At 39.1% G+C, this 72089-nt stretch overlaps 1 protein-coding gene across 1 annotated transcript; it reads right to left on the reverse strand.

Annotated features, from left to right (window-relative positions):
- Positions 1–44700: 44700 nt before the first annotated feature.
- LOC130879942 (interferon-induced very large GTPase 1-like) lies at positions 44701–52437 on the reverse strand. Its single transcript, XM_057778759.1, is given in 8 exon segments — positions 44701–45860; positions 46112–46660; positions 46663–47766; positions 47769–49658; positions 49661–50492; positions 50494–50936; positions 50939–51053; positions 51241–52437. Coding segments are annotated over 8 exon segments (7290 nt in total).
- Positions 52438–72089: the final 19652 nt, after the last annotated feature.

Consider the following 72089-nt stretch of genomic DNA (forward strand, 5'->3'; position numbering starts at 1 on the left):
CCTCTGAATGTGGATGACAGTTGTATGACTGGGGCAGACTGTGGAGCCACTGGCAGTGAGACCAGGATTTACCCTATTGCTAGTACAGGATTTTTGAAAGCCATTCTCTTTGGAGGAATACCTTCCTCAGCCTAAATATGGTGGGGAGGGCCTTGGTACTGCCTCAAAGCAATGTGCTAGACTTTGATGACTTTCCATGGAAAGCCTTACCCTTGCGAAGGAGTGAATGGGGGGGGTGGGATGGGGAGAAGGTAGAGTGAGAATAGGATTGGTATATAAAATGAGAAAAGATAGATTTTTTAAAAAATTAATTTTAAACATCATTGACTGTTTTTTTTCCTCCATTTGAGGTCTAACTGTTTAGTCCATTAGCTCACTTATATGCTGAAAGATTTGGAGTTGGAGACATTTAATTTGGGAATTTTTTTTCCTTTTTATTTATTTTTTATTCTTTTTTAATTAAAATTTCCACCTGCTCCCCGTTTCCGATTTCCCTCCCCTCCTCCCAAATATTGCCCCCTCCCCCTACTCCCCTCCCCCTATCCTCACTCCTCTTCTCCTCCCCCCACACCATTCCCCCTCCCTCTCGATACTGAAGAGCAGTCCAAATTCTCTGCCCTGCGGGAAGACGAAGGTCTTCTATCTACGTCCAGGAAGGTAAGCGTCTAAACAGGCTAAGCTCCCACAAAGCCAGTTCATGTATTAGGATCGAAACCTAGTGCCATTGTCCTTGGCTTCTCATCTGCCTTCATTGTCCGCCATGCTCAGATCTCCCTTGCTCTTGGATTGGGAGGATCAACATAGTAAAAATGGCAATTCTACCAAGGGCAATTTATAGATTCAATGCAATCCCCATTAAAATCCCATCAAAATTCTTCACAGATCTTGAGAGGACAATAATCAACTTTATATGGAGAAACAAAAAACCCAGGATAGCCAAAACAATCTTATATAATAAAGGATCGTCTGGAGGCATTACCATCCCTGACCTCAAACTCTATTACAGAGCCTCAGTATTGAAAACAGCTAGGTATTGGCATAAAAACAGAGAAGTCGATCAATGGAACCGAGTAGAAGACCCTGATTTTAACCCACAAACTTATGAACACCTAATTTTTGATAAAGGAGCTAAAAGTATTCAATGGAAAAAAGAGAGCATCTTCAACAAATGGTGCTGACAAAACTGGTTGTCAACGTGTAGAAGAATGAAAATAGATCCATATCTATCACCATGCACAAAACTCAAGTCCAAATGGATTAAAGACCTCAATATTAGTCTGAACACACTGAACCTGATAGAAGAAAAAGTGGGAAGTACTCTACAACATATCGGTACAGGAGATCACTTCCTACGTTTATCCCCTAATTTGGGAATTTTTATACATTCTCAATTTGAATAAACTATCTGACAAAGACTTTTCTCTTATTATGTAGATGGTTTTTCATTATGGTGTTTATTTTCTTTACAAGGCAAAAGAAGTTTTAATTTCATGTCATCTCATTTGTCAATTTTTCAGGTAATTTTCTGGATTAATCCCAGTCTTTTCAAAAGTTCATCTCTTTAGACATTAGCTACACCCCTTTACATATATACATGTACACATTGTAGGTCAAATCTGCATATGAGTGAGATAATATTGATTTTCCTTTTCTGAACTTATGTAGCTTCACTTATCTTTTCCATGTCCACTGAACTCTGATTCTGGAATATTCACTTGGGTTAGCCTGGGGACTTGGTCATAGAGAAGAGACAGGTCAGCCATGGTCAAGAGCATCCACATATGATTACTGCACTGAGGTATGCTCAGATAGTACTTAAGGGCTTTCTGAGAAATGCTTCAGTTTCTGTTTTCCAGGGTGGAAAAAAGCAAGTCTTTTAGCATGGCCAGACCGTGCTGAGACTTGGACAATCTCCCTAAAATATTGTTGCCAGCACTGCCATTTTAAAGGCCCTGTCTTGGAGTACTACATCCCTATACCCTCATCCCAGTGCTAAAGCTGGATGGGACCTGGATCATTTTAAATACCCTTAAGACATTCCTAAGAACTTCTTTTAGTAATTTGTATCAAACAAGTCCTGACTTTTTCAAATAGGATTTAAACATGGAAAGTGAAAGTAAAAGTAAAAAGAAGATGCAGAAGCAGAAGAGGAAGAAGAGGAGGGAGAAGAAGAGGAGGGAGAAGAAGAAGAAGAAGAAGAAGAAGAAGAAGAAGAAGAAGAAGAAGAAGAAGAAGAAGAAGAAGAAGAAGAAGAAGAAGAAGAAGAAGAAGAAGAAGACAACCACAACAGCAACAACAAAACCAAGGCCTGGGTGTAATACAGTTTATAAGAATATTTATTACTCAAATAAACACCTGCGTTACCTGTGGTAAGAATAAGCATTTCCAAAAACTGGGAAAAGTATGAGTCTTATACTAGCTCTAACCAGATAAAATTATAGTATAGCAGGAGGAGTTACTAGCTGAAGTGCCACTGGCATATGATAGGATCTGGGAGCAGGAAACCAACTCCAATTCATGTCCCACTCCCAAGAGTAATTAGGCAACCCAAACTTGACTCAATGGGGGAAAAAGTGGAAGGAAGAGGAAGAGAAACAGGAAGAAAAGACAGCACCTCAAAGTTATTTCAGTATGGAGTTAAGGTCAGAAAGCATGACCTGTGAAAATTTGAAGTTGATAATATGATCAAACTACATTATGTTAAATTTTTAACAAATTATTAAAAATATAAATTTTAGAGTGGAATTTGTAGCTGTACCTGAGAGTGATGTTTTTATTGTTTTGAGCTACTGATTGTAATCATTTATAATAACAGCTACAAGAAACCAATATACTTAAGGAACTTCCTCAAATAATAGGAAAGGCACTGGAGATCAAGCCAAGGTCCTCAGGAATGTTAAGCCAGTAGAATAACACTAAGCCTTTTGTCAGTCATTCCCTTCTCCTTTTCTTTTTGTTTAGAAATAGTGCATTTTGAATTCAGGCAGACACACCCTGCTCAACCACAGGCCACATGTTCCATGAGATCAAGTAAGCAATTCACCCTCAGCTTCCAATAGAAGTTTATCCTCCTATGCTCCATGATTACTGTATCCCAGCCCCCAACTAAGGCAGATATTTCCTGTTCAAACACAGTCCATGCCTAGCAAAAGACCAGATAGGTCACCCACATCAAAACCTTCCCTACTATCTCTTTGTTCCCCCAGTTTGAATCCTTAGGGTAGTTCCTAGTCCTGCAACAGAACACTGGGGGGGGGGGCTTCCTCTCCCAACCCCATCCATGATTCTTGAGGATCTCACAGGCCTGTGACCTCTGTATTCTCCTTCCTTTAGCTTCCAACAATCTCCTAAAATCCAGAGAGGAAACAAAAACCAAGGAACAAAACATCCTCCTAAAATAAACAAACCCAGAAATCTGCATCTAGACCCATAATCACCCCAAATCCAGATGACTAGATGCCAGAATAAGAATAAAATCAGTAACAGTCATGGCAATATGTCACTACCAGAGTCCAGCTATCCTACCACAGCAGGCTCTGCATATTGCAACATAGCTGTAGCATAAGAAAAAAAAAAAACAAATGTAAGAAAGTGATAGAGTTCTGTAAAGAGAAAATGTATAAATCCCTAAAGGAAAGTCAGGAAAACATAAGCAAGCAATTGGACAAAATAAATGAATACCTTAAAGAATGCCAAGAAACTATAAACAAATAATTGAAGGAAAAGAATAAAACTGTTCAACACCAAAATGGAAATAGAAGCAATAAAGAAAGTCCAAACTCGGGGAATTCTGGAAATTAAAAATGAATGAACTTGAATAGGAACTGAGACATGCTTTGCTAACAGAATACAAGATATGAAATAAAGAATCTCTCTCAGTCATTGGAGATACAATGTAAGGAATGAATACAGCAGTCAAAGAAAATGTTAAATCGAGGAAAATACAACTTGCTACAACACAGAGGGGACCAGCTACTGGGCACAACACCCACTCCCTAGGACTTCCACAGGGACAAAACCCCAGGGCCCTCCCCCAACTTCATTGGCTTCTCTAGCCAACCAGTAGGAGAGTTTCATGCATGTATGCTGACCCAGTACCCACTGCCATCCACCAGATTCCCCCAAGCTGCAAGCCAAATCCTGCCCCTAAAATTCCCTATTCTCCTGCAACTCTGAAACACAGCTTGCTACAATACAGAAAGAACCAAGAGGTGAGTGACCAGACATACAGCAGGACCCCTTACACTCAAGGACCTCCATAGTGGGGCAAAACCTTGGACCCCTAATTAAACTGCTGTGGCTTATCTAGCCAGCAGGCAGAAATGTTTTCTGCAGGTAGGCTACCCCAATACCCATCCTCTTCCAACAACCCCTCCCCCACAAGCTACAAGCTGTATCTTGCCCCTGTAAATATTCAGTCACCCGGTTAAGGCTGGACTTCTCAATGAACCACCTGTGTGCGCATGCATGGGTCGCCCACCATCTGCATCTTCAGTGTGTAACTCACTCACGCAAAACCCCTATTTGCATGTGCAAGGCGTAGGATGCCCGTCATCAGCATCTGATGTAGGCACATCTTCCCCCCATGCACATGTGCTAGGAAGCCTTTAAAAGCTGGATGCACCATCTTTGCAACACCCCCCTCTCCCTCCCTCCCGCACCATTTACTATTGCCCATGAGCACACCTCTCTTCTAATAAACTCCTAAGTGGGTTTGTTTGCATCTCGTGTCCTTTTCTCACTTGCATCAGGCATTTCATTTGGTGCCGAGACTTGAGAGATTCTCCTGCCCCAAGCCCCTACCCCGGAGCCAGAATTTCCAGCCCTGTGGCCCCCTCCAGGGGCTGGGACCTGCCCCAGGCTCCTGGGACTGGAATCACAACTAGGGATTTTCTCGAAAACAGCCCACGTGTTTCATATGCCTGAGCACAACCTCTCTGAACACTACCAGCTTCCAATGGTGAGTGTTCCCATTCTGGTTAGCTTAACCATTTCTTTGAACCCGAGGAATTGACCATTGAGCTCCTGGACACCCTCTGGAGTTCCTAGAGATGAGGGGACTGCAACCAACCATGGTCTTCAAGGCCTTACCTCCCACTCATTACTTGAGGGGACACTCACGCGAGTATTGCAAGGGTTGTGCTGATTTACACCCTGCTCCATAGTCAAGAGATGTCTTCTCTGGAGCCTTGAGGTGTTGCTATTTTTGTGGGTTTACACAGCTTTAACCATAGGAAGAAAACCTTCCAAGCCTATCAATCTGGCCTTCCTACTGGGGTGCCTTTTAAACACCCTAAAACCTCAGGTCTTAGTGCCCTACCTGCAGACACCCACACTTAACTACCTCTGTTCAAAAAAAATGGCCTCATTACAATTTAGATGGCCACCTAAGAACACCTTTAACCCCAATATTTTACAGGAACTTTCTAATTATTATCAACGCAGGCAAATGGAAGGAGATTCCCTATATCCAAGCCTTTTTCTACTTAAGCTCTAAGTCTAAGCCATCTGTCCTTGCAAACTGTTTACCTGCTCACATGTTTCTGGCTATGCCATCTGCTCCTGAAGAACCGCCCCCCTTCCACTCTGAACCCAGCTAACGAAACTACGCCATTTTGACCTCAGTGGGAAGCTACCCCTGTTTGATGTGTGCGGTCAATCGATAAGCTAAAATTAACCAGACCAGCTCAATAAAATAGATTTAGTTTTAATAAATGGAAAAAAGGAAAACTTACAGAATCAGGAGTCCAGTGAACACCAAGAGCACAGAGAACAAAGAGGAGGGGGCAAGTGCACCTGGATGTTTTTATCTTTTTTTCTTGGCCTCAGGGGGACACACCTTAAACAAAATGTAATTGGCTGAACTTCCCCATCATCTCCCCCTTTTAGCTAAACAAGATCGAACCAAACCCAATACAACTATATACAGCAGGAACAGATACCAAATATAAAATTACAAACAACAAACAATATTAAGCAATATTGAAGACTAAGAGAATAAACAACTGTGCAATAAATGAGGACAATGACCTCCAAATGTAAACAATGTATATCATTACATAAATAATATATTAGTATCTTAATCAGAGGTAGAAATGTACACTGCAATACGATAAATATATAAATATATCAATACATAACAAATGTTTTAAACAGAGGTAGAAGCATACTCACATACAATATTCTATATAATTTAACTTTGTATCATTATACAAAAATCAGCATTGTCTCAATAGCCGGCCTGCAGCAAGCAAGGTAGGCCCTTTTTTTACGAGCTACCCAAGCAGCACAGAGATCTGATCTCAGCACCAGGAGAGCCATCACTGGGGTGAGTGAGTTTCTGACCTGCAGCAGCAGCCCGGGACACAGAACTCAGATGTTCCACATCCCCCCTATACTTTCTGGTCTTCCTGCAGGGGCTATACTCTCCGGATACTGCCTCTCTCTTCCTATCCAACCCAGCTGGCATCCAGAACCCCCCCTTCTGCCTCCCACCCCTCTTCAGGCACATAACATCACCCAGCTCAGCCTGTTCAGGCACTGGGACCAAATCGTGAGGGCAACCAGGAGGGTGGTAGTTCCTTTGTCTCAATAGCCTGCCTGCAGCAAGGAAGGTAGGCCCTTTGTTTACGAGCTACCTAAGCAGCACGGAGATCTGATCTAGGCACCAGGAGAGCCATCACTGGGGAGTGATATCACTGGGAAGGCACATCAGTGGGCAAGGAGACCTGATCCTGTTAAAGAGGATCCATAGGGGAGCATTTGGAGGAAGAGATGGGCAGGCGCCAATGTAAAAATTTACCCAACAATCTGAAAAACAACATGAAACTACCAGAACCCAGCAACAATACAACAGGAGGACATGAACACCTTAATCAAGAAGAAGTAGAAAAAATGACTTTATGAAAGTGATAGAGGCCCTTAAACAGCATGCAAAAAATGTCCTTATAGAAATGGATGAGAAGTATAACAGAAAGTTTGAAGAATTGAGTAAATCAGTGAATGATATCCTAGGAAACCAAGGAAAAACAATCAAATAGATAATGGAAACAATTCAAGACTTGAAAATTGAAATGGAGGGAAGGAAGAAAACAAAAACAGAGGGCAGGCTGGACATGGAAAATCTAGGTAAACAAATAGAGACTACAGAAACAAGCATAACCAACTAAATACAAGAGGTAGAAGAAACAGTCTCAGATTCTGAAGATACCATAGAGAAAATAAACGCACTGATCAAAGAAAACAGCAAATTCAACAAACTCTCATCACAAAACATTCAGGAAATATGGGACACAATAAAAAGACCAAACCTAAGAATAGTAGGACTAGAAGAAGGAGAAGAAGTGCAGCTCAACGGTCCAGAAAATATATTTAATAAAATTATAGAAGAAAATTTTCCCAACCTAAAGAAAGATATACCTATGAAGGTTCATGAAGCATACAGAACACCGAATAGACTGGATCAGAAAAAACATCCCCTCACCATATAGTAATCAAAACACAAAGCATACAGAATAAATGTAGGGATATAGCCCCACCCATTGGGGGTGTGTTTGCCTTGGGCTAATGTTTACTGATAAATCTGCCGGGCGTGATCCCAGCAGCCCCTTTTTTTGCTCTGCCTTTCCTGTTCTCTGCGGGAACCTGTGGTCCTGTAAGTCTATTTCCTTATTAAAGCTGCATATATTTTTATAATCTTTCTGCATTCATTTACGCCACCACATTTTGGCATCCAACGTCGGGCTATTTTGCCCCTGACCCGGCACAGGGGGGGCGCAAGCTCCATCTTTCCAAGCCTTTGCGAGCAAGTTAGTTACTGGAGCTCAGGAAGTGCGATTGGGCGAGCATAGCCTTCTAGCTTTTACGGCGCACTCCCTGCTTGCTTTCCCTTCCCCCATTCCAGGCCACGATACAGTCACAGAGCAGCGACCCCCACAGAGCAGTTAATCGCTCCCTGCTTCTTCCAAACCCTCACTGCGTGTTTTAAGGGAAGCACCTGCGGTTTTGAAGCAAAAGCCGCCAACCCCTTCCCTTAACAGGCAGTACAATAATTTTTGTTTTGAGTTTATTGTTTCAGACCGGCTCTGGCTTAGACCACGTGGACTCAGGTGCATTTCTTTCGCCACCACTGGCAGGAAAACGTCATTACAGGTACATAATTTTCTTTTATAAATAAGAAAAATGTCTGAAAACATTACCATTCAAGACTCTAACAGCCTTTTCAGTTGTACCATGTGGGAGATTTTACAAGTGTCTGTCAGCCCACAGATATGGATCTTTCTGGGATTCGTAGTTTTCCTTGGTACTGTATGGTTTGATAATAGAAATATGATAAAGTCTTTACGAGACGAGGTTGAATGCTTAAAGACAATTGAGAATGACAACAATCTTCTCAAAAATCAGTTTGAAGTTCTCCAGGCAGAGAAGAGATCTTTGTTTAACACAACTCGACAAACTGAACAAAATTTAGAAGAGGTACAGGCTGATGTTAAGGAGAAATTCATTACTATGGAAGAGGGAACAGCTGATTTGGATCATAAGCTTCAGTCCCTTTCAGTAGGAACTGAAACATTAACTGAGAGAATCAAAACTGCTGAATGTGACAATCGGATTTTGTCTAAAGCTTATGACAGATTGGTGGAAAGATTGTCAATACAAGAAGGCATGGTATATGCTATAAAAATTATGTCCAAAGATGAGATGTTATCTCTAATGGACAAACTTCATACTTTAGAATCCTCAATGAAGGCTTTAGAACATAATTCTGGACAGGAGATTCAGACATTAAAGAAGGCAATGGTGAATAGAATTGAAAAGATTGAGGAATTTCTAAATTCTGAGGAAGAAGAGCCAGAGGTAGAAAGGCAAATTTTAACTAAATCTGTGGGTAAATCTCTCCGGGACAATTCCCACAAAGCTCTACCTACAGTTCTACCTGCCTTTCCAGTTGCAACAACAGAGAAAGTAGTTGGTTCCAGAAACTCTAGGGTCATCAAGGAAGATACATGGGAACCTGTCCATATGAATGATCTCAAAGAAATTAAACAGGTTGTAATGACTTTTGGAATGAATGCCTCTTTTGTTAAAGAGATGCTAAGATCTTGGGCCACAACAAATAAAGTCACGCCCTCTGACTGGTTTCAACTGAGCTCTACTGTCCTTGAGAGTGGACCGCAATTGAAATAGAAATGCTTATTCAGGCAAGAGGCTAGACTTTTAGAACAGCAGGAAAGAGCAAAGGGAATTGAGATTTCCATAGATCAAATTCTAGGAGAGGGGCTATTTTCTGACCCTCAGGAACAAGCTAATTTGGATGAAAACACACTCTCCATGTGTACTAAAGCAGCCTCAAGGGCTTGGGACAGGGTGCAAGACCCAGGACAGAGGATGGAATCATTTGTCAGAGTAAAACAGGGTCAGAGAGAACCCTTTACTGACTTTTTACAAAGAATAACTAAAGCTGTACAAATAGGGATATCTGATCCAGAAGCAAGATGTATAATGATCGAGACTTTGGCTTATGAAAATGCAAATGTGGAATGCAAAAGGATTTTGGGACCTTTAAAGCTCAGATCAGCGCCATTAGAAGAATGGGTCTTGCATACACTGAATATTGATACATTTGACTATGGCACTGAAGCATGGGTAGAAGAAGCAATTTCCAACGGTAAAAGGAGACATCAGAATACCAAATGTTTTAATTGTGGCAAAATGGGTCATATGAAAAGGAATTGTAGACAATGGATTTTCAGAAATAATAATAATGCATCTTCTAGAAATAACAGAAATAGGAGGACTCAGCCTTCAGGTTTGTGTAGAAGATGTGGAAAGGGCAGACACTGGACAAATGAGTGCAGGTCTACAAGAGATAGACAAGGCAACCTGATACAGACGGGAAACGTGAGAGGGGGGCCTCACAGGCCCCCATGGCAAACATGGTTCAGTCATTTCCAGTTACTACAGAGAACGTGACTCTTCAGGACAATTAGAAAGCTCCATGCCTACTGTTACAAGCAATAATGATCAGAAAGATGAGTTCTGTGTGTTTTGGCAAACTTCTATAAATGATCAGAGACCAAAGCTGAGAGTGTGTGTAAATGGCATTTTTATTACTGGCCTGCTGGACACAGGTGCGGATGTAAGTATCATTACCCCAGAATCTTGGCATCCATATTGGCCTCTTCAGAATGTAAATGTTCAGCTCCTGGGAATTGGAACCCTATCTCGAGTAAGGCAGAGCACGAGATGGGTTGAATGTATAGGACAAGAGGGACAAATAGGAAAATTAAAGCCATATGTAGCCAATATTGCAATGAATTTATGGGGTCATGACCTATTACAACAATGGAATACCCAAATTAACATTCCTGCTACTTCTAGAGCCTATATTTCTGGGGATAATATTAAAAGATATTACAAACAGAGAAAACTGGCCGTTCGGGCTGTACAAGAACAAGCAATTGATATCCCTTCAGAGATACCAACAGCCTTGCCTTTAAAATGGTTGACCGAGAAACCAATATGGACAAAGCAATGGCCTTTATCTGAGGAAAAGTTACAGGCTTTAGAACAGTTGGTACAAGAACAATTAGATGCTGGACATATAGAAGAATCTACCAGCCCTTGGAATTCTCCTGTATTTGTGGTTAAGAAAAAATCAGGTAAATGGAGAATGGTGACAGATCTCAGGGCTATCAACAAGGTTATTCAACCTATGGGTCCTCTGCAATCTGGAATTCTGTTGCCCTCTTTATTGCCAAAAGGATGGCCTCTCATAGTTATTGATTTAAAGGATTGTTTTTTCACTATACCTTTACAAAAAGAAGATAGAGAAAAATTTGCCTTCACAGTGCCTACTTATATTAATTCTCAACCTATAAGGAGGTACCACTGGGCCGTCTTCCCCCAGGGTATGTTAAATAGCCCCTCCCTGTGCCAATATTTTGTGAATCAACCATTGCAAATAATACGCAAGAAATTTCCCAAATCGATAGTATATCATTACATGGAAGACATTTTGTTATCCGATTCAAACATGGATACCTTGAACAGACTGTTTGAAGAAATAAAAATACTTTTACCAAAATGGGGATTGCAAATTGCTCCTGAAAAGATTCAGACGGGAGATTCTGTTAATTATTTAGGTTATAAAATAGGTTTGCAAAAAATTAAGACACAAAAGGCACAAATTCGGAGAGATCGCCTACGGACTCTTAATGACTTTCAAAGACTATTAGGGGACATTTCCAGTCTACGGCCAGCTATTGGGATAACACCTGATCTAATAATTCATTTGAACAAAACCTTGGATGGTGACAAAGATTTAAACAGTCCCAGAGAATTAACAGCTGAAGCAGAAAAGGAACTGATGATGATTGAGGAAAAATTACAACAAGCACATGTGAACAGGGTAAATCCAGAGCTTGATTGTATTCTCGTCATACTACCATCAAAAATTTCCCCTACAGGAATTTTAATGCAGAGAGATGATATTATCTTGGAATGCATCTTTTTACCACATAAACCAAGTAAGAAACTGAAAACTTATATGGAAAAAGTCTCTGAGTTAATTATAAAAGGCAAGCTGAGACTTCGTCAACTAGCAGGCATAGACCCAGCAGAAATTATAGTGCCTTTCACTGCTGATGAACTAAAGAAATTATGGGAAGATAATGAACCATGGAAAAGAGCTTGTGCTAATTTTTTGGGAGACATTAATAACAACTATCCAAAAAGCAAGAGGCTTAACTTCATAAAGAGAACTTCTTGGATCCTTCCTCGAATCGTCCGTGATACTCCAATAACTGGAGCCTGTACATTCTATACTGATGTCAATAAATCAGGGAAGGCAGGTTACAAATCAGAAGACTTGGGTAAGGTGGAACAAAGTCCTTATGATTCTGTCCAGAAGGCAGAATTATATGCCATTCTTATGGTGCTAAGGGATTTTAAAGAACCTATTAATATAGTTACTGATTCACAATATGCAGAAAGAGTTATTTTACATATTGAAACTGCTAAATTTATACCTGATGACACAGAACTAACCTCTTTGTTTATCCAGGTGCAAGATTTGATTAGGAATAGGCTTTGCCCTATGTACATAACATACATCCGATCCCATATGGATCTGTCAGGTCCTGTAGCACAAGGGAATACAGAAATTGATCAATTATTGATTGGTAGTGTGCTACAAGCCTCTGAATTTCATAAAAAACATCATGATAATAGCAAAGGTTTGAAGAAAGAGTTTTCTATTACATGGCAACAAGCTAGGGAGATTGTAAAGAAATGCCCTACTTGCTCTTTCTATAACCAAACGCCACTGCCTGCAGGAGCTAATCCAAAGGGCACCCAAAGGAATGAAATCTGGTAGATTGATGTGTTCCACTTTGCAGAATTTGGCAAATTAAAATATGTTCATCACACCATTGACACGTATTCAGGCTTTCAGTGGGCAACGGCTTTCAGTTCAGAAAAAGCTGATTCAGTTATCACTCATTTATTAGAAGTCATGGCTATCATGTGTATACCTACACAAATAAAGACAGATAATGGTCCTGCTTATGTCTCTAGGAAAATGAAAAGGTTTTTTGATTATTACAATATCAAGCATGTTACAGGTATACCATACAATCCTACAGGTCAAGCAGTCATAGAAAGATCAAATCGAACTATAAAGGATATGTTGAACAAACAGAAAGGGGTGGAAAACACCCCCAGAAATAGGTTACATAATGCTTTGTTAACCTTGAATTTTCTCAATGCTAATGAGAAGGGAACATCGGCTGCAGAAAGACATTGGATAATGGAAAAGTCTACTGAACTAAATCAACCAGTTTATTTCAAGGATGTGCTGACCTCACAATGGAAGCCAGGAGATGTGCTGCGTTGGGGAACGGGATTTGCTCTTGTCTCCACAGGTGAGGAAAAATTGTGGATACCGTCAAAATTGATAAAGGTTCGTTTTGATGAAGAGAAGCCAGTTGGGAAAGATAAATAACAATTCAATCACATGGATGGCAATCATACAGATGGTAAGTAATACAGATAGGTTGGAGGCAGGGTTCTCTTCTTATCTCCACAGGAAAATACCCATCTTCAAAGAATTTAAGGGACCCCGAATATTTAATTACTGATGGAGGGGCATGTTCCTTAAGTATTAATTATATATATATATATATATATATATATATATATATATATATATATATGTCTTAAACTTTCTTTGCTTTTCCTCATATCTGTGTCTTTCTTTATATGTCAGTATATGTCCTTGTTGTTAATGTTTAAATTTCCCATAACAAGCAACAAATTTTCCTACAGTAATCTTTGAAGTTTCCAGGATGAAGATGGGGCCCCACAACATCAACTCAATCTGTTTTTTATGATGTCATGAATTTTGTTTTTTTAAAGTGCTAATATTTGACCTATTTTTTGGTACCAACTACATGAGACAATTTCGAATGGTGCACATTTTTGACAACACTCTGGCCGGACCTTCTCAAAACGCTCTGAGACTAGTTACAATTTTCTTAGGTCAAAGGTTAATTTGGGAATTTTACCATCATTTGCTTTCACAGGACCCCCCTAAGAAGAATGTCGCCCCCATGTCAGCTAGAAGCAATCTTAGAGGACGACATCCCCTCTCCCAACAGAGTTTGCCCTCAGGGTTGGGGACATCTTTTAGTGGTTGGTTTAGGGTTGAGGGGATGGGGTGATATTTTTATGGACAAAAAAAAAGAAGAAGAAGAGGAGGAAGAAGGGGGATTAACTGGTTTTATGGGATGATTGGTTTTTGTGAATTACTGTTTATAGAAAATTGTATTGGTACTGTTTCTTGTATATTGATATATTGAATATTGAATGTGAGTGTTACTACCTCTATTTTTGTATGAGTATGCTTATAACTTTGTCTATATCTACCATATTACAATGTACATTTCTACCTCTGATACTATGACATTGTTTACAATGGAAGATCATTGTCTTCATATATTGCACAGTTGTTTATTCTTTTAGTCTTCAAGTTAGATAGGTATTGAGAATTCTATGTTTGTCATATTTATTTTTAAGTTAATCAGGTCTTTTAGTTACATAGAGATTATATTTAGTATAGATAGTATGATCTTCAGCCTCTTTGAAGAGCTGTAGAAAATGGCCTTTAATCTAACCTAAAATTTCTGTGCCAACGAGACACAATTACTCCTGGCAATGCCACTCTACTCCCGAGAGAACGTTGAGCACCAAAGACACTCCACTGGGAGCTTGTCTTCTTGGCAGAACTGGCCTTTGGATTAAGAAAAGCCCATACCTCAACTTCTGACAAAGATACAGAATATCCCTAAGTGGATGAAACAGGATTGTCTTATCCTGACAAGACAGGGTAGGATAGTTCTAAGAATGGTATGCCAGTTATGGTAGACCTTAGCCAAAGTTGGTTGACTCAACATTGCAAACGAGACTTTGAGTGATTGCTCAGGTAGTCAGTTGTTTCTGTCAATTGTTGCACATTTTGGATATCTCTCAATTGTTAAGTAATATTTATTCCCTTCTCAGATCTTTGACGGAGTTGAAGATTATATAATTGTAGTTATTCTTTATGTTATTTAGACTCCTTGAGATAGAATGTTTAGCAAAAGTTTTGTTCTCAATATTGTTTGTTATATTTATTATTTGTTATTATTGTATATAGTTGTATTTGGTTTAGTTCTATCTTATTTAGACAACAGGGGGAGATGTAGGGATATAGCCCCACCCATTGGGGGCGTGTTCGCCTTGGGCTAATGTTTACTGATAAATCTGCCAGGCGTGATCCCAGCAGCCCCTTTTTTTGCTCTGCCTTTACTGTTCTCTATGGGAACCTGTGGTCCTGTAAGTCTATTTCCTTATTAAAGCTGTATATATTTTTATAATCTTTCTGCATTCATTTACGCTGCCACAAATAAAGAAAGACTATTAAGAGCTGCAAAGGCAAAAGGCCAAGTTACTTATAAAGGTTAACCTATCAGACTTACACCTGACTTCTCTATGGAAACCATGAAAGCCAGAAGGTCCTGGAAGAGGTACTGCAGACTGAGACCATGGATGCAAGCCCAGACTACTATACCCAGCCAAGCTTTCATTCACTATAAAAGGAGAAAACAAAATTTTCCAGTATAAAAACAAATTTAAACAATAAGTAGCCAGAAATCCAGCCTTACAGAAAGTAATAGAAGGAAAATCACAAACCAAGGAGTCCAACAATGCCCACAATAACTCAGACATCTAGAGACTATTCACCAGCACAACCTGAAGAAGGGAAACACACAAACTCTACTACCAGAAAAGTGACCAGAGTTAACAACCAGTGGTCATTAATATCACTTAATGTCAATGGACTCAACTCATCTATAAAAAGGCACAGGCTAAGAGATTGGATACGAAAACAGGATCCAACATTCTGCTGTTTACAAGAAACACACCTCAACCACAAAGACAGGCACCTACTCAGAGTAAAGGGCTGGGAAAAGGCTTATCAAGCAAATGGACCTAAGAAACAAGCAGGTGTGGCCATACTAATTTCTAACAAAGTTGATTTCAAACTAAAATCAATCAGAAGAGATGGAGAGGGACATTTTCTACTCATAACAGGAACAATTCATAAGGATGAAGTCTCAATCCTGAATATCTATGCCCTTAATATAAAAACACCCTCTTACATAAAAGAAACATTGCTAAAACTAAAGGCCGTGATCAAACCACACACACTAATAGTAGGAGACTTCAACACTCCTCTCTCACCAATGGACAGGTCAAACAGACAGAAACCTAACAGAGAAATAAGAGAATTAATGGAGGTAATGAATCAAATGGACTTAACAGACATCTATAGAACATTCCACCGAAATAGGAAAGAATACACCTTCTTCTCTGCAGCTCATGGAACCTTCTAGAAAATTGACCACATACTCGGTAACAAAGCAAACTTCCACAGTTACAAAAAATATTAGTAACCAACTGTGTCTTATCAGATCATCATGGATTAAAGTTAGAATTCAACAACAATGCTACCCCCAGAAAGCCTACAAACTCATGGAAACTGAACAGTCAACTACTGAACTACACCTGGATCAAGGAAGAAATAAAGAAAGAAATTAAAGTCTTCCTTGAATTCAATGAATAAAAAGAAACAACATACTCAAACTTATGGAATACTATGAAAGCAGTCCTAAAAGGAAAGTTCATAGCACTAAGTGCCCAATTAAAGAAAACAGAGAAAGCACACGTTGGAGACTTAACAGCCCACTTGAAAGCTCTAGAAAAAAAAAGGAGACTCACTTAGGAGGAGTAGAAGACTGAAAATAATCAAACTGAAGGATGAAATCAACAAAATAGAAACACAGAAAACAATACAAAGAATCAATGAAGCATAAAGATGGTTCCTGGAGAAAATCAACAAGATAGATAAACCCCTATACAAACTAATCAAATGGCAGAGAGAGAATATGCAAATTAATAAGATCAGAAATGAAAAGGGGGACATAACCACAGACACAGAGAAAATTCAGAGAATCATTAGATCTTACTACAAAAGCCTGTATGCCACAAAACTAGAAAATGTAAAAGAAATGGACATTTTTTTAGATAAGTACCATATACCAAAGTTAAACCAGGACCAGGTGAACAATCTAAATAGACCTGATAGTCGCGAAGATATAGAAGCTGTTATCAAAAACCTCCCTACCAAAAAAAGCCCTGGACCAGATGGTTTCAACGCAGAATTCTACCAGATCTTCCAAGAAGACCTAATACCTATACTCCTTAATGTATTTCACAATATAGAAACAGAAGAGTATTGCCAAATTCCTTTTATGAAGCTACAGTTACTCTGAAACCAAAACCACACAAAGACTCAACCAAGAAAGAGAATTAGAGGCCTATCTCACTCATGAACATTGATGCAAAAATCCTCAATAAAATATTGGCAAACCGTATCCAAGAACACATTAGAAAAATAAACCATTATTATCAATAACGCTTCATCCCAGTGATGCAGGGCTGATTCAACATACAAAAATCTATCAATGTAATCCATCATATAAATAAACTAAAAGAAAAACAACCATATGATCATTTCATTAGATGCTGCAAAAGCATGTGGCAAAATTCAACACCACTTTATGATAAAGGTCATAGAGAGATTAGGGATACAAGGGTCATATCTAAATATAATAAAGGCTATTTACAGCAAGCCGACAGCTAACATTAAATTAAACGGACAAAAACTCAAAGCCATCCCACTAAAATCAGGAACACAACAATGATGTCCACTCTCTCCATACCTCTTCTATATAGTGCTTATAAGTTCTAGCAATCGCAATAAGACAACATAAGGGGATCAAGGGGATTTGTATTGGAAATGAAGAAGTTAAGCTTTCATTATTTGCAGATGATATGATAGTATACATAAGCAACCCAAAAACTCTACCAAAGAACTCCTACAGCTGATAAACACCTTTACTAATGTGGCAGGATACAAGATCAACTCCAAAAAATCAGTTGCCTTCCTATACACTAAGGATAAGGAAGCAGAGAGGGAAATCAGAGAAGCATCACCTTTCATGATAGCCACAAATAGCATAAAATATCTTGGGGTAACTCTGAGCAAGGAAGTGAAAGATCTATTTGACAAGAACTTTAAGTCTTTGAAGAAAGAAATTGAGTAGGATACCAGAAAATGGAAGGATCTTCCTTGCTCTTGGATTGCGAGGATCAACATAGTAAAATGGCAATTATACCAAAAGCAATCTATAGATTCAATGCAATCCCCATCAAAATCCCATCAAAATTCTTCACAGATCTGGAGAAGACAATAATCAACTTCATATGGAAAATCAAAAAACCCAGGATAGCCAAAACAGTCTTATACAATAAAGAAACTTCTGGAGGCATTACCATCCCTGACTTCAAACTCTATTACAGAGCTACAGTATTGAAAACAGCTTGGTATTGGCATAAAAACAGAGAAGTCAACTAATGGAATCGTATAGATGACCCGGACTTTAGCCCACAAACATATGAACACCTCATTTTCGATAAACCAGCTAAAACTATACAATGGAAGAAAGGAAGCATCTTCAACAAATGGTGCTGGCACAACTGGATGTCAACCTGTAGAAGAATGAAAATAGACCCATATCTATCACCATGCACAAAACTCAAGTCCAAATGGATCAAAGACCTCAATATCAACCTGAACACACTCAACCTGATAGAAAAGAAACTGGGAAGTACTCTACAACGTATTGGCACAGGAAATCACTTCCAATGTATAACCCCAGCAGCACAGACAGTAAGGGCAACATTGAATAAATGGGACCTCCTGAAACTGAGAAGCTTCTGTAAAGCAAAGGACACTGTCACTAAGACATAAAGGCAACCCACTGACTGGGAGAAGATCTTCACCAACCCCGCAATTGACAAAGGTCTGATCTCCAAAATATATAAAGAACTCAAGAAACTAGACTTTAAAATGCTAATTAACCCAATGAAAAAATGGGGCACTGAATTGAACAGAGAATTCTCAAAAGAAGAAGTTCAAATGGCCAAAAGACACTTAAGGTCATGCTCAACTTCCTTAGCGATCAGGGAAATGAAAATCAAATCAACTTTGAGATATCATCTTACACCTGTCAGAATGGCTAAAATCAAAAATATCAATGATAGCCTTTGCTGGAGAGGTTGTGGAGAAAGGGGTACCCTCATCCATTGCTGGTGGGAATGCAAACTTGCCCAGCCACTTTGAAAATCAGTGTGGTGGTTTCTCAGGAATTTCGGGATCAGCCTACCCCAGGACCCAGCAATACCATTCTTGGGAATATACCCAAGAGATGCCCTATCATATGACAAAAGCATTTGTTCAACTATGTATAAAGCAGCATTATTTGTAATATCCAGGACCTGGAAACAACCTAGATGTCCTTCAATGGAAGAATGGATGAAGAAATTGTGGAATATATACACATTAGTGTACTACTCAATGGTAAAAAATAATGACTTCTTGAAATTAGCATACAAATGGATGGAAATAGAAAATACTATCCTGAGTGAGGTAACCCAGACCAAAAAAGATGAACATGGGATGTAGTCACTCATAATTGGTTTTTACCCATAAATAAAGGACATTGAGTCTATAATTTGTGATCCTAAAGAAGCTAAATAAGAAGGTGAACCCAAAGAAAAACATATAGTTATCCTCCTGGATATGGGAAGTAGACAAGATTGCTGAGCAAAAAATTGGGATCTTGGGGGTGGGTGGGATAGGGGTAAGGGGAGATGGGGAGAGAAAAGTGAGAAGGGGAGGATGAGGGGAACTTGGGGAATTGGGATGGTTGGGATAAAGGAAGGATGGATATGGGAGCAGGGAAGCATATATTTTAATTAAGGGAGCCATCTTAGGGTTGGCAAGAGACTTGAACCTAGAGGGGCTCACAGGTGCCCAGGGGGATGTTCCCAGTTAGGTCCTTGGGCACCTGAGGATAGGGAACCTGAAATGGCTCTATACTATAGCCATACTGATGAATATCTTGCATATAACCATAGAACCTTCATCTGGCGATGGATGGAGATAGAGACAGAGACCCACATTGGAGCACTGGAATGAGCTCCCAAGGCTCCAATGAGGAGCAGAAGGAGGGAGAACATGAACAAGGAAGTCAGGACCGTGAGGTGTGTACCCACCCACTGAGACAGAGGGACTGATCTATTGGGAACTCACCAAGGCCAGATGGACTGGAACTGAAAAAGCATGGGATAAAACTGGACTCTTTTTTTTTTTTTTTTTTTTTTTTTTTGGTTTTTCGAGACAGGGTTTCTCTGTGGTTTTGGAGCCTGTCCTGGAACTAGCTCTTGTAGACCAGGCTGGTCTCGAACTCACAGAGATCCGCCTGCCTCTGCCTCCCGAGTGCTGGGATTAAAGGCGTGCGCCACCACCGCCCGGCGGGGGCAATGTTCTTATGGGGTCCTGTGAAAGTAAATGATGGTAAAATTCCAAGATTAATATTTTGTCTGAGAAAATTGCAAATACTCTCTGAGTGTTTTGAGGTGCTCTGACCAGAGTGTTGTCAAAGATGTGCACCATTCGAAACTGTCTTGTGCAGCTGGTACCAAAAAACAGGTCTGATATTAGTGCTATCAATATCATGATGTCATAGTAACCAGATGTTGTGGGGCCCCATCTTCATTCTGGAAACTTCAAAGATTACTGCAGGAAAATTTGTTGTTTGTTACGGGAAAGTTAAACATTATCTACAAAGACATAAACAGGCATATATATTAAAGGTTAATAAAGCATTATGTAACCTATTTCTGGGGTTATTTTCCACCCCTTTATGTTTGTTTAACATATCCTTTATAGTTTTATTTGATCTTTCTATGACTGCTTGACCAGTAGGATTGTATGGTATACCTGTAACATGCTTAATATTATAATAACCAAAAAAACTGTTTCATTATCCTAGAGACATAAGCTGGACCATTATCCATCTTTATTTGTGCAGGTATACCCATGATGGTCATAACTTCTAATAAATGAGTGATTACTGAATCAGCTTTTTCTGAGCTTAAAACAGTTGCCCATTGAAAACCTGAATAAGTGTCAATGGTGTGGTGTACATATTTTAATTTGCCAAATTCTGCAAAGTGGAACACATCCATCTGCCAGATTTCATTCCTTTGAGTACCCTTTGGATTAGTCCCTGCAGGCAGTGGTGTTTGCTTATAGAAAGACCAAGTAGGGCATTCCTTTATAATCTCCTTAGCTTGTTGCCACATAATAGAAAACTTTTTTTTCATGCCTTTGCTATTGACATGATGGTTTTTATGAAATTCAGAGGCCTGCAGTATAGTACCAATCAACAATTAATCAATGTCTGCATTACCTTGTGCTAGAGGACCTGGCAGACCTGTATGGGATCGGATGTGTGTTATGTACATAGGGCAAATCCTATTACTGATCGTGTCTTGTACTTGGATAAACAATGAAGTCATTTCTGTATCATCTGGTATAAATTCAGCAGTTTCAATATGCAACATAACGCTGCATATTGTGAGTCAGTAAGAGGTTCTTTAAAATCTCTTAGCACCATAAGGATGGCATATAATTCTGCCTTCTGGACAGAATCATAAGGACTTTGTCTCACCTTACTCAATTCTTCTGATTTGTAACCTGCCTTCCCTGATTTATTAGCATCAGTATTAAATGTACAGGTTCCAGTTATTGGAGCATCACAGATGATTCAAGGAAGAATCAAAGAAGTTCTCTTTATAAAGTTAAGCCTACTGTTTTTGGAATAGATAGTTATTAATTTCTCCCAAAAAATTAGCAAAAGTTCTTTGCCATGGTTAATTGTCTTCCCATAACTTTTTTATCTCATCGGTAGTGAATGGCACTATAATTTCTGCTGAGTCTATGCCTGCTAGTTGATGAAGTCTCAATTTACCTTTTATAATTAACTCAGAGACTTTTTCAAGATAAGATTTAATTTTTTACTTGGTTTATGTGGTAAAAAAAGATCCCTTCTAAGATAATATCATCTCCCTGCATTAAGGTTCCCATAGGAGAAATTCTGGAAGGCAATATGATGAGAATACGACTAAGCATTGGATTCACCCTATCCACATGTGCCTCCTGTAATTTTTCTTCAACCATTGTCAGTTCCTCTTCTGCTTCAGCTGTTAATTCTCTGGGACTGTTTAAGTCTTTATCACCACCCAAGGTTTTGTTTAAATGAATTATTAGATAAGGTGTTTTCCCAACTGCCGGTCATAGGCTGGAGATGTCTCCTAACAATCTTTGAAAGTCATTAAGTGTCCTTAACTGATCTCTCCTAATTTGTGCCTTTTGTGTTTTAATTTTTTGTAAACTTATTTTATAACCTAGATAATTGACAGAATCTCCTTTCTGTATTTTTTCAGGAGCAATATGCAATCCCCATTTAGGTAAAACTACCTTTACTTCTTAAACAGTCTCCATAAGGTATCCATATTTGAAATAGATAGCAAAATGTCATTCATATAATGGTAAATTTTAGACTTAGGAAATTGCTTGCATATTATTTCCAATGGTTTACTTACAAAATATTGACACAGGGTGGGGCTATTTAACATACCTTGTGGGAGGATAGTCCACAGTGCCTAGTTATTATAAGTAGGCACTGTGAAGGCAAACTTTTCTCTGTCTTTTTCTTGTAAAGGTATAGTGAAGAAACAATCCTTTAAATCAATAACTATGAGAGGCCATCCCTTTGGTAACAGAGAGGGCATAGGAATTCCAGATTGCAGAGCACCCATAGGTTGAATGACCTTGTTGATAGCCCTAAGATCTGTCACCATTCTCCAGAGTTTTTTCTTTTTTTAATTAATTTATTTATTTATCAAAGATTTCTGCCTCCTCCCCGCCACCGCTTCCCATTTCCCTCCCCCTCCCTCAATCAAGTCCCCCTCCCTCGTCTGCCCTAAGAGCAATCAGGGTTCCCTGTCCTGTGGGAAGTCCAAGGACCACCCACCTCCATCCAGGTCTAGTAAGGTGAGCATCCAAACTGCCTAGGCTCCCACAAAGCCAGTGCGTGCAGTAGGATCAAACACCCATTGCCATTGTTCTTGAGTTCTCAGTAGTCCTCATTGTCCACTATGTTCAACGAGTCTGGTTTTATTCCATGCTTTTTCAGACCCGGGCCAGCTGGCCTTGGTGAATTCCCGATAGAACATCCCCATTGTCTCAGTGTGTGGGTGCACCCATCATGGTCCTGAGTTCCTTGCTCCTGCTCTCTCTCCTTCTGCTCCTGATTTGGACCTTGAGATTTCAGTCCGGTGCTCCAATGTGGGTCTCTGTCTCTGTCTCTTATCATCGCCTGATGAAGGTTAATATTCAGGAGGATGCTTATATGATTTTCTTTGGGTTCACCTTTTTACTTAGCTTCTCTAGGATCATGAATTATAGACTCAATGTCCTTTATTTATGGCTAGAAAACAAATATGAGTGAGTACATCCCATGTTCCTCTTTTGGGGTCTGGCTTACCTCACTCAGGATAGTGTTTTCTATTTTCATCCATTTGTATGCAAAATTCAAGAAGTCATTTTTTTTTACTGCTGAGTAGTACTATAATATGTATATATTCCATACTTTCTTCATTCATTCTTCCATTGAAGGGCATCTAGGGTTTTTCCAGGTTCTGGCTATTACAAACAATGCTGTATGAACATAGTTGAGCATATACTTTTGTTGTATGATAGGGCATCTCTTGGGTATATTCCCAAGTGTAGTATTGCTGGGCCTTGGGGTAGGTTGATCCCAAATTTCCTGAGAAACAGCCGTACTGCTTTCCAAAGTGGTTGCACAAGTTTGCATTCCCACCAGCAATGGATGAGTGTACCCCTTTCTCCACAACCTCTCCAGCAAAGGCTATCATTGGTATTTTTGATTTTAGCCATTCTGACAGGTGTAAGATGGTATCTTAAAGTTGTCTTGATTTGCATTTCCCTAATTGCTAAGGAAGCTCAGCATGACCTTAAGTGTCTTTTGGCCATTTGAACTACTTCTGTTGAGCATTCTCTGTTCAGTTCAGTGCCCCATTTTATAATTGGGTTGATTAGCCTTTTACGGTCTAGTGTCTTGAGTTCTTCATATATTTTGGAGATCAGACATTTGTCAGTTGTGGGGTCGGTGAAGATCTTCTTCCAGTCAGTGGGTTGCCTTTTTGTCTTAGTGACAGTGTCCTTTGCTTTACAGAAGCTTCTCAGTTTCAGGAGGTCCCATTTATTCAATGATGCCCTTAGTGTCTGTGCTAAAGGGGTTATACGTAGGAAGTGGTCTCCTGTGCCCATGTGTTGTGGAGTACTTCCCACATTCTCTTCAATCAGTTTCAGTGTGTTCGGACTGATATTGAGGTCTTTAACCCATTTGGACTTGAGTTTTGTGCATGGTGATAGATATGGATCTATTTTCATTCTTCTACAGACTGATATCCAGTTTTGCCAGCACAATTTGTTGAAAATGCTCTCTTTTTCCATTGTATACTTTTAGCTCCTTTATCAAAAATCAGGTGTTCATATGTTTGTGGGTTAAAGTCAGGGTCTTCTATTCGTTTCCATTGGTCGACGTCTCTGTTTTTATGCCAATACCAAGCTGTTTTCAATACTGTAGCTCTGTAATAGAGTTTGAAGTCAGGAAGGGTAATGCCTCCAGAAGTTTCTTTATTGTATAATATTGTTTTGGCTATCCCAGGTTTTTTGTTTTTCCATATGAAGTCGATTATTGCCTTCTCCAGATCTGTGAAGAATTTTGATGGGGATTGCATTGAATCTATAGATTGCTTTTGGTATAATTGCCATTTTACTATGTTGATCCTCGCAATCCAAGAGCAAGGGAGATCCTTCCATTTTCTGGTATCCTCCTCAATTTCTTTCTTCAAAGACTTAAAGTTCTTGACAAACAGATCTTTCACTTCCTTGCTCAGAGTTACCCCAAGATATTTTATGCTATTTGTGGCTATCATGAAAGGTGATGTTTCTCTGATATCCCTCTCTGCTTCCTTATCCTTAGTGTATAGGAAGGCAACTGATTTTTTGGAGTTGATCTTGTATCCTGCCACATTAGTAAAGGTCTTTATTAGCTGTAGGAGTTCTTTGGTAGAGTTTTTGGGTTGCTTATGTATACTATCATATCATTTGCAAATAACAAAAGCTTAACTTCTTCATTTCCAATACAAATCCCCTTGATCCCCTTATGTTGTCTTATTGCTATTGCTAGAACTTATAAGCACTATATAGAAGAGGTATGGAGAGAGTGGACATCCTTGTTGTGTTCCTGATTTTAGTGGGATGGCTTTGAGTTTTGGTCCGTTTAATTTAATGTTAGCTGTCAGCTTGCTGTAAATAGCTTTTATTATATTTAGATATGACCCTTGTATCCCTAATCTCTCTAAGACCTTTATGATAAAGTGGTGTTGAATTTTGCCACATGCTTTTGCAGCATCTAATGAAATGATCATATGGTTGTTTTTCTTTCAGTTTATTTATATGGTGGATTACATTGATAGATTTTCGTATGTTGAACCAGCCCTGCATCTCTGGGATGAAGCCTACTTGATCATAATGGATAAATTTTCTAATGTGTTCTTGGATTCGGTTTGTCAGTATTTTATTGAGAATATTTGCGTCGATGTTCATGAGTAATATAGGCCTGTAATTCTCTTTCTTGGTTGGGTCTTTGTGTGGTTTTGGTATCGGGGTAACTGTAGCTTCATAAAAGGAATTTGGCAATGACTCTTCTGTTTCTATATTGTGAAATACATTAACTAGTATAGGTATTAGTTCTTCTTGGAAGTTCTGGTAGAATTCTGCATTGAAACCATCTCAGGTGTGCTGTTAAATCTCCAATGTATGCTTTCTCCCTTTTCTTTAAGTGGGCACTTAGTGCTATAAAATTTCCTCTTAGCACTGCTTTCATCGTATCCCATAGGTTTGAGTATGTTGTCTCTTTATTTTCATTAAATTCAAGGAAGACTTTAATTTCTTCCTTGACCCAGGTGTGGTTCAATAGTTGACTGTTCAGTTTCCATGAGTTTGTCAGCTTTCTGGGGGTAGCATTGTTGTTGCCTTCTAACTTTAATCTGTGGTAATCTGATAAGACACAGGTGGACACTGATATTTTTTTGTATCTGTGGAGGTTTCCTTTGTTTCTGAGTATGTGGTCAATTTTCAAGAAGGTTCCATGAGCTGCAGAGAAGGTATATTCTTTCCTATTTGTGTGGAGTGTTCTATAGATATCTGTTAAGTTCATTTGCTTCATTATCTCCAACAATTCTCTTAATTCTCTCTTAGGTTTCTGTCTGATTGACCTGTCCATTGGTGAGAGAAGTGTGTTGAAGTCTCCTACTACTAGTGTGTGTGGTTTGATGTCTGCTTTGAGTTTTAGTAATATTTCTTTTATGTAAGTGGGTGCTTTTAAATTAGGGGCATAGATATTAAGGATTGAGACTTCATCCTGATGAATTGTTCCTGTTATGAGTATAAAGTGTCCATCTCGATCTCTTCTGATTGATTTTAGTTTGAAGTCAGTTTTGTTAGAAATTAGTATGGCCACACCTGCTTTTTTCTTAGGACCATTTGCTTGAAAAACCTTTTCCCAACCCTTTACTCTGAGTAGATGCCTGTCTTTGTGGTTTTGATGTGTTTCTTGAAAGCAGCAGAATGTTGGATCCTGTGTTCATATTCAATCTCTTAGCCTGTGCCGTTTTATAGGTGAATTGAGACCATTAATATTAAGTGATATTAATGACCAGTGGTTGATTACTCTGGTTATTCCTATTGTTTTTGGTAGTAGAGTTTGTGTGTCTCCCTTCTTTGAATTGTGCTGGTGAAGGGTTGCTAAATGCCTGAGTTATTGTAGGCAGTGTTGGCAATGTTGGATTCCTTGGGTTGTGATTTTCCTTCTATTACTTTCTGTAGGGCTGGATTTGTGGCTACGTATTGTTTAAATTTGTTCTTATCCTGGAATGTCTTGTTTTCTCCATTGATAGTGAATGATAGCTTGGCTGGGTATAGTAGTTTTGGTTTGCATCCATGGTCTTTTATTTTCTGCAGTACCTCTATCCAGGACCTTCTGGCTTTCATGGTTTCCATAGAGAAGTCAGGTGTAAGTCTGATAGGTTTACCTTTATAAGTAACTTGGCCTTTTTCCTTTGCAGCTCTTAATATTCTTTCTTTCTTTTTTTTTTTTTTTGTTTTTGTTTTTCGAGACAGGGTTTCTCTAGCTTTGGAGCCTGTCCTGGAACTCCCTTTGTAGCCCAGGCTGGCCTTGAACTCCCAGAGATCTGCCTGCCTCTGCCTCCCGAGTGCTGGGATCAATGGCATGCCCCACCACTGCCCGGCTTAATATTCTTTCTTTAATCTATATATTTTGTATTTTGGTTATTATATGGCGAGGGGATTTTTTTTTTGATCCAGTCTGTTTGGTGTTCTATATGCTTCTTGAATATTCAAAGGAATATCTTTCTTTATGTTGGGAAAGCTTTCTTCCATAATTTTGTTAAAAATATTTTCTGGGCCTTTGAGCTGTGACTCTTCTCCTTCTTCTATCCCTATTATTCTTAGGTTTGATCTTTTTATTGTGTCCCATATTTCCTGAATGTTTTGTGATGAGAATTTGTTGGCTTTGCTGTTTTCTTTGATCAGTGCGTTTATTTTCTCTATGGTATCTTCAGAATCTGAGATTCTTTCTTCTATCTCTTGTATTCTATTGATTATGGTTTTTTCTGTAGTCTTTGCTCATTGCCCTAGATTTTCCATATCCACCTGGTCTTCAGTTTTTGTTTTCTTCCTTGCTTCAATTTCAGTTTTCAATTCTTGAACTGTTTCCATTACCTGTTTGATCATTTTTTCTTGGTTTCCCAGAGTATCGTTTATGTATTTACTCATTTATTCAAGCTTTTTGTTATACTTCTCATCCATTTCTATAAGGACATTTTTTACATGTTGTTTAAGGGACTCTATTGCTTTCATAAAGTCAATTTTTTCCACTTCTTCTGTGTTAGGGTGTTCAAGTCCTTCTGTTGTAAGATCATTGGGTTTTGGTGTTTTAATGTTGTTTTTCAGATTGTTGGGTGAATTCTTGCCTTGGCATCTGCCCATCTCCTCCTATCGATGCTATCTAATGGGTCGGGGGGTCAAGGGGGTCAGGGAATGCCCCCGCTCCATTTCCTGTGTCCTGCCGTGGGCTAAGAACATTCTCCCCACTCAGGAGGGTCTTCAGGGACAGGACCAGGCTCCCCATTCACCCGTGGACCTCGCCAATATAATGCCTATCACTCTGCAGGCTAGGCCCCCAAACCCTACTTGATTTAATTGTAGTGGGGTAATCTGCTCTCAGTGTGAGCTTCACTGTTTCATGCTTGGACTATCTCGCATCTGCCGCGTCTGCACGCTGGTCTCTGCTGCGCCTGCATGCTGGTGGTTTCCTCCGCCTGGGTCTGTGCGCCTGTGGTCTCCACTGCTTGGGCCTGCGTGCCGGTGGTCTCCGGTAGTTTTTAAATGGAAGTAACAGTTTTCTTTTTTTCCTTTGTGGTCTTCTTTAGTTATCCTATTGTGAATTTCCTCAAGCAGTCTCCATCTTAGAATGCACTAGAACTTCATGTGGAGCACATGTGCTCAAGACCTCACAAGGTTGAAGTCAGGGCGTCACACAAGCCAGATGCTCTCAGGGTCAGGCTTTCTTCCCAGCTCTTTCTAAATGTCAGGCACACTACCCAGATTTTTTCTTAGCAACAAATACAGGAGAATTCCAAGGGCTGGTAGATTCTTCTATATATCGAGTGTCTAATTGTTCTTATACCAGCTGTTCTAAAGTCTGTAAGTTTTCCTCAGCTCAAGACCATTGCTTGATCCATATTGGTTTCTCAGTCAACTATTTTAGAGGCAGGGCTGTTGGTACCTCTGAAGGGTCATCAATTGCTTTGTGTTCTTTTACAGTCCGAATGGCCAGTTTCCACCATCTGTAATATCTTCTAACATTTTTCTCAGAAACATAAGCTTTATGGGGGCTTCAGGAGTGTTAATCTGGGTATTCCATTGCTGCAGTAGGTCACAACCCCATAAATTCACTGCAATATTGGCTACATATGGCCTTAGTTTTCCTATTTGCCCTTCTGGCCCTATGTATTCAACCCATCTTGTGCTTGTCTTATCCGAGACAGGGTTCCAATTCTCAGGAACCGAATATCTATCTCCTGAAGAGGCCAATTTGGATGCCAAGATTCTGGAGTAATGATACTTACATCCACACCTGTGTCCAGTAAGCCTTCAATAAAAATGCCATTTATACACACTCTTAGCTTTGGTCTTTGTTTATTTATAGAAGTCTGCTGGAATATACGTTTCCTCTGTCCTACCAGATTTCTTGACTCATTTTCCACATTTAAGTCATCCTTCAGGCCATTATTGCTTTTAACAGCAGACATGGGGCTTTCTAATTTTCCTGATGAGAAACGTTCTCTACAGTAACCAGAAATGACTGGACCACATTCACCATGGGTCCCCATTGTGTTTCCCAATGGTAATTGGTTGCCTTGTCCTTCTCTTGTTGATCTACATTCATTTATCAAGTGCCTGCATTTTCCACATCTCCTGCATGAACCTGAAGGCTGAGTCCTCCTGTTCCTGTTATTCTTAGAAGAGGCATTATTCCTGGAAATCTATCGTCTACAATCCCTTTTCATATGTCCCATTTCACCACCATTAAAACATTTGGTATCTTGATGCCTTCTCTTACCGTTGGAAATTGCTTCTCCTACCCATGCTTCAGTGCCATAGTCAAATGTACCAACATTCATTGTATGCAAGACCCATTCCTCCAAGGGCACTAATCTGATCTTTAAAGGTCCCAGGATCCTTTTTCACTCTACGTTGGCATTCTCATAAGCTAAAGATTCAATTATTATATATTGGGCTTCTTTGTCAGTTATCCTTATTTGTATAGCCTTGGTTTGTCTTTGTAAAAAGTCACTAAAGGGTTCTCTCTGACCTTGTTTAACCCTGAGATATGATTCCATTCTCTGTCCTGGGTCCTGCACCCTGTCCCAAGCCTTTAAAGCTGCTGTGGCACATATGAATAAGATGTGGTCATCATAAAGAGCTTGGTCCTGAGGATCAGAGTAAATTCCATCACCTAGAATTTGATCTAGGGAAATCTCAGTTCCTTTTGCTCTTTTCTGCTGTTGTAAAAGTCTAACCTCTTCTTTGAAAAGGCATCTCCAATGCCATTGTGGTCCACTCTCTAGGACAGCTGAGGTTAATTGAGCCCAATTGTGAGATGTGGCCTTGTTACTGAGAGCCCAGGTTTTGATCATCTCTCTAACAAAGGACAAATGTAGTCCATAATTCATAATCACTTGTTTAATTTCTTTCAGATCACTCAAATGTATGGGCTCCCATGTATGTTACTTGATGACCTTAGGGTTTTTGGAGCTGTCTACCTTTTCTGATGTTGTTACTGGAAAGACAGGTAGAACTCTGGGGAAACTATCCTGGAGAGTTTTGTTTACTGACGGAATTAAATTTTGCCTTTCTACCTTTTGCTCCTGTTCATCAGAGTCTATAATTTACTCAATCGTTTCAAATCTGTTTACCATTGCCTTCTGCAAGGCCTGAATCTCCTGTCCAGTATTATGCTCTAATGCCTTCATTGAGGATTTGAAGGTATAAAGTCTGTCCATTAGAGATAATATCTTATCCTTGGATATAATCCTCATGGCATGTAGTGTGCCTTCTTCTATGGAAATTCTGTCAATTAATCTATCATACCTCTTTTATAAAGTCTGATTAATACATTCAGCAGTTTGAATCCTCTCAAATAATGTTTCAGCTCCTACAGTCATGGACTGGATTTTATTAGCCAAATCAGCCATTTCTTCCTCCACAGCAGTGAATCTCTCCTTAATATTAGACTGTACCTTTTCTAAATTTTGCTCAGTCGACCAAGTCATATTAGACAAGTCTCCTCCTTGAGAACTCCAAACTCTTTCTTGAAGAGGTTGGTGTCAGTCTGAATTGTTTTTGAAACTACCTCAATTGACTGAAACTTATCATTCAAGATGGTCATGCCCTTCCTTAAGTTTTCAACTTCTTTTCTAAAAATGCTGGATTCAGTCTGTAAAGATTGCATCATTTTTCTATTGTCAAATCATATTATGAATAAACTGCCAAACATGAGAAAAATGGTAAGCCCCAGAGATAGCCAAGCAAGGGGAATATCATGAGCATCTTGTAAAACCTCACCCATAGTGTAAATGAAAAGGCTTTGGAAGCCTTGAACGGTTATATGTCCAACACACCTGCAGGTTTTTTTTTTAATCAAAAGAAATCTTACCTGTAATGACTGTTGTCTGCCAGTAGGTGGCAGGGTGCACCTGAATTCATGTGAGGGGCGATTCAGAACCGGAAAAAAATTCTGAACTATATATACTCAAATTCAGAGGTGCTGTGTGGGTTACTTAACTACAGTCGAGTGGTGGGCGGCGGCTCAGGCACCGGGAAGATAGCAGCGTGGTCGCTGGGAAGCGGGTGCTGGGTGTGCAGGGCTGATAAGACGCAGCGCAGGCAGCCACTTGTCTCTGGTGGGAAGCGCTGAGGAAGGGCAGAGGGCACTGCTTGGAGCCGACAGCGCGGGGTGCAATGAAGGGGTACCGGACCTGAGGTTTGTGAACTCTTTGCTCTAAGCTCCCTCACTCTCTGCCGGGAAAGCTGTGCGCAGCAGCGGGGACACAGATCAGACGTGGCGACCGCTGAATTTAAGTGTAACCGCAAGTGAACAGGGAAGAGCCCGAATCCCCACTGTATGGCGGGTCGCTGGATATGTGGCATATCTAGAGCATTAAAGGGCTCCAAAAGCCTCACCTTCGACATCAAGTGATGGGTGCAGTCGATTGACAAGCTAGAATTAACCAGACCAGCTCAACACAATAGATTTAGTTTAATAATTGGAAAAAAGGGAAACTCACACGGCCAGGGGTCCAGCAAACACCACGAGCGCAGAAATAACAAAGAGAGGGGGGGCAAGCGCACCTGGATGTTTTTATCTTTTTCTTCTTGGCCTCAGGGGGACACACCCTAAACAAAATGTGATTGACTGAACTTCCCCATAAGAGTAGAATGTGGCAGAACCCATTCCCAATGGAGGAATACCTTGCTCACTCTAGATACAGAGAGAAGGGCCTTCACTCTGCCTTAAGTGATATGACAGAATTTCTTGACTCCCCATGGAAAGCCTCAAACTCTCTGAAGAATGGATGGGTAGTGGGGTGGGAGGGAAGTAAGGGAGTGGGATAAAAGTAGGGAGAGGGAACTTGGATTGGTATGTAAATAAAAATTGCTTTAAACATAAAATAAAAAAGAAAGATAAGGGGGGCTGGAGAGGTGGTTCAGAGGTTAAGAGCCACTAGCTGCTCTTCCAGATGTCCTGAGTTCAATCTCCAGCAACCACATAGTGGTTCACAACCATCTGTAATGCGATCTGGTGCCCTCTTCTGGCATGCGGGCATACATGGAGGTAGCATGTTGTATACATAAAAAATAATAAATAAATCTTTTTTTAACAAAAAAAAAAAAGAAAGAGAATGTTCACTATAGATCTGAATACTTTACTACCAGGTTATGGCATGAACTGAATGTATTAGTTATGGCCTTGTTTTTTTATTAATTAATTTATTTATTTAAAATTTCCACCTCTTCCCATCCTCCCAAATCCTCCCCCACTCCCCCTCCCCCTCGCTCTCCAGAATAAGAGAAGTCAGGGTGCCCTGCCTTGTGGGAAGTCCAAGGCCCCTTCCTCCCCCCCTCATCCAGGTCTAGGAAGGTGAGCATCCAAACAGACTAGGCTCCCAAAAAGCCAGTACATGCAGTAGAGTCAAAATCCGGTCGTTATCATTGACTTCTCAGTCCGTCCTCATTGTTAGCCACATTCAGAGAGTCTGGTTTGATCACATGCTTGTTCAGTCTCAGTCCAGCGGTCCTTGGTGAGCTCCCATTAGATCAGTCCCACCATCTCCGTGGGTAGATGTACCCCTCATGGTCCTGACTTCCTTGCTCATGTTCTCCCTCCTTCTGCTTTTCATCTGGGCTTTGGGAACTCAGTCCAGGGCTCCAATGTGGCTCTCTGGCTCTGGCTCTATCCCTCGCCAGATGAAGGTTCTATGGTGATATGCAAGATATTCATCAGTGTGGCTATGAGAGAAGGCCAGTTCAGGCACCCTCTCCTCTGCTGCCCACAGACCTAGCTAGGGAAATCCCCTTGGATACCTGGGAACCCCTCTAGAGCCAAGATTCTTGCCAACCCTAAAATGGCTCCATTAGTTAAGATACCTTCTTCCCTGATCCCATACCAACCTTTCCTCCATATCAAGCATCACATTCCCCCAAGCTCTCCCCAATCCTCCCCTTCTCCCTTCTCTCTCCCCATCTCCCCTTCTGCCCAACCCACCCTCACCCCCCTGCTCACAACTTTTGCCCAGTGATCTAGTCTACTTCCAATATCCAGGAGGATAACTATATGTTTTTCTTTGGGTTCACCTTCTTATTTAGCTTCTCTAGGATCACAAACTATAGGCTCAGCGTCTTCCTTCAAATACAGCCAGGAGAGTCTTGGTGTTTTGGTCCAATCTATGCTTTGACTGACTCTGGGTGGATCTCCTCAGTGCAGGAGCAGGAACTGTTTTTGGGCCAAGGACCAGTCTGTATGGTTGTTTTCAGCACAGGGACAGGACTCTTGGAGGTCCAAGGACCCCACAGACAAAAGGGCAAACTTGGGGGGAGTGGAGGGTCATTTGGAACCAAGAAGCCCCTGCAGCAGGAGCTGGAGGTGCCTCTGAGTGGATATCCTCAGTGCAGGAGCAAAAACAGTTCCTGGGACAAGGACCTCGCAGACAATAAGGCAGGCCTGGGGGAAGCAGGGATGTGTGGAACAAAAAAGCAAGCATGTGCATTGTATACATAAAAAATAAATAAATAAGTCTTAAAAAAAGAAAGAAAATGAGAACATGTCCACTATAGACCTGAATACTTTACCACCAGGTTATTGCATGAACTGAATGCATTAGTTATGGCCTTGTTAGAGGAAGTTTGTCACTGGGATAAGATTTGGGCTTTCAAAGGCTGAAGGAAGTCTCCTTGCCTCTGTCCTGCTTCTGCCTATTGATCCAGATGTAGAATTCTTAGCTATTATGTCTTCCTGTATGCTGGCATATTCTCTGCCATTATGAAGATGAACTAAATCTCTGAAATTTTAAGTGTCTCAAATAAATGATTTCTGTAATAAATGTTGCCAAATCACGGTGTCTTTTCACAGTAATTGAAGATTAACTAACATATAATCTATAGTCATGGAGAAAATATATAATATCTAATACACATATAACCCTTAAAAACCAATAACATGAAAATGAACAATACAGTAAAAGACTTGGTCTAACAAGTGCATCATCTAGAAGATTTACAGATTGTTTATAGCTTTATAAATGATATTTTACATGATTTGTTGTTTGGAAAATGCAAATGAATGCAATCTTTTTATATTACCATTATTAAATTGATTCCTATCTACATTTCTTGCAATACACAATACTTTTGATGAAGTAGAGGAAGTCATGTGAATTCAAATAAATTAACATCATTAATTAAGATAGTTTAAGCCTTCCAAAAGTTACATTTATTATGGAACGAAGACATCTTATTCCTTGTAATTTCACACAAATATTAAAAGCTTAAGTTAACACAAACATCTGAATAGAGACTGAATGGAAGCTTTAATGATATTTGCTAATCTAGACAGAGGTAACCAAGATGTCTATTAAGGGCTTCACTCTGGAAAACTTTTCATGAGCTAGGCCATCTGTTTGAACTCCTGTTCACCAGTTGGTGGAGTACTTGTGTAAAAACATGGACTCTTCACTTTTTTCCACAGTAACTAAAGCGGGATGAAAGCCTGACATCTCTGTCTTCATTTTGTGTCTGATCTGTAGTTGGCTGAAGGCACAGAGGAAAGTTATTGTCCTTAACATTTCCTTTTAAAGGGATATTAAATCCCAGGAGAGAAAAACCTAAATGGATCAACAATACATCTCTTAGATGAGATTATTTTTTCATGAGGACTGGACTTCATTATCTGTGATGGAAGAACAGATGAACAATTTAACAATTTATTGGACCACTTTGCAGTAGTGACTTCCTTCTAGTATTTGAGATATTCATGGATACATGATATGCAGAACTATTACTAGACTAAGATTGCTTAACTATGCATTCTTTTGACTTTCTGTTTGAATCTAAAACTTTCATACCAATAACCTGAAGATGGATGAGGGACAACTGGGTTCAATTTTTTTCTTCCAATAATGGCAATATAGAGCAAATCTCCTCTCTATTTTTACCATCATACATCTCTTTAATTGTTATGCAAGCCATGATCTTTGTTACTTTTTGATCCTGGGGTTCATATTAAAATCATTGGTCAGGTTCTTAATGCAAAGAATTATTCATATAGAATAATCTCCCTTATTGTGTGATTTAAAGTAAAATATGGTATAAAGAATCAAACCAGTATAATGCTTAGATGAGACCAATGTTTGCTCCTCCCCATTTTTAACTCCAGACAGGCCAGACATAGCCCATCAAATTTCCAGTTCATTGTCTCATAAAGGATTGTTGGAATTATTTATCTGTTTATCTGTTAAAAGTTAAATACTAAGTCTGACAACTTTAGCTAATTTTCTTTCTCTAACATCTCCTGGATGCTGTCTGACCCTCCTCCAGAGCCAGAACATAGATAACTCTTCCTTTCCTTCTCCTAGGTAAATTTTACTGGCTACAGGAAGAACATCTCTAAGTACCTACCTGCCCCATATTGGCCTCTTCCATATCATGTCTATCCTCCCACATGAGCAAGATCCTACTCTGGTCAGCAATAAGGTTCAATGAGTTCTTGCACATGATCTCACAATGTGAACTGGATCCCTAGAACCCACACAATGTCAAAGGAATATACACAGATGTTTCCTGACCTCCATGTGTTTGATATGGCAAATATGATTACCTGGCATGCTAAAACTCATGATAACAATAACATGTATACTTAAAAATGAAAAGACCCCGTTCTGCCTGGTTTATTATATGCTTTTTCCCCCTGTTGTGAATGTCCCTTTCAAATATTTGAAATAATCCTTTCAAAGAAGGGCTCCCATGTTAAGCCTGGTCAGTTTTTTATATTGGATCATACAAATCACTAAGTTAGATTTTTGTTTAGAATTTCATTCCCCCATACTTTTAGCTTGTTTATGAGGTAATAGTTTTAAGACTATGGAGAAATATGGACTTATGAAGTCTTTTTTTCTCTCAAGACAGAGTTTCTCTGTGTAACAGCCCTACCTGTCCTGGAACTAGCTCTTATAGACCAGGCTGGCCTTGAACTCAAAGAGACCCAACAGCCTCTACCACCCAAGTGCTGGGATTAAAGGCATGAGCTATCACTACCTTGTTTATGATGTCTTTTTTAATGTTTGCAAGTTTTGTGAATATGAGGAAGATTTTGGGATAGTTCTCTCTCCTTTCCCCTCCTCCAAAATGGCTAGGATTTTACAGTAGGTTTGCCTTATACTCCTTTGCCTTCCCTCTCAGTTATTTACCCTACCTTTTATTGACTCATCTCTTTTGCGTGTTTGCTAATGTGTAAAGAGAAGCACATGTGCCTTCCTGCTGCACTTCAGCTTACCTATGGTCACTTGTGAAAAAGTAATGTGTTTGTCTGAAAAGAAAATACAGCTTCTGGGTTCAAGAGGTAAAGGTCTTAGGTCCAACTAAACCTTGTAAAAAAAAAACAAGAACATCTATGATTGAAGACGAAGACTGCTCATTGAGAAGTTGTTCTATTTCCCTCTGGGTAACATAAAAGCCTTTCCTATCACTAACTGTTGAAGATGGAAATTGAAGATAGTAATATCTGTTTTCCTCAGGGTTGACTTTGTCCCCATTTTCAGTGGAGCAGAAAGACGAACTTTAGATTCAGTGCTAAACAATGCTTTTGGCTTCAGCATGCCTTAATTGGCTCCCTAAGAACCTTTTCTATCAGTTTCCATTTTTCAATGTCTATTCCATTTATTTTCTTTTGTACTTATTCTTTCACCCTGCTTCCCACCTACTCTGCCACTTACTTGTCTTCTTGAGGCTCCAGACAATAGTCCAGGGAGAGTGTGATCCTTCCTGGAGGAGGCAAGGTTGTTTAATGGCAGTTACAGCACAGACTGGGTTATTTATCTGGGGGCAGAGGCTGAATTTACTCTCAGCACAATAACAATCAAGTTCTCCTTCTTATTGGGAGGAGTTTTGTGTTATTCCTGTTTATATTGTTTGTTGTGTCACCATGGAATACAGTCTAGTTTATAAGTAGCTAATTTTACATAAAGAAATTAAAAATTCAGTTTTATTGGCTCTTGAGAGAAGAACAATGGGGGCAAGAAAACAAGATATCTTAGTAGCTTTTAGGAGGAAGGAGCTAGATGAATGAAGAAAATCATGCTTCATGAATCAGAAGTGAGAAAAATTTTCCTTTAATATCAGTCAATTGTGTGATAAGAAATTAAAAGCACAGTAGTATTTACATGAGTTTATACTTTAAACATAATATAACATTTGCATGAATAAAACCACAAAATTTTGAAAGAGCAGGGTAAAGATGTAAATTACTGGAGTCTTACTGCTTTATATTGTTAAATTTCTTTTGTACTAGGCAGGTATCCATACATTGTATGTATATGCATATTATGAAAGGGAACTTGTTAGATTGACTGATGTGACAGAAGCTGGGTAGTTCAACCATGCTCATATATCCCGGAGCGGCAAAGACCCTGGTTCTTGGTTAGGGAGATGAAAGCTTTAGCAGCCAAATTAATGCTGAAATCTTAGAAGTCCTCTGTACTATTTCTGGCATTGAGTACATTATTAAAATCTAAAGAAACTGGACTCTTGTGTCAACTGACAGTCTCTGCTTAAACCAATCATTGATATTTACTATTAATAGAATTGTAAAGGATGAATGGTACATAATAGGGTCATGAATAGAATCAATTAATATTTGGCATAAAAGGCAATGTTATTGAAAAATGATATACTTTTTTCAACACATGCTAGTAGAAATAAACTTCTAAATATTCATATAATACAAAAAATCTTGACATAGACATCTATCTTTAAAATATTAACTGATAATGATTCATTGGATTGGACTGATGGTAAATAATACCTAGTCATGTAATGCTAAAATATATAGGCACAATCTAGGGATAGTTGGAAACAAGTTATCCAATGATATGGGTGAGAAAAGAAAACACTGATTTCAGTAGCGAAGACATCATGAAAACGTGTTAGAATGCAAAAATAAAGGAGAGAGGCCAGAGTCTGTTCCAGAAGGTAGAACCTCAAGCAGAGACTGCTCCACTCCAAGTAAAGAGTAGTGTATGTGTGCAGAGTTGGCAGCAAGGATGAAGAAATAATTTAAAATCTGAAATCTACAATCAACACTGAACTGTTCACCATATTTTATAGTTATGATGTTTTATGATGGTAATAGGAAAGTAATGAAGACAGACAACAACAAAAAAATAGTCTAAACAAGAAACAAGACGCCATAGACAAGGCATGAACCTGTGCCTAAAATGAGTGATAGTGTGGATACTTCTGAACTTCCTATTTAGGAAAGTAATTATCTAGAGATAGACTGTGAGTTTGTATCTAGATGAGTGACTGCATAAACTCTGCACACCTGCTCAATTTTCTCTGACTTTTATGCTTCCACTATTTAATAGCTAATTTTATTTTTTTTTTGGATTAGATTTCTCTTACCCTATTCTCTTGCCTATACATCATCCCTCTTTTTGATAATAGGCTTTTCCACAAGACACATATGACACAGGTTTAGAAAGGATCATGCTTTAAGTTTTGGATTCTGAGGGTGCATTTCCTTACTTCTTTTTCTTCCAGTCCTAACTTTAGCTGGGACTCTGTCTGTTATTTCTACTCTCAGTTTATTGTTCCTCTTTCTATTTACTTTTTATTCCCTTTTCCCAGTGGCACTCTACTACTAACTGCTAGTCTTTCTATTTTTATCCTTCACAACTAATATCTAAGTATCTCAGTATGTAAAAGACTGTCCTTTCTTTTATTCAAGGATATTTTTAAATTCAGTAGAGGAATGGGTTAAAAGGCATTTTATCTTGTTTTCTAGTATTATTTTGCAAGGCAAACTGAAATTTTTGATTAGTGAAATAGTATGCACAATCATTAAGATAGTTTCATTTATGAATATCATTAATAAACAAACTACCATAGAAGTTCTAAGAAACATATATGTACACATATTTTAGAAGAGTTATTATATAAATGTGTACCCATTCTCCTTCTAGACACTACAGGCTGACAAATAAATGCACAGTTGGAAAACTACATTACTGTTTTGGAGGTGCTAGCTATTGTAGTCTTATAAATCAACTCTTATTTGCTGTAGCCAACTCTCCTGTTTCTAATCTATATTGAAAATAAGATCTTATTGCAGATGACACTGCATACTTGAGTCTTAGAAATGGGTAGATCAAGATGGCACTTGCTTTGAAGCTTCATTGATACTGGCTAGCTTTCACAGTGCTAAAAGTTCCTAAACATAATACTGGATTCTGTGATCTGCATGGCTTCAGGTATTAACTAGGGTAATCTTAGAATGAAGAAAGGACAGACAAACAGACACATGTACAGAAAAGCTGATATCAGTTAGGCTATGAACACTTTCTCAGAAGGCACCAATAGCATCCCAGAAACACATCATGTTTATTTTATACATCTGAAGGAGAATGCAGGTTCAGCTACTTTGTAGGAATTCTTTGTAGGGGAGCAGTCTCAGGCTTCAGTCATTCAGGTAGAGGACACTCAGGTTGATAATTTCTGTAGACACTGTCAAATTTGCACTCAAACCAGAGGAAAGCTGGTGTGGGACAGTTCTATATTCTGTCAATTATATTTTAATTAAATGCCGATAGCCAGGCAGGAAGTGTAGGTGGGAAAACCAGACAGGAAGTAGAGGTGAGGCAATGAGAACAAAAGTATTCTGGGAAGAAGGAAGCTCTTTCCTCAGTCCTGCCCAGACCACCGAAGAAGCAGAATGTGACCTGCCCCACTGAAAAAGGTACAGAGACATGTAGCTAACATAGAGAAGAATAATGGGTTAATATGAGTTATAAGAGCTAATAAGAAGCCTGAGCTAATGGGCCAATCAGTTTTATAACTTATGTAGACTTCTGTGTGATTTTTCTTTGGGGCTTACTGGCTGTGGGAACTGAGCAGGACTGAAACCCCAACAAGAAGGCCCTCATGTTACAGAAATCTTTCCCTCAGCAACAGAAGAGTCTGAGTTATTAGGGTCCTTGACATAGTAGTGCCATGTCAACAGCACACATTCACTCAGGACTTCATCAGCTCTTTATGTATTCAGTAAATGCTTCATTTGCTCCACACAAAACATACTCATCAATCCTAGCTATCTGAGAACCTTGTAGTTTACATTAAATACCTGGATGACCTCCTAGTAAGATATGTTGTAGTGGTTTGAATGACATTCAAGCTTATGGAATAAGGAAACCATCAAAACCAAAAGCTGGTGAAGTAGTAATTGATTGAGGATGTTGTGTTCTACCCCAGAACCAGCATAATTTGTGGTTTTGTCTTCTGAGTCAAGGATATAAGAAAGGGATTATATAATATCTCTCCTCAGCTGAGAAAAACCACTTAGGTTAGGTATGTGTCAAGAGTATCCCTGCATGGAGGCCTAGAGAGGCTATTGTGTGAAGTTGTGAAAGTGAAACCTTGATTGCCTTGTCAACTCCAAAACATTGGAGAAGCCAGAGCCACGGTGCACCTGTAAAGGAGAGCAGATAGCAGGGGTGGTAACACCCCAAGAGAGAGAAGTGTGTTGCAGTCAACAAAACTGAAAGGAGTTGGAGATCTAAAGGACGTTTTGACATCAGACATGGAGATGCAGTTTAGTGTTTTCCCAGGTTGTTTTTGGTCTTGATTTGATCTAGTATTTTCTCTTTATGCTCCCTTTCTTACATTTTAGAATAGTAATATATAGTCCATGTCATTATGTGTTGGAAGTACGTGACTTGATTTTTGCATTTGATTTTATATGGGATTACAATTAAGGGATTGCCAAAAGTCTCAGAAGAGACTCTGGACTTTTAAAAATTTTTATAGACAATGGTACTTTTGAAATTGGAATATAAATGTATTTTTCATTATGATATGACTACAAGTCTGGTGGAGCCAGTTGGTGGTATATAGTGATTTGAATGAAAATGGCCCCCAGAGACCCATATGGCATTACTGGAAATGGAATCTTATTGGTATAGGTGTCTTGTTGGAGGAAGTGTATCACTGGCTATGGGTCTTGTAATTTCAGAAGCTGAAGCCAGGACTGGTGTCACTGTCTCTTCCTGTTGCCTACTGATCCAGATGTAGAACTCTCAGCATTTTCTCCAGCACCATGCATGCCTATATGCCAGCATACTTCCTAACATAAAAATAATGGGCAAAACCTCTGAACTGGAAATCAGCCCTAGTTAAATGTTTTATTTTATAAGAGTTGCTGTAGTTATGGTGTCCCTTCACGGCCATGGAAACCCAAAGACATATGTCTTCTGGTGTTTCAGCGACAAGAATGTAATATGAGTAATTAACCACTTTCTTGTCCTATTTTAGGCCTTTTTAAAATAGGATTCTGAGACCTGGTACCATTTCTAGAACCTGTAGCTAAACCAGTCATAAGTTTTAGAGGCAAACCTACACCCACTGTTCTGCTAAATGGATATAAGATTAAATTTACTTCTAATGAGTTACCATTATACACACATAAGTTGGTGCATGTCTCAAATCTCATCAGAGGATCTCCTTTTACATTAGCCAACAATTAATCAAATGACTCACAACTTTTCAAACCTCAGAAAATAAGAGACTATGGAGTTCCCAGCCTTAATTGGGATATCTATACCCTGACTACACCTTCTGAGGCTCTGGGATCCTTGCAGGAGAGAAGGCAGAAAGAGTGAAAGAACCAGACAATGTGGATAATTATAAGGAAACAATGTTTTCTTAGTACAGTAGGGAAAGTGATTATATTAATTAACATAGTTGGGACAGTTGGGATCCAGAGACGTAGAACTCTGGAATTCAAATTGCTTTTGGGATCCTTTCTTCCTATCTGGGTGCCTCATCCAGCCATAATAGAAGAGAAGGTCTAGTCTCATTACAACTCGTATACCATGGCTGGTTCATATCTATGGGAAGCCTTCCCTTTTATGCATAGAAATGAAGGAGGAATGGATATGGTAGGGAGATGGAAAGTGGGGGCTGCGAGTAGGGAAAGGGGTAAATCTGTGATCAGGATGTAAAAACAAACAAAAACAAGCAAGCAAATACACACACACAAATATAATGAAAAATAATCCAACAAAGGTTAAGACCAGATACCTACGCCTAGAATTACAATCTTCCCAAACTCAGTTGTCTAGATAAGAGCTTCAAAAAATAATAAAAAGAAAGAAAGGAAAGAAAAAAGGAGATGAAGACAGAGAGAAAGAAGAAGAGTTACAGTTTACGGTTTGACTTCAGACAAGAGGGTATTACAGAGGCAAGAACTTGAGCCAGATGGTCTTTCTATATCTCTATTCAACAAATAAAGAGCAGTAAATGCTCTGTGGCCAGGTAACTTTCTCCTTTTTATGCATCTAGGACTGTGGCCCAGGAAACTGTGTTCCCAGTTAGAGAAGGACTTCCCACCTCCATTAATCTAATCATTATTATATCTCATAGGTATAGATTAATCTAATCTAAAAACCTCTTTTACCAATGTGTCCCTGGAATCTTGTCTCCTAGGTGGTTCTAGGGTCTGTCAAATTGGCAATCACTGTTAAACATCATAACCCTTTGTTATGTGATCACCAAAGTGTAATTCCAGGATAATTCTTTCTCATATCTATATATAGCACCAGGTTTTAATTTTCATGTTCATTTTATTTTTATTTAATTGAAAATTTTCAAATACTATATTTTGCTTATAATATTTTTCTTCTTCAGCTCCTTCCAGGTCCTTATCAACTTCATATGTATAAAGCTTTGTCATTTTCTTTTGTATCTTTCAAAAAGATACACACACTAGCAAATAAAATAAAACAACAAAAATAATACAAGAAAACACCTCTAAAAATACTACAACAAATGAAAAGTAATATAAACAAGTAAACACCCAAAAAGAGAAAAAATGCCCACATTAAAAATACAAGACAAAAAGTCCATATAAATATCATTGAGTTTGTTTGATGTTCATCAAATGCTTCTGGGTATGGAGCCTGCCTGCAGTGGAGGTAATACACCCAGTGGGACTCCATTGGGATGGGGCCTGCCTGCAGTGTAGATAATACACCCAGTGGAAATCCAAGGGAGAAAAGTGATTTTCTTCGAACAGTATCAGTTGCAGACAGCTTCTTTTTTTATTTTATTGATTTTCGTTGAGCTCTACATTTTTCTCTGCTCCCCTCCCTGTTTCTCCCCTCCCCTTCAAACCTCTCCCATGGTCCCCATGCTCCCAATTTACTTAGGAGATCTTGTCTTTTTCTATTTCCCATGTAGATTAGATCTATGTAAGTCTCTCTTAGGGGTTTCATTGTTGTCTGAATTCTCTGGGATTGTGACTTTTAGCTTGGTTTTCTTTGGTACACAGCTTCTTGGTTTTGCTTGGGATACTGTGTCCAGTTTCCCCCTCTGGGCTAGGAACCTGTCAGGCTTGAAGCTGAATAGATCTTGTGTACAGCCACAGTCTCTATGAGTTCACAAGTGCATCAGCCCTGTTAAGTTTCTCAGGTACTCTTTCTTGGAGTTATGTTTCAGCTCTAGATCTTACAATCTCTCAGCCTCCTCTTTAGCATAGCTCTGAGTCTCAATGAGAAGAATTTGATGAACATGTGCCATTTAAGACTGAGTGCTCTTAGGTCTCTCCCTCTCTGCACATTGTCCACTTGTAGGTCTCTGTGTTAATTCCCATGTACTATAAGAAGTTTCTCTGAGTCAGGTTGAGCAAAGCACTGATCTATGTGAATAGCCATCTTTTTATTGCCATGTTACTTTATCACAATAATGGTAATAGGTATTCCAATAGGCCTAAGGCCTATCTGATATCAGATTCTTGGCCCTTTCTTAGCAGTGTCAAGTATGGATCCACTAATGAAAAGGGTCTTAAACTCAATCATAAAGTGTTTGGTTAATCCTACAACATTTGTGGTACTATTGCAGCTGTATAACTTGCAGGCATGTCACTGTTACAGGTTATAGAGTTTGTAGCTATCTATTCCAGGTTTCAATACTAATATTTGTGATTTGTATTTGTTTTTCAATGATGAACAGAAATATACAAAGCTATAATGGACAAAAGGGTAATAATATAATGTGAAAAACAGGTATTTTTTCCCCTTATTTATGTGAAAATCTTTCCTGAATCCATGGCTTTGTTCTGAGCAAATGTGTCTCCTTATTCCCCCAGAACAGAGGCTATTTAAATTGCTCTACTTTGGCATCCTTAATAATTAATGAAGATTGGTACAATGAAAATCAGCAAGGTTTTCTGATAACTAGAATGGATGAACACACTTATTTAAACTAATTTAAGGCAGATTGTAGCATTTCCCCAGATGTATTTGCTGGTTGAGTTTCCCACTCAGTTATTCTAAAGGAATCTGTCACAGCCAAAAATATTAGCATCTCCTTCTAATAAGACAACTTTTCCTGAGTCACTATACATTTAAATGCATATTAGAAATAATCAAATATGAAAGAGGGTTTTGAATGGATACTGATTTTATCATACATTCTCATGTATAGCACATTATGTTTAAGCAGAAGAAATCAAAGGGGAAAAAGTTTTTTTAGAAGAAAATCTTCAAATAATAAAATATTAACTACTTTGTTTTTACTTATTTCATTTTAAAGGTAGAACCTTGAAGATGCTACCTAAATTGCTATTAGGCATCCTAGGCAAATGTGAAATTTGTGGGGCAGTGCTAGTGTTCTGTGTGTGGCAATTACTAATTTTTCAAGTCATCAAGTACTTTTTCTTTTGTGATTCTGGACCATGAATCTAGAATGGTACCTAGGTCTATAAATTTTTTTCCATACTTCTCTTCTAGCTCTGATCTGAAGTGACAGACAAACCATTTCCAATACGGCTGGGCAGATGAGTCTGGGGTGATGCTCCATGTGGCAAAATCACCTCCTGCTGCTCGATATTTCTTATATGGGAACCTCTGGAGATCATCTAAAATAAATGAACAATCACTTGCTACAGAAGTAGTACAGCAGTCAACGGCAAAGTAGTCTGTTTTATAATAATGCCATCCATTGACTGCCTTAGGACGGTGGAATGGCACACTGTGGTCTCCAGCATGTTCGTGAATGGTGTTGGTACAAATTGCTTTACAAAAAGGACACTGCTTCCAGCAGCCACAGAGATGCTCAGACAGAATTTTCTCAATGTCAGGAACCATTTCATCTATGGGCTTACTTGAGCAGTCCTCTTCGACTTTCCTCAGTGCAGGATCCAAAGCTGCCCTCATGGCTTCTTTGAGAAACTCAGCATCCTTTATCTCCTGATGCTCAATGCTTATCAGGTCTCTTCTTGGAAAGATCAGGTTGCTCCCTAGGTGATCACAGAACAAATCCAATCAGACAGATGCAGTGCTGCTATCATTTGCTACTTCTGTGATCTTATGAATGGCAGAGAGGATGGCATTCTTTATGTCTCCTAAACTAACTTATTTTTTTAAAAAAGTCTTTATTTTTTCACTTTCTTTTTCTGAACAGTAGCTTCTAATGTGGTCTCTAATGTAATCCCTGAAAAAGGATTCTGGAAGATGATTGTACTGCCAATAGTTATCAAAGTTTTCTTTTTCTGCCAGAGAAATGAGAACATGTTTCTCCAGGTTAGCCCTGTTTCCACTGAATGCAGGGCAAGTGACTCTCATGTCCCCAGTTACTTTAGGATCCATCATTTCCCATATAGTGGCAAAGATAGGAGGAGTGAGCTCGAGCCACAGGAAATCCACAAAAGATGTGATGGATGTGGCACCTTGGCAGGAGATCTTAAAACTCATGAAGAAATTGTCTTTCTTGCTCTCCAGATACTTCACAGGATCATTTGCTCTTTTAAATGCCTCATGAATTTCTTTGAAACTTTTAGATGCCATTTTTTTAAGAGAATTAATGGAGGTAATGAATCAAATGGACTTAACAGACATCTATAGAATATTCCACCCAAATAGGAGAGAATATACCTTCTTTTCTGCAGCTCATGGAACCTTCTCGAAAATTGACCACATACTCGGTAACAAAGCAAACATCCAGAGTTATAAAAAAAATATTAGTAACCACCTGTATCTTATCAGATCACCATGGATTAAAGCTAGAAGTCAACAACAATGCTACCCTTAGATGCCATTTGGAATAAGCACAAGGATAAGTCAATGATGTACTCTCTGGTAAATGTGTAGTTTTTCATAGGGGAAACAGATTTCAGTTCATTTTCTATTATCATCGGGATTTTATGAAAATCATGCTGACTGTAATCACGCTTTTCTTTCCAAACATTTTTAATTATTTCATCAAATCTTAAATAAATGTTGTTGGTAGTTGCATTAATTGACTCTTTATGGCAAGGTTCTAAACCTTTTGAAATTATATAATATCTTGTTTTCATTTGGACATGCTTGTCATAATTGATATCAAACATTTCTCCATTCTTTTTCTTTAGTCTTTCTGCGATATTTTTGTCCTTTTTGAAACACAGTAGGAAAATGTTTTCAGCATCTGAATCAATGTCAGGCTCTGTGACAAGGGCTCCAGTAAAAGACACATTGTAGATCCAATTTGTCCAAACTTCATTGAATTTCTCATGCAACTCTTCATCACTTAATTCTTTACCCTTCACACTCAAAGCCAACTTTTGGCTAATCTTTAACAGTTCCTTTTCATATTGTGACTTTTGATTACTAGTCTTTCTTGACTTTGTTTAAGACTGATGAGTTCATTGCATTTCCTTCTGGTGTCTGAAATAAGTGCATCTTTAAGCATTAATAGCTTATTTTCAAAATTGGCTTTCCATTGAACTAATGTTTCACTATCTGGGTCTTCTTCAAAATACTTGTCAAATTTTTGCTTGATGATTTCATATTTTGTACTGACTGGACCCTCCAGTGTAGTAATTGTGAGAGTCATGATTTTTCCATTCTGAATCTGATTGTTCAGCTGATTCTGTAATTCCAGCATATAACTCCTCCGCTCCCAGGTCCAGTTGCTATAAATGGTTTCCAGTTTGCTCATGACTATGACCTCTTGAGTCTTCCTGAAACTGAAAATGAAGTTCTCACTGACCAGTGCTTTCCACAAATCCTTAACTCGGAATTTCACATCTGAGATCTTCATGATCCTTCCTCTGAATTCCTGCTGGGCAATCCTAATAATCCCACTTTTCAACTCCTGGACGTTGTGGCTATAGTGAGGATTGGGAGGAGCCATTGGGGGATTGCCATCCCAGAGGTGAGCAAAGTAGTAGACATGACTATTGACATCAAATCTAATTACATCACTGAAGCAGGTTATGTCTGAGCACTCTTCCTGTTCAGCAGCTAATGCGGTCATCTCATCCAGTCTCTGCTCCAGTCTCCTTCGTCCTTCTACAGTTTGGTCTTTAGCTGTAATGTCTCCCACATTCTGATGGACAAAGATGCAACTGGGGGAGATTTTCACTTGTTTCATTCTCAGAAAGGCCTGGACAACAATTTGCAGGATATCCTGCATCTCTGATGGATTCTCCCCAAAAATATTGATCAGAGTCAAGTTTGCAAAGCCAATGACGAATGTTGCCAAGTTATTGTCCCAGATCCTGGATTTGTTGTTGAGTTCTGGAGCCCGAAGTCCTTCTGTGTCTACAACAAGCACAAAATCGAAGCCAAGTTCTTCTGTGAATGTCTCTTCCACCTTCAGGAGCTGCATGTAGGCCCCTTTGGTGCACCTGCATGCACTGGCTGTAAACTGCAGCCCAAACAGTGAATTCAGTAGGGTGGATTTTCCTGAGCTCTGTAGGCCAAGGACAGAGAGAACAGTCTTTTGTCTCCCACTTTCTCTGAGATCTTGTCCAAAACAGCTGCCACCCACTTTAGAGGCACATATGAAGCATCTCCATCCATCAGCTCAATGGGAACCCCAGCTACTATCAAATCTGCAGCAATCTGGGAGAGGCAGAGAAAAAGGCTCTCTCTAGAGGAGGAAATTTCTTCCAGAGCTTCATAAATCTGGCCAACTTCTCAGAGAAGGTGCTCCATTCCTAAAGTTCAGTTAAGAATCTCGGTAGAGATGGCTTCTATCTGCTTCTGCCAGAATGTCAGGGAGCTGCTCTTCTGTGCTTTCTGTTTTTCTGCCTGTACCTGTGACCACAAATATTGTTGTTTTCCATGTAAAATTTCCAAGTGTTCTGTAGTTAGATTTTCCAAAACCACATTTAACCAGTATAAGAAGTAGAATTAGAGATCATTTTCTGACTCTTCTTTGAGAATGTGTAGGACAGATTTCATGAAATCATTGAGAGGGGAAGCCTTTTTAAACTGCTGCAATTGTATTTTTTGTTTTTCTTTTTTAATGTCACTCTTGTGTTGTTCAATGCTCTGATGCCCTATTTCTTGCAGATGATAGAGTTCTTTGTCTTTCTTACACCAATGGTGCCACAGTTGTCCCTGAAGGGGCAGCAAGTTTTCTTTAATCTGAGATACCTTGGATTGCTCCAGGAGTTTCCTATTTGTCTGTGCTTTTTCTTTGGCCTCCTTCAATGCTCTTTGATCCTCATCAATCATGAATCCTTGCTTCTGAGCCATCTGTGAACAGTCTTCTACACCAAGAGCAGTGCCAGATACTTCTAGTAAATGTTCAATGGCAGTCGTGAGTTCTTCTGTTAATTCTGCTTCATTTCTATTCCTAATGCCAATCCTCACCCTTCTGTCTGAATAATTAGTCATGATTTTTTCTTTATCATCTATCAGGCAGATCACAGGTTTTGATGACTGCCACAGGTGTCTGACAAGGTTTTGGTTTTCTTTATTATTATCAGAAGTGGACATGAGGATTACAATGAGAGAAGAGACATCCTGCAGGAAGCTGAGTTGTTGTCTATGTTCTTTGGCATCTCCATGAAGATTGGTGAAGGTCACACACTTGTCAAATGTGTCCTCACCTTGACCCCCAGGACAGAACCAGGAGATCTCCACCACTCCCTCCATCAGGAGACAATATTTGCTGCTTCCTCTGCAGTGCCTGTGAAAAAACACATCCTGTTTATGTCTACTAAGGAGAAAGTTCATGATCTGAGATTTGGAAGCAGAGAAGTCATTTCCAACTCTAATGAAGGACACAATGGGGGTAGAGACGACACAGCACATCTGCTGATTCCTGTGACTGTAGCTCTTGTCCTGTGCTGATTTACTTAACTCTTTCCAACTTCTCCTGATTTGTCTGAGACACCAAAGAGAGAATTTTATCTGAGAAGTATTGGGAACTGGTACCACAAGGGGGAGTGCAAACTGACAAATGGAAAGTTTGGACAAAATGTATTGTCTGGCAAGATCATCTGCACAGTGAAAAATGGCCATCTGTATGTCCATTGGGTGAATGTGGGCCTGGGACTCAATGGGTGAAGAATTAGTGACTTCATTACTGTCATCAAACAGCTGCTCTTCGTATGGATCAATAACATCATTTTTCTGGTTGGAGGGACCAACAGAGTCTTGGGCATCTGCATTTCCATCATTTTTGAAGACAAGATATCTGAACCCACAATCTAGCATCAATAGCTTTTGTAGGAAATAGAAAGGAAGTCCCTGTTCAGATATTGGCTGTGTATTGTACACAGAAGTCTTATAGATCAGATGGAAGTCAGCTCTGCTCATCCTTTTTGGGTAGTGATGTTCTAGACGCAGACATTGGAGTAAATCTAGAAAAGTCCTTTATCTATTACCTCTTTTTTATTGTTATCATCATTTTGTTGTTCATAAGTTTCTTCGTTTTTATTCAGGAGACTTTGCAATTGCTTTTTTACTTCATCCATTTGCAAAGAAGATATGGTATCTTCATAGTTCCCATCAATGAGTAATCTCAAATTATTCTCTAGATTCTCCTAATCATGATCAGTTCCAAATTTTGTAATGAGATGTGCAACTCTAGTAGAAAGTAAGTGCTCCATATGCTGCTTTGTTAATGTCAAGCGTTGTGCTTTTTCATCTGGAGAAATGGCTGAGAGTCCAACTGTGGCTTTCAGAGCTTTGAGAACTAAGAATGCCTGTGCACTGTCAGTGCAGATAATTTTTAGCTCCTGATATCTGTTTTGGACAGACTGTATTTCTTTTAGGAGAAAATTTAACTCAGTGCACCCCAGGAGAGGCTGGAAAACATTGCTTTCCAGCTGATAGCCTGCACCAGCTGCAATGGAGAGTAGTAGCAGCTGCGTGTCTGGCTGCTCTGCTTCTCTGAGATAGTTCAAGAACACCCCAAGAACTGTGGTGACATCATCTGTAGCCTTTCTTTGATCCTCTTCCATTATTTTTGGGGACTCGGATGTCATGTTTGCTTCTGTGAGAGATATTTTGATTTCTTTTAAATTTTTCAAGAATTCAGACAATTCAGTGATTTTGATTTGGTGTTCCTCTGACCCTGTCTGGTTGGTCCACTGCATGATCAACTTCATCTGAGGAAAGTTTTTCACTTTGTGTACATAAGGTTCTAGAAGGCTGCGGAATTGAGATTTAATAAACTGATTTTTTTTAGTGGAAGATTTTTTTGCAAAAGTTGACAGTGTTTATAAGAAAATTTTGTAGATTACAATTTGTGAGACATTTATTAATCCAAACATCATAACCTTTTGTTTTGTGAGCCAATGTTTGCATAAAATACATCAGGCAGTTAAGCTGTTTTTCAGGATCTGAGACCTCCCAGGATTTCATATCATTCAGGAAAAGTCCTGTTTCCTTTATGGTACTCAGCATATGTTCTCCAGGCTGGATGTGGGCAGCAAGGCCTGTCAGAGCAGTATAGTTTTCTGCCAGACAGTTAGCCACCAGAAAGGGGTCCTTAAAATTGCTTCTGTGATTTGATAAGATAATATCCCAAATGGGTACCAGCTGAAGTTCTTGGTCAATGACACGCCAGGTTTTGTTGCTAGCAAGAAGGCCAGTTGTCCACTGAACAATCCCATTTGCTTCTGATGGTCCACCTATCTGGCCCCAGACAATTGGATTTTGATTTGGAGCTGTTCATCAGCTGAATTTTTGTAGGATCTTGTTGACTGTATGTCTGATGTTGTCATCCCTCCCCCAACTTCAACTCCGAAGCCATTGTAGCTCTCTCTCTCTCTTTTTTTTTTTTTTTTTTTTTTTTTTTTTTTTTTTTTGGTTTTTCGAGACAGGGTTTCTCTGTGGCTTTGGAGCCTGTCCTGGAACTAGCTCTTGTAGACCAGGCTGGTCTCGAACTCACAGAGATCCGCCTACCTCTGCCTCCCAAGTGCTGGGATTAAAGGCGTGCGCCACCACCGCCCGGCTGTAGCTCTCTCTTATGTAACTATCCAAAGCCTCTTCTGTCTGCTGCTTCACAAGATCCAGCTGGTCACTTTTGAAACCATCTGAAATGGCCTTCCAGCAGTAGATTCCCCCAAGGTGCAGAGGGCCTTGATTAGCATGAGAGCCAAATCTGTTGAAGAAATTTTCAGTCCTGTTCCTGACTAAAAGGAATCTGTCTGGTCCATCAGTGTGTTCCAGTTGTTCTTCAATGATTTTCAGTTCCTTGAGAGCAGCAGTGGAGAGCTGAAGCTGATCTTTGCAAAAGTGGAAGGAGACTAGTGGGTTGTATTTGAACATCGATGAGCAGAAATAAGTGTGCTTAGAATCTGATTGTTGGACATCTTTGGACTCTAAATGCTTGACTGTATCCATTCCACCTTCCAAATTAAATCCCCAGCCTCCACCCTTGGTTAAAAGTGTTAACTGGAAACCAATCTTCTCCACAATTTCAGTGAACAGGGATCCTTCTTTAGAAGATGTGAATTCTTTTGTTTCCATCCGTTTTCCTTGCTCAGATCCAAATAAGAACAATTCCTTGGGGACACTGAGTAGTTCTTCTCTCCTTGTTGCCAAGTCCTTTTGGTGGCAGGTCTTATAAATTCCCTGCAGCACCAGCCCACCAGATGTGAATCTTAGCAGGTCTCTCTCTGAGAAGTTTTGACTTTTTATCATTGTCGCTTTTATGTGACAAAGATGTTTCTCCATTGTTTCAGTGATATCTTTGAGGGGTACTTCATGCCCTGGCCAGCACTCTTCAGGGATCTCCATTGCTTGCCTCAATTCTGCTTCATTCCTCCTCACTTCCTCTTCCTGTCTGTGTTTCCCTTCTGACTGCAAGGCCCTCAGTTCCTGCAGTGCCTTTTCTGCCTGCTGCTTCCTGTTCCTTATCATCTCCCCAAGAATCTCCTGGAACTCTGCAACATTGTTTGGCTGTGAGAGGTCAAGCAGCTTCTCCAGAGCCTTTTATTCCCATGTGTATTGTGTCTGGGACTTCAGCTTCTGGAGGTCTTGTTCTTCTAAGTGTTGTAAGGCCTGGGCATAGGTCACACCCAGGTCTTCCTGAAGCTTAGGCAGCCAGTAGTCAACAGACAACCCCACTTCTGTCAGCATCTCCTGGAGATCTTGCCTTCTAGGCTGGGGCTCATGAGGGAAGTACTTTGTTGTTTCCATTTCTCTGTGAAAAATAGATATTTATTTATTCTGTGTCCCAACTATAAGAAATCTTATCCACATTATCCAATATGTAAGTGTTTTTAGGAGACCAGTCTCCAAAGTTTTTGATGCCTTCATCTAATTGTCTTATTTACATTTATTTAAAATCTTTGCTGTGTTATTTTCTGTTTACTGAATATAATTTATGTATCTAGCTATCATTAAGAACTTTAATGTAGTAGACTGGTTTTATACCTTTCCTCCTACATTGACTCAACATCAGAACCATTATGTTAATAATTAAATTTTAATACATAATTAGGTGACAACCAATTTTTTATCTCACAATAAGAGCAATTTCCATATGCTAATTAACTTTTCTATATTTGTTTCTGTGAAACGTGTGTTTACTGTTTCCAATGAAATCTCCCTGAATACATTGTAAGTTATGTAGTATTAATTTGACCTGCTATCATAAATAAATTTCTACTTTGCTGGTTGCTTACTTCTAATTTTTCATTTTGTTCTAGTTTACTATCTTAGAGTATTTTCTATTGAAATAAAACATTGTGATTAAGGCAACTTGTAAATGAATTTGTTTAATTTGGAGCTTATGATTTTAGATGGTTAGAGTCTATGATCATCATGTTAGGAGGCTCGGCAGCAGTCAGGTAGGCATGGTACTAGAGCAGTAACTGATAGCTCACATTTTGAAACACAAGAACAGATGGAAAGCAAAAGAGTTAGTATGTCTGTGTGTGTGAGAGAGAGAGAGATAAAGGAGGACAAAGACAGAGAGACAGAGAAACAGAAAGAGAGATTGGAGAAAGTGGAGGAAGGGAAATGGAGGGAATGGAGGGAGAGATTAGAAAGAGAAAAAGAGAGAGAAAGAGTAAAAGGGAGAGACTGGGAATGTCTTGAATCTTTTGAAACCTTAAAGCCCACTTCTAGTGACATGCCTCCTCCAACTTGGCCATACCTCCTAAACCTTCACAAGGAATTTAACCAACTGGGAATTAAGCATTCATAGATATGAGCCTATTGCTGTTCTCATTCAAACCACCATGTAAGCAGAGACTGTTTGTTAGTTTCCCACTGCCCAGACCCGAATAATCACACAGAAGCTATATTAATTACATCACTGCTGGCATATTAGCTCAGGCTTCTTATTAACTAGCTCTTATATCTTAAATCAACCCATTTTCATTAATCAATGTATCACTAAGAAGGTGTGGCCTACTGGCAAGGTTCCAGGTTATCTTTCTCTTTCGGCTGCTGCATGGCATCTCATTGACTGGACTTACTTTCTCTATATATCTCTGTTCTGGTTTCCCATCTGGCTTTACTCTGTGAACCCATTGGATTAAGCAGTTTTATTCATCAACCAATAAAAGCAACACATAAACATAAGGACATCCCATATCATCTCCCCTTTATGTCTAAGTAAAAAGATTTTAACTTTAGCATAATAAAATTATATATGCAAAACAGTTAATAAGTAAGAATTATAGTTACAATATTTTATCCATTTATATTAGGCAAATTAAGAAAAATTCTCTATCATATATCTTATCTTTGTGAGTCTAAAGTTTTATTTATAATTTATCCTTTATCATAACTAAGGAGAACTATAACTATATATCTTCAGCTCTGCAAAGACACCAGAAGGATATAATAGTACCTAAGTAAGCAGAAAGTGCATTGTAAGTAACTTCCAAATTTTAGAATTGACAAAAACATCTTGCTGCCTGGAAAGTTACCCAAAGTTTTTTGTAGTGTTGGGACATCTATTTCAGCCGACAGACCTATAGTATACAACAGACTTTTGCATGAAGCAGGAAATTTGAAGATCTGTTCTGTCTTATAATGGCAAGGTTCATCAGTTGCTTTTTTCTGTGTCCTGAAGAATGTCTGCAGGAGTCCTGAAGAACAGTCTCACCTTCTTTAGGCAATTCAGCAGTCATTTTTATGTGGGCCCTGCATGTCTGTTTTATAGAACATACCATCAAGCAGTCCAGGCAACAGCAGTTTCTTGCCTTGTCAATTGAAGCCAAATGGAATGCCATTGGCTCAAACTGATTAATTCATCAATCAATAAAAACAACGCATACAGAAAGACATCCCATATCACCACCACATACTTCTCTCAGCACCCCCAAACCCATGGCTATACCATAATGCAAAATACATTTAGTTCAATTTCAAAATCCTTCATATTCTTTCAGTCTCAGCACTGTTTAAAATTTAAAGTTTTAGCTACAGTACTGAAAAGAGCCTGGTATTAGCATAAGAACAGACAGGAGGACCAATGGAACCAAATAGAAGACTCGGATATCAATCCACACATCTTCAAACACCTGATCTTTGATAAAGAAGCAAAAAATATCAAATGGATAAAAGAGAGCTTATTTAACAAGTAGTGCTTGGATAACTGGATATCAACATGTAGAAAAATGAAAATAGACCCATAACTATCATGTACAAAATTCAAGTCCAAATAGATCAAAGACCTCAACATAAAGCCAGTCACACTGAACCTCATAGAAGAGGAAGTGAAAAGTACACTTGAACGTATTGGCACAAGAGACCACTTTTTAAATATAAGCCCAGCAGCACAGACACTAAGAGAAACAATTAATAAATGGGACCTCCTGAAACTGAAAAACTTCTATAAAGCAAAGGACACGGTCAACAAGACAAAATGACAGCCTTCAGATTGGAAAAAATCTTCACTAACTCCATATCAGACAGAGGTCTAAACTCCAAAATATACAAAGAACTCAAAAATTGGACACCAAAAGATCATATAATCCAATAAAAAAAATGGAGTATAGACCTTAATAGAGAACTCTCAACAGAAGAATCTAAAATGGCTGAAAGACACTTAAGGAAAGGTTCACCCCCTTAGTCATCAGAGAAATGCAAATCAAAACAACTCTGAGATTCCATCTTACACTTGAAAGAATAGCCAAGATCAAAAAAACAAAACAAAACAAAACAAAAAAAAACTGATGACAACTTATGCTGGAGAGTTTGTGGAAAAAGGGGAGCGCTCTGTATTGCTGGTGGGAATGAAAGCTGGTACAACCCCTTTGGATGTCAGCATGGCAATTTTTCAGAAAATTAAAAAACAACCTTCCTCAAGACCCAGTAATACCACTTTTGGGTATATATCCAAAAGATGCTCAATTGTGCCACAAAGACATGTGCTTAACTATGTTCATAGCAGCTTTGTTTGACAGCCAGAACCTGGAAACAACCTAAATGTCCCTCAACTGAAGAATGGATAATAAAAATGTGGTACATTTACACAGCAGAAAAAAGTAATGATAGCTTGAATTTTGCAGAAAAATGGATGGAGCTAGAAAACATTATTTTGAGTGAGGTAACCCAGACACAGAAAGACAGTTATCACATATACTCACTCAAAGGTGGTTTTTAAACATAAAGCAAAGAAAGGCAACCTACAAAACAGAGAACTTAGACAACAATGAGGACACTAAGAGAGACTTACAGAGATCTAATCTACATGGGAATTAGAAAGTGGAAAAAGACAAGCTCTCCTGAGTAAATTGGGAGCATGGGGACCTTGGGGGAGGATGGAAGTAGGGAAAGGAGAGGCAGGGAGGAGAACAGAGAATAATGTAGGCTCAGTAAATATCAATAAAATTGAAAAACTCAGTTTCTTCTGAGACCAAAGACAATTTCTGAATTGTAACTCCCCATAAAATCAGAAACCAAATTGCATATTTCCTACATACAATGGAGCAGAATGTGAATTACCATTCCAGATGGCAAAAACTAGGGCAAGACCAGAATCTAGAACCACAAACTCCAAATTCCATAATACTCTCTGTCTTATATCAAAGGCTGTAGATGGCTCCAACCTTCTGACTTTGATGATTAGACCACCACATATTAAAGCTGGATATCATCAACAACAGAAACAGCAGAAAGCCTATAAACTCATGGGAATTCAAAAACTGTCTACTGAATCAAGGTAGAATAAGGAAAGAAATTAAAGACTTCATAGAATTCAATGAAAGTGAATGAACAATGTATTCAAACTTATGAGATACAATGAAAGCAGTTCTAAAAGGAAACTCATAGCACCAAGTGTCTACATAATAAAATTAGAGAGAGCTGATACTAGCAATATAGCATCACAACTGAAAGTTTAGGTAAAGAAAAAAGCAAGCACACCCAAGAGGAGTATATGGAAGCAAATAAACTGAGGGTTAATATCAATAAAATAGAAACCAAAAACAATACCCCCTCTCAAATTAATAAAACAGAGAGTTGATTCTTTGAAAAAATCAACAAGATAGACACACCCTCATTCAAACAGAGTAAATGCAGAGAGAGAATATCAAAATTATCAAAATCAGAAATGAATAGGGGGACATAACAGACACTGTGTAGATCCAAAGAATCATAAAGTTGTACTTTAGAAACATTCAGTCCACTAAATCAGAAAATCTAAAAGAAATGGATAAATTTCTTGGTTGATATCAATTACCAAAGTTAAATTAGAATCAGATTAATCATTTAAATAGATCTATAATTCCTAAGGGAATAGAAGCAGTCATTAAAATCTCCCATGCCACCAAAAAAAAAAAAAAAAAAAAGCCCAGAGCCAGATGCTTTTAGTGCAGAATTCTGCTAGACCTTTAAAGAAGAACTAATACAAACACTCCTTAAATTATTTCTAAAATAGAAATGAAAGGAACTTAGCCAAATTCATTTTATGAGCCCACGGGCCTCAGTCATCTTAATACCCAAACTGTGCAAACCAAACAAAGATTCAACAGAGAAAAAAAATTTAGTACCTTTTGACCATAGATTAAAAAATACTCAATAAAATATTCACATACCTAAACCAAGACATCAAAGATCATACATATCAAGTAGATTCATCCCAGAGGTGTATAGATTATGAATCAAAATATGAAAATCAGTCAATGTAATCCATTTTCTATACAAACTGAAAGAAAAGAAAACCATATGATCATCTCATTAGGTACTGAAAAGGTCTTTGACAAAATCCAATACCTCCTCATGATGAAAGTCTTGGAGAGATCAGATATACAAGGGTCATAACTAAGAATATTGAAAGCAATTTACAGCAAGCAGACAGCCAACATCAAACTTAATGAAGTGAAACTCAAAACAATTCTACCAAAACCAAAATTTAAAAAAAGCTGTCCACACTCTCCATATCTATTCAATATAGTAATTGAAATTTAAACTAGAGCAAGAAGACAACTGAAGGAAATCAAAGGGATATGAATTGGAAAGAAAGAAGTCAAATTATGGCTAATTTGCGACGATATAATGGTATCTGTTGTATGAGAGGGCCCCTTGTTTGTCCCAGTTGCCTGGCTAGCTTATACCTGAAATAACCACACAGAAATTATATTCATTAAAACACTGCTTGGCCATTAGTTCTAACTTCTTATTGGATAACTCTTACATATTAGTTTAACCCATCTCCATTGATCTGTGTATCACCACATGGCAGTGGCTTACCAGAGATTCTAACTGGCGTCCGTCTCAGGCAGAGGATCCATGACTTTTCTCTGACTCTGTTTTCTTCCTCCCAGCATTACATACTGTCTTCTCTCCCTACATAAGTTCTACCCTATTAGGCCAAAGCAGTTTTTTTATTCATTAACCAATGAAAGCAACACATTTATATCTACTTTATCTCTTATCATAACTGAGGAAATTTATATTATTACTATCTATTCTTTAATTAATATTACCTAAGTAAACAGGAAGTATATTGCAAGCAACTTCCAAAACTCTAGAATTGACAGAGACATCTCACTGCCTGGACAGTCACCCAAAGTTCTTCTGTACCATTGGGGCATCCATCTTCAGCCTACAGGCCCATAGTGTCCAGGAGACTTTTCCATGAAGCAGGGAATTTCAAAGACAGTTCAGTTACTTTCTTCTGTGTCCTGCAGAATGTTTCTCAGACTCATGAAGCAGGAACCCTGAAAGACTATCTTACCTTTAGGCAAGTTCAGCAGTCATCTCTCTGTGGGTACTGCATGTCCAGTGAAGCTGTCTAGGCAAGAGCAGTTTCATCACCAAATGACAACCAGCTCCATAAGAAATCTCGTCGATGCTCTCATCTTCTTCTTAGAGTAGCTGGTGCTGCCAGGAGCAGATGTATCTCACTGTCATGAAAAGTCTTAAGTTATTAAAGATTTTAAATGCATATTCTGAAGGTATCTGAAAGATTTGAAGAATCCCTATGCATTTGAAATACTTCTCAGTACATCTAGAAAATCTAACTAATATGACTACAAACTTTATTATTATAGATGAGTATCTATTAGCCTATATTTCTTAATTATACATTACATTTAAAATGAACTACACAATCACAATACCTTAATCAAGATCAGAAATACATATACATATAACAAAATTGACCTTAATTTTGTATTAATAAACCAAAATCAATACTAATGCAAATTATTCATATCTATATCATCTCCCCCTTTAAATGTAACCAAACAGTTACAAACAATATTTGGGAATATGGGCATAGTTATTTCTCTCCAAACCTCTTCCTGCTGTATGAGAGTGCTATTAATCAGGTCTTCCATGGTGTGTCCTATATGTTAGGTTCATCTCAGTCACCAGTTGGGCAAAGTAAGTTTTTGAGGGTGTTCACAGTGACCTTTCAGGAGGTCTTGGTCCATAAAACCATATTGGTGTAGAATCAATCCACAGGTTCTCATCTTCTGTGAAAACAAAAGAAGAACCTCTATTCCAAAGCACTATATCCTAAGACCCAAATTCTGAAGTCAAAATACATTTATAATATATATGCTGGTTTAGCTTAGCAGCCCATATAATAAAATGTCTCTCTGTACTTATCTCTTTCACAGTCAAAAACTTCGAAGAAAACACAATAATATACAAAATCCAGACTCTTCATAAATTTTCCATTTTTACATGGCTTATTTTTCTTTACTCCTTTTAATCTATGACTATCTGTACTCTGTCTCTTTAAAGACTTTACCCTTTTTAAAAGCATTAACTTTATTTTATGACTCTCTATACTCTTTTTCTTCTCTTTCCCAAGCCTAGGTACATTTATCCAACACTGTTACACATTTAGAGGTCCTTTATGTCTGAGTCTGTCCTATTGTGAATCTGTAATTCTTTATTGTCCAGGAACACATTTGCTTTGTGATTTTAAAATGCTAAGAGCTTAAGAATCAAAGCAGTGACATTCCCAGGTCAAATACAGGGACAGTGGGTTTGCCCCACCCAGTCCAGCAGAGCCACTCATGCCTCTGAGAGCCAAGCACACTGCCTCACTTCCATGTGTAAAGCTGGTCCACATTGCCATCAAGCAAGCCATAGAACTTTACTCACAAACCCCACCCAAATGCCTGCAAGAGCCAGAGGTTGTGCTAGCAGCATAGCGCAGAAAGCCTGCATTTTAAAACTGCCACTTTTTTCCTACTATGGCTGATGAGTCAGGAAAATCTCACTGCAGCACACCACCAGCAAACAGCAAAAAGCTGTGTTAAACTCCCTATCTATCTATCTATCTATCTATCTATCTATCTATCTATCTATCTATCATCTATCTATCTATCTATCTATCTATCTATCTATCTATATCTATCTATCATCTATCTATCTATAGTCGGATTTTTTTTAACCCCTCGCAGGTTTTACATGGAGTTAGTTGACCATGTTGGAGCACTAATTGTTGTATGAGAGGGCTCCATGTTTATCCTGGCCACCTGGCTAGCTTATACCTGAAATAACCACACAGAAATTATATTCATTAAAACACTGCTTGGACATTAGCTCTAACTTCTTATTGAATAACTCTTACATATTAGTTTAATCCATCTCCATTAATCTGTGTATCATCACATGTCAGTGGCTTACTAGAGATTCTAACTGGCGTCCGTCTCAGGCAGAGGATCCATGACTTCTCTCTGACTCTGTTTTCTTCCTCCCAGAATTCCATTCTCTCTTCTCTGCCTACCTAAGTTATGCCCTATCAGGTCAAAGCAGTTTCTTTAGTCATTAGCCAATGAAGGCAACACATAAACAAAAGGACCTCCTACACCAGGTATATGAAAGAGACTCAAAAATTTTATCAAGGAACTCCTATAGCTTATAAACATCTTCTTCAACTAAGTGACGGGGCACAAGATTAACTAAAAAGCAAGCAATCATTAGCCCTTCTATACACAAAGGACAAAGAGGCTAAGAAAAAAAATCAGGAAAACAACCTTCCCAATAGCCTCAAATTATATAAAATAACTTGTGGTAATTCTAACCAACCAAGTGAAAAACTTGTATGATCAAACTTCAAGTCTTTGAGGAAAGATATTAGAAGATAAAAATATCTCCCATGCTCATGTATCAGTAGGATTAACATACTAAAAATGATCATCTTACCAAAAACAATCTACATATTGAACTCACTTCCGATCAAAATTCTAAAACAACTCATTACATACCTTTAAACCACAATACTCAACCCCATGGAAAAAGAAAATCAGCTAAAGCAATACTGGAAAATAAAATAACTTTTGGAGATATGACCATCCTTGATTTCAAGCTCTACTTATAGAGCTATAGTAATAAAAACTGCACGGTACTGACATAAGAATAGACACACTGCCTAAAGTTATTGAATTGAAGATGCAGCAAAATATCTGCCTACCTATAGGCACCTGACTTTTAATATGAATCCAGAAATAAACAGTTAAAAAAAAGAAAACATCTTCCACAGATGGTGCTGGTCTACCTGGATGTATGCATCTAGAAGAATGCAAAGAAATCCTTATCTATCACCATGCACAAAATTCAGCTCCACATGGATCAAAGACCTCTGCATAATAAACACAGATACACTGAACCTGATAGAAAAGAAAGTGGGGAATAGCCTTTAACTCATTGGCACAGAATTCAACTTTGGGAACACAGTACTGATAGTGCAGGCACTAAGATAAACACTCGATTAATGGGACCTAGTGAAACTGAAAAACCTCCTGTAAGGCAAAGTACACTGCCAATAGGACAAAAGAGCAGCCAACATAATGGGAAAAGATTTTCACCAGCTCCACATCTGACAAAGAACTAACATCCAAAATATGTAAAGAACTCAAGAAACTTGACATCAAAAAATCAAATTAATAATGGGATACAGATCTAAACATAGAATTCTGAACAGAAGAATCTCACATGGCAGAGAAACACTTAAAGGATCATTCAACAGCCCTAGTCATCAGGAAAATCGAAACTACTTTGAGATTCCATTTTACTCCTGTCTGAATGGCTAAGATGAAAAGCACAGGTGGCAGTATATACTGGTAAGGATGTAGAACAATGTAAACACTCCTCCATTGCTGGTGAAAGTGAAAGCTTATACATCCACTATGGAAATTACCATGGTGGTTCCTCAAAAAATTAGGAGTCAATCTACCTCAAAACCCAGCTATTTCAATCTTTACACCAAAGACATCTCCATCCTACCTCAAGGACACTTGTTCAACTCAGCTTGTATCAGTTTTACTCATGATACTCAGAAACTAGAAACAAACTATGTGTCCCTAAATGGAAGAACAGGTAAAGAAAATGTGATTTATTTATACAGTGGAATATTACTCATCGTTAAAAAAGACATCATTAAATTTGCAGGCAAGAGGGTGGAACTAGAAAAAAAAATCATCCTAAGTGAAGTAAGCCAGACCAAGGAAGACAAATATAATATGTACTTATTTATAAGTGGATATAAGCCTTTTAAAACTTTATTGAATCTTTGGGACTTTCACATTTTGCACCCCAATTCTTTTCACTTTCTGGTCTCCCCATATCCATCCTCATTGCTCCTGTGTCACTACCCCATGTAAGAAAATAAAATAAGTAAGCATGTAACTAACAAAAGCAAGAATAAAAGCCCCCAGTAAACCAAAACAGAAAAAAAAACTACACCAGGAACAAAAAACTCTCTGCTTCTCCTTCTCTCCTGCCTGTCCATCACTTCATCATCAGTACTAGTGGCATTCGAGGATTCCATGTGTCATATGGTATACCCCTTTGTCCTATCATCATGACTGGCCAATGTTCATTACACTGAGTCAATGGTCTGGTTCAAGGTCTCTTGTTTTTGGTATACCATTTTCACTGGGTCCTCACTAGAATTCCTCTGGAGTACCCTGTGGCCTCATTAAGTCTTGGAACCTTGCAGGTATCATTCCATAGGACCAATTTCTTCATGAACCCCTCAGGTCCCAGATGGGGGTAGATGTTAGGGTAGGTCAACCAATGGCCCAGTTGTGGGCCTGGGTATTAGCTAGGCAGGTGAGATCGAGTCATTGGAGCCACCCAGCTCAGGTGCAAGAACAGAATCAGCTCCTCTACATGCCTGTCATCAGGGAAGGATCATCATTGGCTGTTGGTGGGAAGTGGTGTGGACCCTCTTTCCCTGAGCACAGGGGCCAACTTTCTAACTGTAGTGGCCAGAGAGAGGCAAGGCCAGGTTTCCCAGGGCAGTGAATGGTGGGGCATAGCCCTCTGATTTAATCTTGCATAGTTCCTATTGCCTTATCAGGTGACATTGGCCATAGTCATCAACATAGATCCCAGGGCGACTGGACCACAGACCCAGACATGGTTTTTGGTAGCAGCCTGGACCCGAAAGACATCCTAGTTGGTTCTGGGTGGAAGGAATGGCTACTCAGGTGGGAATGGTTCCTAGCTGCCAGACACCACCAAGGAAGGCCTCAGGTTGCGGCCCCAACCCTGGAATTCTATGTGACCATTGATGTCAATGCAGGATCCGGACTTCAGCTCAGACCTCAGCCACGGTAGGACAATGGACCATAACATGGTTCTTGGCGGCAATTGGATCTGGATAGCTCCACTGCCCCCAGTGGCAGTATGGCTTTGACACTAACTTGGCCCTTGAGTTTGGGTGTCTGCATGACCTTCAATGGTAACAGGAGCATCAGACAAACATCAGCATAGACCCTGGCTGCAGTTGGTCCTCAGACCCTAACATGTTGTGGGACAATGGTCTGTATTCTGTCAATTATATTTTAAATAAATGCTGATTGGTCAGTAGCCAGGCAGGAAGTATAGGTGGGACAGCCAGACAGGAAGTAGAAGTGGGTCAATGAGAAAAGGAGAAATCTGGGAAGAAGGAAGTTCCTTCTGCAGTCGTTGTCCCAGCCACAAAAGAAGCAAGATGTGACTACCCACTGAATAAGGTTCTGAGCTACGTGACTAACACAGATAAGAATAATGGCCTAATATAGGTTATAAGAGTTAATATGAAGCCTGCGCTAATAGGCCAATCCGATTATAACTAATGCAGACCTCTGTGTGATTTCTTTGGGACTTAACGATTGCGGGAACCAGGCAGGAAAGAAATCCCTGACAACACTAACAGACCCAGATGTTGCCATGTCATTGAGTACCAGTGCAGGCCACTCAGATCTGGATGTATGCTGGTCCTCAAACTCCAACCTAGACTCAGGTGGCTGGGTTGATGTGGACTTTTTCATGGTTCTCTATTGCAACAGGAGTCAAATATGTCAATCCTGACCATGCCCACTACAGGGTCCAGGCATGACCTTGAACAACAGCCTAGGACCAGATGACACCCTGGTTCCAGGTAGTAGCATAGGCCACCCATATATGTATGGCTCATGTTGAGGCCTTGGACCTGAGTATACCCAAGACACAGGCTCTGGTCCAGATCTAGTGACTCTGTATGGGCCCTAGTGGCAACCTGTGCCACAAAGTTCAACACAGACCCCAGCTGAAGCTGGACCTCGGGCAACAGCTCAGCATTATCAACATCCTTTTTCCTGTTGGTTATCTTTGGGCACTCAGATCAGAATGGCTCTGATGGCAGCATGGTCCCTGGACACAAACAAGGCCAAAGGATACAGCCAGAGCCTAGGTTTCATGTGGCTTTTGGTAGTATCTTGGGGTCATAGAAATCAATATAGATCTCAAATGTGGTAGGACCATGGAGGATATTAGCTTTTTAGTAAAGAATGACCAAGCTACAATCTATAGACACAGAGAAGATTCAAGGGAGGACTAATATACTTTCCTTGGGAAGAGAAGTAAGACAGATTCTGTGTGTTGACTGAGGGCATGTGGGGATGGGACCATGTGGGATCATGAGGGAGGTTATGGGGGGAGGTATGGAAGAAGAGAGTACTAGGACAGATGACTAGAACATGGAAGCATTTAGGGGGTGATGTGGTAGCATAGTGCAGAAGAAGCTCCCTGTAATCTATGAGGGTAACCCTTGTAAAGACTCCTAGTAATGGGGATATGGACCTTGAACTGGCTATCTTCTGTAATCAGGCAAGGCTTCCAGCAGTGGAACAAGGACATCAATCCAGCCATATTACTTCCAGCCTACAATCTTTCCTTCCTGCAAGATGTGTTGGGGTAATGGTGGCACATAACTTGTGGGAGTGGACAACCAATTATTGGTCAAACTTGACGCAGATATCACAATAGGGGGTTCATACCTATCAATATCTGGATTACCAGGATTGGCCCAGAGACCTAAGATAGGACCAAACACAGGTGCCAAAAAAAGTCAATGAAATGACTCCTAATGAAATTCTCCCATACTTATAGAATGGTACCTTGCCCAATCATTGTCAGAGAGGCTCCATCCAGCCACTGATGGGAACATAAGCAGAGATCCACAGCCAAATATCAAATGGAGCTCCAGGAACTCATGAGTGAAAGGGGAGGAAGGATTGTAGGAGCCAGAAGGTGGAGGACACCATGAGAACATGTGGAATTCCTAACTTTCTGTTTCATGTTGTTAAAATTGTATTTGCACTTGGCAAGGTGCACGAGAGAATGAATCCATACAGTGTATGTACAAGTTTATTATAAAAAGGAACTTGTTAGATTGGTTTATGTGACAGTAGCTGGGTAGTTCAAGCATGGTCAAATGCATACTGGAGAGGCAGAGACCCTGGTTCCCGATCTAAAAGATGGGTGCTTTAGCAGGCAAATCCATGCTGAAAGCCTGCAAGTCTCTTGAACTGTTTCTGGCACTGAGTACTTTCAGAAAGTCTGAATAAACTGGAATCTGATGTCTTCCTATAGATGTGGACACAGTTACTCATAAAAGAAATGGACATGCTAACTTATCAGCTACCTTCATTCCATTTAATCTTCTCACGTGCCATGTTTACCACACTGAGAAGCCCAACCCTACTCAGAGCTCTCTTTGCAGTCACAAAGCTGTATGTCAGTCCTGTCTGAAACAGTTTTCACACACTGTATATATGCATGCCCCCAGGTGAGGCATCTTCTGATTCAGTTGTATTGACAAATTAGAATAACTATCATAGCCGGGCGGTGGTGGCGCACGCCTTTAATCCCAGCACTTGGGAGGCAGAGGCAGGTGAATCTCTGTGAGTTCAAGACCAGCCTGGTCTACAAGAACTAGTTCCAGGACAGGCTCCAAAGCCACAGAGAAACCCTGTCTCGAAAAAAAAAAAAAAGAAAAAAAAAGAATAACTATCATATCAAGTGTCCCATACTTGATCCATAAAATCAATGAATCTTCAACTAACCCCCCTCAAGTCCTTTTTAATATCTACAAACTGACTCTGATGTTCACATGGAATACACAGACGTACCACTACAACACTGAAGGAAAACGGTACTAATACTTCAAAACTCAATGCAAAGATACACCAATCATTGATATTTAGTACTGACAGAAAAATTTTAAGAAATAAATGGCAAACAAGTGTCCAGAAAGATAATCACTAAATAAAATCAGTGAATCACTGACAAAAGTCAAAGGCAATGTTGTTGAGAAATGACAGAATATTTCTTCAGCACATGGTAGTGGAAAGACACATACAAAAAATTAACATAAAATCCTGTCTTTAAAATTGTAACTTAAAATGGAACATAATTTTGATAGATGGCAAATAACATCCAGTTATGCTATGCTAGAATCTGTAGGAACAAGGTTGTGATATTTGGAGAGCATTTATGCTGTGATATGAGTGAGGAGAGGAAACAACGATATCAGTAGCAAAGAGAGAATGGAACAGTTTAGAACTCACTTGAAGGAGAGGACCCAGAGTTCTTTCCATAAGGTTCAACCTCAACAGAGAATTTGTCATTCCAACCACAGAGTAGTGCATGTGTACAGGATCGGAAGCAAAGATGCAAACAGAGTTGGCAGAGAATCAGAACACGGTACCCTGACACTATATGTGGTACGGGAGACCCAACAAACAAGCAGGCCCTGGTCATGTTACAATATGGAAACATAATGAGGCCCCATTACTTTGATTACTTTGTATGGCAATTTTAACATTTATTAATGAAAAAAGAAAGAATCCCTACATTGTTTTCATTGCACTTTCAGAGTCAATAAAAAGAAGAGGAGGGAAGGAGAGAGGGAGAGAGAGAGAGAGAGAGAGAGAGAGAGAGAGAGAGAGAGAGAGAGAGAGAGCCACCATCAACACTAGACTCATTGTGTTTCCTTGGTCATAGTGTTTTATTACTGCAATAAAAATAATTAAGCCAGAAATCAAGACACACAGCCAAAGAAAGAAAAGCAAGATAGATTACAGACAGGCTCTCTACCTGTGCCCACATGAGTTATGGTAAGGAGACAGATTCTACTCTTCCTGTTTAGGCAGGTGACCGCCTTAAGATACCTGGGCATTTGTGTCCAGATGAGTGACAGTATGAAGTCTGCAACCTGCTCAATATCTTTGAATTTTATATTTACCTCATTTAGGAGTAAGTATTAAATATTTTTGGGTTAACTTTGTCCTGCTCTTTTCTCCCTTCTGCCAATAACCATCCCTTGCTCTTTGGAAACAGGCTCCTCCACAACACATGTGTTGATCTGAGTTTGAAATTATCCTGCCTTTATTTTTGAATTGTCAGTTGTTTCCCTGTCAGTTTTTTTCCTTCGTTCTTAATTTAACTGGAACTTGTGTTATTTCAACTCTCTCAGTTTAGCTTTATTTACTTTTCCTTCCCAGTGTTTTCCTCCAGTGTTGTCCAATAATAAATGCCTTTCCTTCACAACTAATATCTTAATAGCTTAGTACATATAATGCTGCCTAATTTCTTTTTTTAATCATTCAAGGAGTGATGGGTAAAGGTGATCTTTTATTCTGTTTTCTAGTATTATTTTGCAATAAAAACTGAAAATTTTTATTAAAGAAGTAATATGCACATACACTGAGTCCCATTACAGCTACATAAAATGTTATTTAATATCACAAACACAAGCATACAATATCTTTTAATTTCAAGATATATTGATGGAGGAGTTAATTTCATTGGTTAAATAAAGAAACTGCCTTAGCCCTTTAATAGGACAGAAAATTAGGTAGGCGGAGTAAACATAACAGAATGCTGGGAGAAAGAAGCCGAGTCAGTGAGTCGCCATGATTCTCTCACTCCAAACAGACGCAGGTTAAGATCTTTCCTGGTAAGCCAGCTCTTGGTGCTACACAGAATACTAGAAATGGGTTAGATCAATATGTAAGAGCTAGCCAATAAGAGGCTGGAGCTAATGGGCCAGGCAGTGTTTAAGAGAATACAGTTTCCATGTAATTATTTCGGGTAAAGCTAGCCGGGTGGCGGGAAGCAGCCCCGCAGCGCTCATATTACAACAGAGTGGCACCCAACGTGCTAATGAACTCCATGTAAAACCTGAGAGGGCTTAAAAAGGACACAGAGAGAATTTAAGACAGCTTTTTGCTGTTTGTGGGTTGTGTGCGGCAAAGAAATTGTCCTGACTCAGCAGCAGGAAAAAACTGGCTGTTTTAAAATGCCGACTTTCTGCACTGTGCCGCCATTGTGATCTCTGTCTGGCTCCTGCAGGAGAAAGAGTCTTTGAATGGATCTTTTGGAGTAAAGTGCTATGGCTTGCTTGATGGAAATGGGGACTGCTGTGTGCCTGGAACTGTGTGTGGCTCAGGGGCACCAAATGGCTCTGAGGCAGGAGCAGCTCAGCTCTGCCATGCTGAACTGTGCTGGTCTCAGGCAGGAACTACCGTAATTACCATAATAACAGTGCAGTTAACGTTTCGACTGGGCAGGACACAGGTGGTACCGTATTATCTGTATATGGTGCAACTTAAGTTTTTAAGAAGTGCTTAACATTTTAAGAAATGCTCCTGGATAGTAAAAAAATTACAGATTCACAATAGAACTGATTCAGACACTGTTGGATGAATGTACGTAGGCTTGAGAGAGAGAAAAATATATATAAAGAATAAAGTTAATGTCTTAAAAAAAGGGTAAAGTCTTTAAAGAGACAGAGTACAGATAATTATAGATTAAAAGAAATAAAGAAAAATAAGCCACGTAAAAATGGAAAATTCACAGAGAGTCTGGATTCTTTGTATTATTGTGTTTTCTTTAAAATTTTTGACTGTAAAGGAGCTAAGTGCAGAGAGACATTTCATTACATGGGCTGCCAAGCTAAACCAAAATGGATATAAGGGTATTATAATTTCAGAATATGGGTCTAAGGATATGATGCTTTGGAGAGGGTCTTCTTTTGTTTTCACAGAGGATGTGACCCTGTGGATTTCTTCTATCCCAATATGGTATGATAGACCACGCCCTCCTGAAAGGTTACTGTGAACACCCTCAAAAAATTATTTCACTCAACTGCAGACTGAGATGACCCTGACACACAGGTTATTCCATAAAATACCTGAATAACAGTGCCCCCATACAGCAGGAAGCAGTTTGGAGAGAAAAAATTGTGCCCATGTTCCCAAATATTGTTTATAAATGTTCTTTTACATTTAAAGGGAGATATGATATAGATATGAATAATTTGCATTGGTGTGGATTTGAAGGTCAATTTTGTTATATGTATATGCATATTTCTAATCTTGATTAAGGTATTGTGATTATGTAGTTCATTTAAAAATGTAATGTATATAGGTTGTTAATGGATAATCATCGATAATTGTCAAGCTTTTAGTCATGTTAGTTAGATTTTCTAGATGTGCATAGATATATTTCAGCTAGATAGGCATTCTTCATATCTTTCAAAGACTGCAGAATATGGCATTTAATGTTTTAATAACTTTGGGTTTTTCATGATAATGAGACACGTCTGCTCCTGGCAGCACCAATCTACTTCAAGAGGAAGATGGGCACTGAAGAGCCTCCTTAAGGAGTTTGATAGCCATTTGGGCAAGAAACTGCTCTTGCCTGGACTGTTGCATAAACTGGACACAGAGAACCCGCAGAAAGAGGACTGCTGAACTTGCCTAAAGGTGAGATGGTTTTTCAGGGTTCCTGACTCATAAAAGAGTCTGCAAGACATTCTGCAGGACACAGCAGAAAGTGACTAAACTGTCTTTGGAATTTCCTGTTTCATGAAAATGTCTGCTGGATACTATGGGCCTGTAGGCTGAAGATGGATGCCCCAATGGTACAAAAGAACTTTGGGTGACTGTCCAGGCAGCGAGATGTCTCTGTCATTTCTAGAGTTTTGGATCTCTTGTTTGCTTAGGTAATATTATATCCTTCTGGAGTCTTTGATGGAGTTGAAGAATGGTTAGTTATAGTTATAGTTTTCCTTAGTTATGATAAAAGATAAAATATATATATATATATATATAAAATATATATATTGTAACTTTAATTCTTGCTTGATAACTGTTTTGCTATATGTAATCTTACTATGTTAAAGTGAAAGCCTTTCTTTTTTGTTTAAACAGAAAAGGGGGAAATGATGGAGGAGTTAATTTTATTGGTTAAATAAAGAAACTGCCTTAGCCCTTTAATAGGACAGAAAATTAGGTAGGTGGAGTAAACATAACAGAATGCTGGGAGAAAGAAGCCGAGTCAGTGAGTCGCCATGATTCTCTCACTCCAAACAGACGCAGGTTAAGATCTTTCCTGGTAAGCCAGCTCTTGGTGCTACACAGAATATTAGAAATGGGTTAGATCAATATGTAAGAGCTAGCCAATAAGAGGCTGGAGCTAATGGGCCAGGCAGTGTTTAAGAGAATACAGTTTCCGTGTAATTATTTCGGGGCATAAGCTAGCCATGCGGGCAGCTGGGTGTCGGGGACGCAGCCCCGCCGCTCATATTACAACAATATATCTTCCCAGATATATCTTGTTTTAGTGTAGAGTGATATAAATGACCACTATTTAACTTATGCCAAAAAGTGAGTTTCAGACTAGGGACTATTCTCATGGTGTTTCTATGTGTAACTTTTGTGCCAGCTGTTGCTTTGGTTACAAGTTTCACTACTTTATTTCTCTGAATACTTCCCTCTCCTAATCTATTCAGCTAGAATTACTACTATGGAGAAGAATGGTAAAAGTCTCCCTTTTTAATAACCATGTTTATGCCTATTTGTTCATTAATCATTCAAGGTATAATGCAATCTTGTTTTTTTGTTCTTCAGAAGTTATTGGAACTGAAGGAGTGATTATTTCTAAATTAATATTTTCTTATTGGTTCTTTATATCAATTGTGGTTGTTTATTCCATTAGCACATCACTCTCAGATATGTGCTGTACATCATACCAATTGTTTTGAACATGCATACTGATGTTTGAGATAGTGGGCTACACCCCCATTTCAGTGGAGAGAACTAATACTGCAATTCTATAATCTAGTCATTCTTGAATGTTGTAAATAATTGAACTAGAAGCATATGGATAGTATTTAAAATGCAAGGTACTCTAATATGTATATATTCCATACTTTCTTCATCCATTCTTCCATTGAAGGGCATCTAGGTTGTTTCCAGGTTCTGGCTATTACAAACGATGCTGCTATGAACATAGTTGAGCATATACTTTTGTTGTATGTTAGGGCATCTCTTGGGTATATTCCCAATAGTGGTATTGCTGGGTCAAGAGGTAGGTTGATCCCGACTTTCCTGAGAAACCGCCACACTGCTTTCCAAAGTGGTTGCACAAGTTTGCATTCCCACCAGCAATGGATGAGTGTGCCCTTTCTCCACAACCTCTCCAGCAGAGGCTATCATTGGTGTTTTTGATTTTAGCCATTCTGACAGGTGTAAGATGGTATCTTAATGTTGTCTTGATTTGCATTTCCCTAATTGCTAAGGAAGTTGAGCACGATCTTAAGTGTCTTTTGGCCATTTGAACTTCTTCTGTTGAAAAGAAAAAAACAATGACTTCTTGAATTTTGCATACAAATGGACGGAAATTGAAAACACTATCCTGAGTGAGTTAAGCCAGACCCAAAAAGAGGAACATGGGATGTACTCACTCATATTTGGTTTCTAGCCGTAAATAAAGGGCATTGAGACTATAATTCGTGATTCTAGAGAAGCTAAATAAGAAGGTGAACCCAAAGAAAAACATATAAGCATCCTCCTGAATATTAACCTTCATCAGGCGATGAAAGAAGACAGAGACAGAGACCAACATTGGAACACTGGACTGAAGTCTCACGATCCAAAGGAGGAGCAGAAGGAGAGACAGCACGAGCAAGGAACTCAGGACCGCGAGGGGTGCACCCACACACTGAGGCAATGGGGATGTTCTAGCGGGAACTCACCAAGGCCAGCTGGCCGGGGTCTGAAAAAGCATGGGATAAAACCGGACTAGCTGAACATAGTGGACAATGAGGACTACTG

Source organism: Chionomys nivalis, chromosome 8 (genome assembly GCF_950005125.1).
Source record: "Chionomys nivalis chromosome 8, mChiNiv1.1, whole genome shotgun sequence".
NCBI lineage: Eukaryota > Metazoa > Chordata > Mammalia > Rodentia > Cricetidae > Chionomys > Chionomys nivalis.